This window comes from Vicia villosa, linkage group LG3 (assembly GCF_029867415.1).
Source record: "Vicia villosa cultivar HV-30 ecotype Madison, WI linkage group LG3, Vvil1.0, whole genome shotgun sequence".
NCBI lineage: Eukaryota > Viridiplantae > Streptophyta > Magnoliopsida > Fabales > Fabaceae > Vicia > Vicia villosa.
Window position 1 is genome coordinate 25,089,024 of NC_081182.1, and position 72,089 is coordinate 25,161,112.

Consider the following 72,089-nt stretch of genomic DNA (forward strand, 5'->3'; position numbering starts at 1 on the left):
TAAAGGAGGAGCTCAACCGAAAAAACATTGTTACAATGTTATGTCTGGCGGGCCAGATAAAAGCTAAACAAGTTAAAGATGTCTAAGATAGAGCATATCCTAAGAGACGAAAATACTAGAGCAGATATCTTATCCAAAGTGATTAGTTCTAGGTCATCATGCATAAACCATTCATTCATTCATTCAGCAGACCTTGATGAACCTCATTACAGAAGCCCCAAAGATGTTGACGATGTAAATAAATGACAACGAACAAAAATCCTAGATTACATCTATTTTGAGGTACATAGAAAAAGGGATACTTCCCTTTGACCCATCTAAACCAAGTCACATGAAGAGTAGAGCAAGCTCATACTTCATAGTCGAGGGAACACTAACTATATAAGAGATGATTGTTCACTCCCCTATTAAATTTTTTTGGAAGTAAGGAAGTCTTCCATACCTTGGACGAGGTACACAAATGAATCATAGAGAAGCACCTAGGCATCTGATCAGTAGAAAAAAGTCTAAAATGATGGCTATTATTGGCCTTCCATGGTAGAAGACGCGATTGCATAAGTCAAAAAAATGTAATCTATGCTAGCGACATGGAGATATGTATAATGCACCACATTATAAGCTACACTCCTCGACCTCTCTGTATCCTTTCCAGGCCCCAGGTCAGCTCAAGTCCCTAATAGTTACAATAAATTATTTCACAATGTGGATAGAAGAAGAGGCGTTAGCAAACATCATAATAACAAGTATTATGAAGTTCTTAAAAAGGAAGATCTTGACACGACACATGATCTCCCAAGATGTCATTGTAGGTGACAATACCTTGTTCACTGATAGGAAGTTCATAAGCCTTTTGGAAGAACTGAATATTAAGCAACACCGTAGAACACACTCAAACCAACAGACATGATGAAGCTACAAATCATGTAATTATTAGAGGGTTTAATAGAAGGCTAGAAAAAACCCAAGGGAATCATGTGGATGAACTTCCATATGTAGTATGGGCTTACAAAACCACACCTGATTCAACTACTCACAAGACTCCTTTTTTAATGACTTATGGAACAAAAGTAATCATTTCCATCAGAATAGAAGAATTAAGGGAGACAAGTCACCCCCTTATTGAAGAAGATAATTCTAATGCAATCAGAGAAAAACAGACCTGCTATAAGAAAATAGGAACGCTACATCCGTATTGAGTGTGGTGGTAAAATAATCAACAACTGCTAAATACAACAAATGGGCGAGACTTGAGAGTTTGAGTCAGGCAGCCTCGTGTTAAGACGTGATGAAGTTGGAGGAAGAAATGCGAAATATGGTAAGTTAGAAGCTAATTGGGAAGGTCTGTACAAATTTAGATCCAACACAAGAAAATGGACATACACCCTGGAGACACTAGTCAGGGAATCACTCCCTCAAACACGGAGCAACACAAAGCTCAAGAAATATTACACTTAAGTAGCATGTATTAACTTTCATAAGAAAATTGTAACCTCTTACATCTATGTGATATTTTAATAGTAAAAAAGATGATACTCTTTTCAAGATACATTGTTATTTAATTATTAGCAGAAATTAGGACGAAAAAAATTATTCGTTACATCACAATTGGTACACCCCGCTTAGGAGCTAGTCACACCAAGCACGTAGAAGGTGAAGCCTCTAACACGTCAAAACCGAACCAGGCAAAAACTTGAGGGTAGATAAGAGGATTTGAAGTTTGGCTGGGAAGGGTCCTCGACAACGTCAAAAAACATAGTAAACATGCAGAATGAAATAAAGTTCCAAGAAACAAAAATCACAAAACAATGCAACAGAGGAAAGAACATTAATATAAGAAAGAAAGGAAAATAATCTTAAAAAATATAAATCAACACAACTAACAATTTTATCTGGACATTACAAACTTCATAGGATTACAAAATAAATTATAGACATCTCATGTCCCCACCAAACTTCTACTATTTCTCCTTGTTGTCCTCGTCTTCAGCTGCCTCCTCATCATCGTTGACTATTTCAGCATCCATGATCTTCTTCCTCAACCCAATTTATCTAAAGGAATCTTAATTCTAGGGAATAGGAACTAAATTTAGTCAATTGCATGGTGAAAAGCATTGAGATCGCTCTAAATACCCTCATTAGCAACAATAGTGTATTCCTTCATCCACCTATGACAAGACTCTCGTTCTTCCTTCAGAGCTTTTTGAGAAGCTACCATTTGAGATGTACAAGAATTCCAAGAAAAGGAAGATGATTGCTTCTGAAGAAAAGAAGGAGGTTTAAAAGCCACATAAGAAGAAAGTAAGGGAAAGTAAGGAAATTTAAAAAGAGATAGAAGAATTTGTAGCCTCTACCATTTTGATGCCTACCAAAACAAGAAGTGGTATAACTCCTCAGAAGGTTGTTTCATCTTATGCCACAACTACTCCTGGGAAGAATAGATTAAGAAAAATGGTTATTCTACGAAAAGAAGAAAAAGAAGAGGAAGATGGTCAACCACTGAGAAGAGAATAAAGAAACAAACTCAAGAACTGATTCTACATATGGCCCCAACCATCTTGATTTCATCTTGAATAAAGAAGGTGAACAAAGAAGAGGAAGATGATTAGCCTCCATGAGGGAACACTTTGTTGATAACATATGGCCCCGACCATCTAGACTTCAACTTTTTAGGAAATAGCCTTAACCTAGAACTAAACATAAGACCCTCAAAGAATTTCCTTTTTTGGATCTTTTTCTATCATGTCATTTCTTAGTTTTTTCTTTGAAAATTTTGGCACTCTCATAGACATCAAAATTCTTCCAACTCACGGAGTTGAAAGATTCTCTATTCTCCAGCTTTAGAAAGATCACATCTAAAGAATTTGGAGACCTACAATACTTTGTGTTCTAATTCAAGTGTAAGTTTATGAAGTTTTTCATTGAAGTGCTAAACCTTAGGTTAACTTAAAAAATCATTTTCTCATGAATTAATGTGACCCTATCCTATATTTGAACACTACATGAAATCCTTGCTTTTTGGTGGTGGGTTGCGAGTTAAACTTCATTAAATTTTAAGCACACCAACTCATTTTCTTAATAAGAATAGAAATTAAAAAACTTCTTTTAAACCTTAAGCTCACAAACTCATTTGTTCAGAAAGAAAAAGTTTTCAAAAAACTTCTTTTACATTTTAATCTCCAAAAATTCATTTGCTTACTAAGAAAAAGTTTTTAAAACTATTTCTTTTCCAAAAAACAATCATTATTGATAAATGAGTCTGCTCTAATTGCAAAGGTGCAAAACATTAAGTCCAAAATTTTACTAGTACTATTCTAAGTCTAAAAAGCTCTAATTTCAGTGAAATACCAAGTAATATGTTGGAAATAACTTGAATTCTAAGAAATATCAAAAGGTATAATATGAATTCAATACATAAACAACAATAACAAAATTTAAATGAAGAAAAATAACACATACATAAGGAAGTGCAGCGACGCAAACATCGAAAGAACAGAGTATGTTGTGTCAAAAACACCAATGGTATGCAGAATTTGTGATGAGGAACAAGTAGATATTAAGTTTAGATAACACGATAAACGTTCCAAACCAAAAAGAAAGAACCAAAGAAAAGTTGTTAACTATAAATCAATAAGGAGAGGATCACTGTGACTCTCGGATTTTTTTTTGTACGAGAGCCCCACCAGTTGTTTCTTCTGATTCACCTCTATTAAGCTCACACCATGTTTTTTTTCCAAGAAATCGTAAAGTGATGAAGCTTGTATTAGTTTCATATAAGATGATTCATATTTTGTTTAACAAGTTTATGAATTTGATTTTTGTCCAAGATTTACGAATATAGTTATGATTTATCTGAAAAACTCTAATATGTTAATATCAATGACGATTCAACGCAAAATTGAGTATTCAGATTGAAAGAAAGGATTGGGGATTTGAAATTTAGAATATTTGGATCCGGTTTATCTGAGTAGAAAATTCAAGGACAATTAGAATGATTCTAATAAGAATGTGTTTTTTTAATGACATATGTATTTTTTTATTGAAGCGATATGATTTTTTTTCAAGGTTTTTTTCACAATTTTATTTATTTTATTTGGATTTTTGCAAGAAGGTTGATTTATTTGTGTTAAAATTTTAGAGGTGGTTGAGCTTAACGGTTGTGAAAACGGCTTCCCATAGGAAATGAGGGTGGTTATTACATAAGGGTGGGAATCCATGTGTCACAAAATGGATGATTTCATGCTGTGATAGTTAAAACAAGGTTGAAAAATATTTGTATGAAAACAAACATAAAATGTGGTTTTACAAACAATCAATCACAATTGTTTATTAATTAATTTTTTTTCTCTCTCTCCTATTTAATCACAATCATCTCCATGAAATTTAATTTTTCTCTTTCTTATTGATTGTTTCTAACACTAAGATTTTGTTTGTGAGTTTGGAGGGGAGGGGAGGAGAAGACTTTCGAAAACAAAATTTTAACGAAATATAGGAAAATATTTGATATTTTTTGAAAAAAATTATTTTATTTAGAATGATAAAAGAGTCATTATCATTACTATATTTTTAATTTTCAGAATACTCTAACAACCTAAAAGATATTTGAAAAATTTATGTAAGCCCTCCAAATCCTCCAAAACCCTCATTCAATACAATTTTTGAGTTCCTCCATTTTAGGGGATTTTTGGTGTTATAAATAAAATCAAACCTTCCAAAACCCTCCTACCCAAAATATATCTTTCTATTCTTTTCATCCAATACTTCCTATTTTCCAAACCCCGCCTCTCCCTTTCCTTCCAAACTCGCAAACAAAACCTAAGGATTTAGGTTTGTATCCATGCAAGTTTTTCTCAACACGATTTATGTAGCAATATGCATTTAATACAATAAGCAAACTAGAAAAAATGAAATGGTAGAATGTTAAGAAATGAATATAGTGATACTAGTGTGTGATATAAGATCTTCTAGTGGTTGAGTTTGCAAATGTTTCTTTCTAGTGACAATAAGCTTCTTTTTGAGTCATTCTTTAGGTGATAGGGCTAAGACTATGGGTTGTTTGGTTGTAAAGGAGGTGGAGAAGAAAAATATTTTTTTAATTTGAAAATTTTTTCTCAACAAATTAGGGATGAACTTATGCTTGTACTCTGATTAGCTTCAAAACCTTGACCTCTTCATTAACTTATAGCAGATCAAATGTTCGCCTGATTTTGAGGTTGATCTTCGCCTGATTTTGAGGTAGGTTAGTGGATTATGCTATTTATTGTTTCACTTTGTGGATTTTAATATGTTGATGGTGGTTCGGACGGTAAAAACTCTAACTTAAATCATAAGCGGCCGATCTTTATTTGCTTGAGTCGTTCTTTTTATCTTTTTGTTAAGTTTTTTTTTCTATTGGTTGTGTTATTTTCTAAATATTACATGATCAATTTTAATATAAATCAATTTTTCAAAGATTATTAAAATACTTACTAGAACAAAGAAAACTACAAAAATTAAAACCAAATAATAATAATACTCATATGACCATTTAGATATTTAAATTAAATAAAGTATTCTCTGTCCTAAAATAAATATGTCACATTTGTAAAAATTATTTGTCTCATTTTAGTTTACAATACAATTTTTTATTTTTATCTTTCAATTGTACCCTCTAACTAATACTCCTCATTTACTATTTCTCTCACATTACATTAATGATGATAAGAATATACCAATAAAAAATAAGAATAATTTGGTAAAATTGTCATTCTCTCTCTTTTATTTATTACATTTTTTTTAATCTCGGTGTGAAAGTGTCAACTATGACACTAATTTTGAGACGGAGGGGGTATTATTAAATACGCGTGGATATCATGTTGAATGTGTCGTGTGCTTACTTTTCAACGGATGAAGATGCTTTATGAGTTTCAAAGAATTGGAAGTACTTGGTGCAAGCCACAACCATAAAAATATAAATCAAGGAGGTTTATGCTTTCATTGGTTATTACTTAGCCACCACATACACCTAAATTAAGATCGAAATGGCGGTGAAGAAAAATAGTCATCCATTTATGATATTGATTGTTACATGTTGGTGTCTAAGTCTCTTGTTGGGTGGAATGGCACATATTAGAAACGAGAGTACTGTAGTGAAAGTTGGAGCTGTACTTGATATTAGCAATGGAACTGTTGGGAAGATAGGATTGAGCTGCATCAACATGGCACTCTCAGATTTCTATCATTCTCATTCTCACTACAAAACTAGAATTCAAATCATCATCAGGGACTCTCATAGGGACATCGTCACTGCAGCTGAACAAGGTAATTACTTACTATTACTTATTGCACCTTTTCATTTTGCATGCATATAAATTATAGTATTTTTAATAAAAAATTAAGGTAAGATTAATTTATATTTTATTTCTTAAGATTTATTTAAGAGTTTTCTGATAATTTGATTTTAAACAAATATTAAATTTAATTTAAAATTAATATTGAATAAAATTTTAAACCATAAATAATTTTAATTATATATATATTATCAGGCAACAAAAGATAATATCATAACTAAAACAACCCTATAAGGTTTTGAACCAATGACCCTGCTCATGAATCTAAGAGTGCCTACAACTAGAGCAATTTGCTTTTTATGTTTTTTTTCCTCCTCAACAGTATATATAGTTAACATTTATTTAAAAAATTAAAATTACATGGGAATTATTATAAATAATAAAATATAATACTTAAAATAATTGAAAAATTAATAAATTTAAGTTTAATAATAAAATAATAAAATAATAAATTACTTGAAAAATAATAAAATATAAAATAATAAATTATTTCAGATAATAATAATAACTATTATGAAAAATAATAAGATAATAGTAATAAAATATAAAATAATATAATTATTTTAAGTTTAATAATTGAAAATAATAAAATAATAATAAATTTAAAATAATGGAAAAATTATTTCATTTTAATAATTAAAAGTAAATATAATATTTGAATATATTATTTCAGTTTATTAAAATATAAAATAATTAAAATATTAAACGTAATTATTTTTTCAAAATATATTTTTTAATAAATTGAAATATTAAAATACGAGAAAAAGGGATATGCACTGACAGTGTAAAATATTTTTACACTGTCAACCAATCACAACCATGTATCTAATTAAAACAAAATTTTAATTTAAAAAAAGTTAATATGACATGGCAAATGTAAGGATTTTGATTGGACGTATGTGTAAAGTTAGTTTACACTGTCAGTCCACTATCTTTAAACTCTTAAAATATTTAATATATATAATATTTGAATGAGAAAAGAGGATATGCACTGACAGTGTAAAATAGTTATACACTGTCAACCAATCACAACCATGTATCCAATTAAAACACAATTTTAATTTAAAAAAACTTATATGACATGGCAAGTGTAAGGATTTTGATTGGATGTATGTTTAAAATTAGTTTACACGGTCAGTGCACTACCTTTAAACTCTATTTGAATATAGTATTTTAATATTATATTATATAAATATCAAAATATAGTAAACTGAAAGTAAATAAAATATATTTAATAAACTAAAAGTAAATAAAATTAATATTAAATAAATAAAAATAAATTAAACGTAAATACATATTGAAATATATAAATATGTATTAGTTATTTTTAAATAACAATTTTTAAGTAAATATATTTAATTATATTTTATTTTATTTACTTTCAGTTTATTATTAATGATATCAAGAAACATATTTTTCATATTTAGTATTTTCCTTTTATTTAATAATTTGATATTTAATAATTTTATTAAATATTTTTAACACTTTCAATTTTATTAATAATTATTATAAAATATTAAAATAATGAATGTTTAATAATTTTAATTTTATTTATATTTTTAATTTATTATAATTTTATTATTTTCAATTTTTAATTATAATATATTATGTAAAGTAACATTTTTATTTTGGGATATATACTATATAATATTAACGTATTTATTTTGGAATAAATAGTACACAATTAAAATAATACTCATGTAATAAATAATAAATAGTAGTTCATTTTGGAAATAAATAGTAGTTATGTAAATTGATGAAAGTTATTAAACAAGAAAAACTAGCCTAGTGGTAAGGGCATCTACTAACAACCAACAAGGCCACATCATCAATTTTGTTGACCAAATTCCTGTTATAATAGGGTTGTTTTTAGGAATCGTCCCATATGACAGAGGATAAAATAGCTATAAATCCAAAAAAAATAATAACAAATGCTATTTGAGATGGTATAAACTAATATTAGCAAGACTATCAGCAGAAATCCATGATCAATTTGCTATAAATTAAAAGAATAAAGTACATATAGATAGATATAATTCATTGTATATGAATTTTTCTATCATAAAATTATTAGGTTTAATATTCTGTTTAGTCCCATATTTTAGCATCAAGGTTCATTTTCATCCCTTAATTTTAAAAAAGTTTATATTGATCCATTAACTTTTTAAAACGTGTCATTTTAGTTCTCTTTGTTTAATTAGCGAAGATATTATGTTTTATTATGTTTAATAGAAAAATGATTTTAAGGCCACCTTATTTAGTTCTATTGTGTTCATATTGAGTACAAAATCTTTGCAACCATGATTGATCCAATAGATTTAGTTCTAACTTAGATAAAATTCGTCTGACTCGCATTCAACAAAGAGGATTTCATCTATCTATTAATCACATGTCTTGTCGATTTCGACTGACATGTTCAATTTCATGCCATTTTCTAGACTTGCCATCCATGTTTTTCTTAATTAAATCAATGAAGATTCAATTGATTGCCTCGACTTTCTAATAGGCTTGAGCGTAGTAAGGAAAAATATGATGGTTTTTATTCCCAATTTGTCTATGAAGGCAACCACTTGATCGATACTGAACATTGTTCCTTAGCTAGTCGTAATTTTTACAAGGTTACCAAAGCTATAAATATTTTGATGTAGTATGAAATTGATAGTCACAATTTTCCTTGCATCTATCTTCGATTATGCCTTTTAAATGAAGCACAATATATTTTAAAAATTATGCCCATAAGACATCCAGTTAGTGTCCAAGGCTTGAATACATGATACAATAATTTGACATGTGTTTTTTTATTAGACCATGCAACTGACCCATGTTTTTTGTATTGGATCACATATCTTACAGCCGTATATTAGTTAAGTACTTTGTACCTTACGATGTTCCTTATTTTACTTAAGTACACTGTACCTTTTTTCTTCCATATTCCACTTAAGTACACGGTGCCTTATGATGTTCCATATTACACTTAAGCATCTTACCTTATGGTGTATCAAGTTTCTCTAATTAACACTAGTCCATTAGAGACCACACAACCGAAAGAGCTTCACTTATTTATTTTTCCTCCTCAATCTTTCCTTACATGTATGACATTGTAGGTTCTCGTGACGTTGACACACACACACACACACACACACACACACACACACACACACACACACACACACACATATATATATATATATATATATATATATATATCCCAAGTCACAAAAATGTCACGTGATCTGAAAAATCTTGATGTGATAATGTTTATGTGTATATTCTTTTGCCTTTATGTCTATATTTAACACAAGGCATAGACCATGTCACTCTTGTCTAGTTCAATATTGGACAATTATTATCTAGGACACTAATGTCCCTCACCATGATTTGTGGACATCTTTATGTTTATCATACTACGAATATTGTTTGATCGATAATAAATTACTCAACTTCACATATAGGGTTCATAGTGGCTTCAGGTAGAAGGAAGGTATACACCACTACCCTCATGAGAATAACTCATGACTCATAAGTAACATTCTACGTAGTATTCTCATAGTAGATTAATCTAGTATTTATATCAATCCTAATATCATACCTATGTGAAGACTTGATAACTCTTTATTTATGATTAACGAGATGCGATCATCAATATACTCATATAAATTTCTCACTTCGTAATAAACTCGTCAACATATACTTTAAGAATAATGTCCTTATGTGTAATGTGATCTCATGATTAAGTCACACTTAATGTTTTATTAAATGGAATAGCTATTTTGGGGCATGCTTCATTTATTGTATATCCTTATATGCACGCCTTTCTTTGAATTATGGTTCCTTAACCTCTTCCTTCTTTGATTATTGGTGCTACCATCATGGAACATGATTATATTGCCCAATTATATTGAGTTCAGGGGCGGAGCCAAGGCCCAGCTAGCCTGGGCAGGCGCCCAGGCTCAACCCCTATTTTCTTTGTACACCCCCCAATTTAATAGTCGATTTTTAGACAAAATCGGAGACAAAATTAGGGGCAAAATTAGTAAAAATAGGGTGTAAAAAATAAAACAGGTGAATAATCAACGGTGTAAAGTTTTTGCCCAGACTGTCTAAAATTTCTGGCTCCGCCACTGATTGAGTTTAGACTGAGTTTAAATTCTTGGAGATCGTAATCGACTCTGATATATTTGATATCAGTTCAGAGAGGCTTGACTATCTATTAATCACTTGTCTTATTTATTTTGTCTTGACATGTTCTTCAATTCTTTAGGTCTAAACATTAACTATGAAGTCATGTTATAACATTTTGGATTTTAATTTAACATCAATGTAAATCTAGTCTACACTAACATTGTATATGTTCCTTTTTTCTTAATAAATTTGATAATAACTGAATTTGTGATGAACAGTTCGTGATCTCATAACAAATGAGAAAGTGCAAGCCATCATTGGACCAACAACAACAATGGAAGCAAATTATGTGATTCAACTTGGAGAGAAAGAACAAGTTCCCATTGTAACATTTTCTGCAACAAGTCCTTCACTTGCATCACTTCAAAGTCCATATTTTTTCCAAATATCACAAACCGATTCAGCTCAAGTGAATGCCATCACCTCAATTATTCAAGCTTTTGGTTGGAAACAAGTAGTCCCCATTTATGTTGAAAATAGTTTTGGTGAAGGACTCATTCCCTATTTAACCAATGTTCTTCAACAAGAAAATATTCAAGTTCCTTATCTTAGTGCAATTTCTCTTTCAGCCACAGATGATATTATCACTCAAAAGCTTTATAAAATAATGACTACGATACCAACTAGAGTATTTATTGTGCACATGTCACCAACTCTTGGATCTAGACTTTTTACCTTAGCGAAAAAAATTGGGATGATGGGTGAAGGCTATGTTTGGATAGTAACTGATGGTATGACTAACTTATTCAATTCATTGAATTTTTCTGAGAGGGAATCAATGGAAGGAGTAATTGGTGTTAGGACTTACATTCCAAGAACAAAAAAGCTAGATGATTTTAGTAAAAAATGGAAACGAAAATTCATAAGTGACAATCCAACACTTGTTGACACAAATTTGAACATTTTTGGTATATGGGCTTATGATGCAGCAATTGCATTAGCAATGGCTATTGAGAGAGTTGGTTTTACAAAAAATGGTGAGAAATTGAGTGAAGCTTTGTTGAACATTAGATTTAATGGTCTCAGTGGTGATTTTAATGTCGTTGAGGGGAAGTTACAAACATCAATATATGAGATAATTAATATGTTTGGTGATGGTGAAAAGAGGGTTGGTTTTTGGACACTACATAATGGGTTGTCTAAGAGTTTAAACACAAAAGGCCTAATAAGCAATAATAGCATATATTCTAGTTCTCAAAATGATCTTGGATCAATCATATGGCCAGGGGATATGTCCTCTATTCCAAAGGGATGGGAAATTCCAACTATTATTGGGAGGAAACTGAGGATAGGAGTTCCTTTACAAAAAAATCATAACCACACTGACTTTGTGGAAGCAACATTTGATCATAGTACCAATTCAATACAAGTCACAGGTTTTTCCATTGATGTCTTCAAAGCTGCGGTAGAAATTTATCCCTTACCATATTATGAATTTGTTCCATTTACAATGCCTGATGGTCAGAACAAGATAGGAACCTATGAGGAGATGATCATTCAACTTTATCATGGGGTATGTACTCTTTTTCATATATTCCTTTTCAATAACCCTCTCATAAAGGTGAATGTTTATTATGGATTTTTAGGTTTTTTTTTACAGCAATGCTATACTTACACCGCCGTACTCTTACACCGTATTTGACACCGTATGTACGGACGGTACTATTCACCGTCCGTACATGAACAGTAACATATTAAATTAATATTTTTTTTTTACATTTTTTTTTTTAATTTTTTTTTAATAATTTTTTTTAATAATTTTTTTTACTGTTTGTAAAAAATTATTTGACAATACCTGCAGATTTATTTCCGGATTTACCTACATTTAACATTACTTGCGGATTTACCTAAATTCGTAGGTATATTCGCAAGTAAATTCGCAGGTATTGTCAAATTCGTAGGTAAATCCGCAAGTAAATCCGCAGGTATTGTCAAATCCGTAGATAAATCCGCAAGTAAATCCGCAGATATTGTCAAATTCGTAGGTAAATCCGTCAAATATTTTTTTAAAAAACATAAAAAAAAATTATTTTTTTGTAAAAAAATATTAATTTAATATTTTACTATTCATGTACGGACGGTGAATAGTGTCGTCCGTACATGAATAGTACGTCCGTACGGTACGGATATACGTCCGTACCGTACGGACATACGGTGTAGTGTATGTTTGGAGTGTAAGAATAGCATTTTTGTTTTTTTTATAATACAATTTTTTAAAAATTTTTGGATGAACTCAAAAACTATATTAGAAGAAGATTTTGATTTTTTTTTTATAAAATTACATAAATTCTTCAATTATAATTTACGTTATTACAATATTTTAAAAATAAAATAATATTAATAATAAATATTTATCTATTATTCTATAACATATATCATTTTAAAATAATATGAAATATTTTTTAATTGTTTTTCTCTAATTCCCTCCTCTCAAAGGCTTTGCTTTCCCTCCCTTTCAAACTCCCGAAGAGAACTTGATAATATTAAAATTTCTACTAATATCATATATATTCCTAGATATTAAATCGTCTTTATAAAATCACATGAATTAAAAAATTGATGGAACTATTAGATTTATTGATAATTTATATTAATGGATGGTACCTGCAAACGCTCTGACGTTCAAGCTAGTAGCTATTAGAGGCAGTAGTGATTTTTAGGGTTATAAAAAGTGTACCTTGAGTGTTGGTAGTGTTAGGCTTATATAGCCTTGTAGTTGTGATATTGTTCAACACAAATCCGTTACTAGAGCACCTCTTCCAAGCAATGATTGATACCAGACGGCAAAGGAGAGACCAACTTGCAATAAGATTCCTAGACCTATACTAGACGATGGTCTTGAAGTTGTTCTGCTCGATGATAATTCCGTCTGGTCGGTAAAGATAGGATCCTAGCTTCTTTCTGAAGTAAAGTCCGTATTTATCAAATGATTCCGGGCGAACACAAATCATTTCACTATATCCCCACACGAGATCTCGACTTTGACCCTATGGTGGCCTGTCATCAATTAAAAGTTGAACCTAACACCCGATTCGTATCTCAACGAAGAAGGAGGCAGTCCTCGAATAAAGCCAAAGCTACCACTAGCAAAATGAACGACATGTTAGACAGAAATTTCATTTTTGTGGTGAAATACCTAGAGTGTATTTCCAATGCCGTATTGGTTAAGAAAGCCTCACGAAGGTGGAGGATTTATGTATACTATAATGATCTCAATAAAGCATCCCCGAAGGACTCATGCCCGCTGCCGAATATCGACAAACATGCAGATAACTCGACAGAATACAAACTACTATCATTCATGGATGATTAATCTTGGTATTACTAGATATCTATGATCGGACCCGACAGAAAGAATATGAACTTCATAACCGAGCAAGCTAATTACCAACACAATGTCATGCCTTTTAGATTGAAGAATATGGGCGTGACATATCAAAGGATGATGAATAAGGTCTTTTGGGAAGATAAGGTGAGACACTGAAAGTATACATGGACGATATGATTGTAATGTATGGTCAATAAGAGTTCCATGATCAACACCTCTAGTGGGTGTTCAAAAGAGTTTGACAATATAACATGAAGCTCAATCAATTGAAGTATTTGGAGTGAGAGCAGAAAATTTCTTGGATTTCTACTTAACAGAGAGGAAAATTGAAGCCAACCCTGACAAGTGTAAAATGGTGGTTCAGACGAATGCCCTAACCTTGAAGAAGGAGGTTTAGAAGTTGAACGATATGCTAATTGCTTTAAACATGTTCATTTTAAAATCCACCCAACATTAATTTATTTTCTATATGTTGTTGAGGAAAGAGGTGAAGATCGAATGAACACATGAATTTGAAAGAGCATTCAAGTCACTCAAGAAAGCACTAGCCAAACCATCAGTAATCACACGACCACTTCTTGGAGAAACCTTATCTCGAAGTCTCGAAGGAAATGGCAAGTGATGTCCTGATTTGAGAACTAGATTCTAACTAAATTCTGATGTACTTCATATCGACGGCTCTAGCAGGATCGTATACACGCTACCAGGAGATAGAGAAAGTGGATTTGGCTTTGGTAACCGCGCTGAGAAAGCTTCGAAGGTACTTCCCTGCACATTCTATAATTGTTTAAACAAACATGCCTATGAAGCAAGCACTTAATCGTTCAAATTTGGTTGTGGGTTAGACAAAATGGTCTATCGAATTATCGAAGTTCAAAGTATATTTTGAATATAGGAAGGCATGAAAGCCCAACTATTCGTCGATTTCTTAGCCGAAATGACTTCCATCCCAGTGGAGCCAGTTGATACTTGGATAATATTCATGGGCGCATCGTCTAAGAGCCGTGGAAGTAGAGTCAATGTGATTATAGACGAGTTCTAAGTTGGCCGTCTCCTAGATCAGATGAAAGGCTCATGATAAAGACCAGTTACTACAACGACACTTCAGGCTAGCTAAATAGAAGTTAGAGAGGTTCAAAACGTATGAGATTGGTCATGTTCCTTGGGAGGAGAACACTTGGGTCGACGTACTCTACAGGTTAGCAAGCACAAGAAGCCCTAAAATTAATCATTCTTTGGTCTAGGAAACTATGAAAGCTTTGAGAATTAAAGCTCTGAAGAACATAGAGTCAGCCATAACAATGTCGACCCCCCCCTCTTGGATGTCTCAAATTCTAGTGTATATTGAACCATGGGTTCTCTTGTATGACCCAGTCAAGGCTATCTTGGTAAAAAGAAGATATGGTTTGTATACTATGATTGAAGGAATATTATATAAAAGAGGCATATCTAACCTTGTGTCAAGATACTAAGAGAAGGAGGAAGCCGCCTACGTGCTCTTGGAAACAGGAGGCTAGAAAAACTAACACATTTCTACACTACTCACGCACCTTTCTTTACGAGCTAGCTACTCCAAGAGCGTAGGTAGTGGAGCGCAAGAGACATCCACCTCAATCTAGGTCATAATCTAGGCGCAAGGACAAGGGTTCATCCTTTGGCCAGGGACGGGGGCCACCCTTTGGCCAAGGAAAGTCCTTTGTGATGCGGAGAAATTTCCTGATAGTAATCAGAAAGTCCTTACCAGACCACTCAGATTCCCATAAAGGGGTAAGTTGGTGTGATAAAGATATAACATGTCCAATTGCAAAAAATACAATACACAAAGTCAACAAAGCTAAGCACAATAAGTAAAACATTGCAATAACATCTTTTAGTTTACAAAACAATGAATAATTACAAATTACAACAAAAAATTTTGAGAACAAATTTCAAAGAATCATATAGTGCTCAAACATTAGGAACAAACAACACGAGCTGGTTCATAATATCTTGAGGGCGGTTTCATCCAGACCCTCATCTCAAAGATCTAGCAGCTACTTGTCAAAATTGGCTAAATCCTCTAGAAAAGTATGTAGTTCCATCGAGTGGGCATTTTCCTCCTCTTTAAGCTCCGTTCCAGCAACCAAGATACTCAAGGACGAGGCCTTCAGGGAAAGCTCTACTTCTGGAGGATCCTTATTTTCCTATTTAAGCAAGGCCTCAAGTTCAGCCACCCGATCGACCAAGGTAATAAGAGACTCGTGTAAGTACACCTCGTCCAAGAAATGAGTGTTAGGAAATCCAGCGGAGTAGAGTGTACCAACAGGACCAATACTCTAGAACCACAAGATAGAGAGAGATAGAGATATAGAGAGAGAGACGCCACATCTCAATCTAAAATCTTAATGTGTTACGTAAATGAGTCATCTCTCTTATAAATCCAACATTCCACCCATTCTTAGACAATATGGGACTTTAATCATTCACACTTGTACCCAATATTCTTCTCCACAAGTATGAGTCCCGCACATCCTATAACAGGATCCTACATCGGATCTATATCTCGCTCCCCCACAAAGCCGAACCACGACTCTGATACCACTATTAGAGAGTACGGGAGAGTCAGGAGCACCAACGGGACCAATGCTCCAGGACCACGAGAGAGAGAGAGAGAGAGAGAGAGAGAGAAAAGCCACATCTTAACCTAAAACCTTAAGGTGTTAGGTAAATGGGTCATCTCTCTTATAAATCCAACATTCCGCCCATTCATAGGCAATGGGTGACTTTAATCACTCACACTTGCACTCAACAGGAAGAAATTCGATCCAAGCATTGGTGGAGCCTATACAGCTCTTCCTAAAAAACTCAACCTCTCGAGAAGGGGCATCAATTAAATTCATGATGGAAGTCTTCCGTAACATTTGAAAGGTTGGCACTGCCAGCAACCCCGACTTGCCTGTTTTAGAGAGGTTGCGTAAATGAGAATAATATTTAGCGGTTACACATGCCTTTATCATTGAAGTAGTCTGAGGCACTCGACCAACGAATATTGGGGACAATTGGAGGGGAGGATTCCCAAAATTGTCCCACAAAACCTCATCTTCTTAGCGGTATTTCCTCAAGCAGACGCCTTGCCATAATCTTTTTTGGCCCCATCCAAAGCGGAAGGCCTATCATTGTTTTTCTTACTTTGTCACTAGGAGGGCAGCCGAGTAGCTTCCAAATGCATAAGGATTCCCTCCTCATATAAATAATCTCCACCCTCGCTTATGGGATGAGTAGGGTTTTTAAATGGAGTAAGGTTAACCGAAAGCTGGAAACCTTCTTCTCTCTCTATCTTGATCTCATCTGAAACAGAAAAAAATTGACGGGGTAAGTGCAATAAAGGTCAACTTCAAATGAAAATAAAACATAGAAAAATCAAATACCAAATATATTTTCCCTCACCCTCAACAAACTTTGCGCCTGCAAAATCCCTATAAATGGTTGCCTTGTTAGAAATTGAAAGTAAGATCGCCTTCATAGATTTCTCCTCATAAGTAACGGAGATGTACGAGACTGAGTAAGAGCTATCCTTCTCATCAATGTGGTCCGGAAATCAGAACCTTCTAGCGTTATTTGTACAACTCACCGGCCCCGAGGAAGAAGCTAAAAAATTATAAAATTCCACAACGTCACTCATCAAATTGCCCTCTTCATTGGAAGAATCCAACCCCGACCATGAGTTACCATTGTGAGTGTTCGGGGTAGGGAAGGGAAATTTAATTCCATTGAAGATGTCTACGGGTTTCGTATTCTAAAGTCCCGCAAACGATGAAGACTCATCACTAGCAAGCTCAATAGCATTGCTTATGGGTACATCTCTTAGGTTAACCATAACAAATCACGAGAAAAAGACGATAATGTACTTTGAAAAGAGGATGAAGAGAGAAGAACGACCCACAAACAATGAAGCAATAAAAGGTTTAAGGCGCCAGAGCAAGTAAACAAGACAGTGAACCTAAGAGGAGAGAGAGCAAACTTTGAAAAAAATGAAGCAAAATAGGCACTTGATCAGGATCCATCCTTTTATAAGGAAATTAGTCGCAAATCAACAGTCCATATTAGAAGTTAAAGGAAATCTAAAGGGAGTGAAGTGGCCTTTTTGTAAGAAGCATTGATGATTCAAATGTACTCGAAGCCACACCCTAACCTAAAGACCTAGAGCCATGTGCTTAAAGGGAGTAACAAAACGTCTCAATGATGAGAGAGTATTTAATGCACATGTTTTCCACTATTCTAATAGTTGACCTACAAACTTCTTGCGTCTCTCTATGGTCGGACATGAACATCAGAGGTTGACCAGAAATCCAAAAGACTTCCTGATTAATATATGTTAAACAAGTCAAGGGGAGACTATTTAGGACCGACCAAAGACCCAATAAAGGGTCCAATTACACACGAGGCCAATCAAGATTATCAAACGCATATAGTCACCTCACGTGAGATTCAATGTACACTTTTCTGATCTCCACTTTTCAAAATACTCATCTTGAACTTTGTAACTGACTTGAGTATTGGAGTGCTAACCTTGCAGGTCCACCCTATACCACCTTGCCGAAGATCGGCACTACTAATTCTAGAATCCTACGTCATCGACCAACATTAATTTTAATTTAATAATGGAACAATAATAATTATAAATAATTAATATAATTAAAAATATGAAGAAGATCTTATAATAAATTACTCTGAAGAGGGTGACATAAAAAATATTAGTATTGGGAGAGGATTCCCCCCTTGAAAATTCCATGTGGTATAATTCTAAATATAATAAGAAAGGAGAGATAAAATTTTAGAGAAATGATATCCTTACACCAAATCATACACCTACACCCAATACATTGTTTACAAATACGTGAATAGTGTATTTTTTATTATTTTAATTTTTTGATTTATTTTTTGATTTTTAAAAAAATTAATTTAGTTAATGAAATATCAAAACTTGGTTAATATAGTTTAGAGTTTGGTTAATATATATCTGACATAAAAAAATAGTTTTAAGTTATAAATTAAAGTTGGTTAATTGAGTGTTATAAATTGGTTAATATAGTTCAGAATTTGATTATCGAGTGTTCTGATATTAAATCTTACGTAGTAAATTAACTTTAGTTAATATTAAGTATAAAGTTGGTTAATACAAATCATAACTTGGTCAATGAGTTCTTAAACATAAAAAAAAAAATTTAAATAGTGAAATAAAGTTGGTTAATACATTTATAATTTAGTGTCAGAACATGGTTAATAGTATGTATTTTATTGGTTAATGTAGTAGTGAAAATGATTAATAAATTATAACATAAAATAAGTGATTAATATGTACATTTTTGTGGTTAGTACAATTGTGAAATTTGTCCAGGTTTTAGTGTATCAATGTATGTATTTGGTGTAAGATAGATTGTAAGAATATGATTGCTGAAAACTTTAATATTGAGGATTAGAACTGCTCCCTCTCCATTTCTCCTGTGAAATGTTAACCGGGGAGAAACATATCCCATCAGTGCGTGGGATAACTTTTTTGAAAACCTTTGGCACATGGGCAGCTTGCAATGCTTACTTTCTCTATTTGGATTGACAGAAATATGATGCGGTAGTGGGGGATATAACAATCCTTGCAAACAGATCCAACTATGTTGATTTCACAATGCCATACACAGAATCTGGTGTAACAATGGTTGTTTCAATGAAAGACAACAGGAAGAAAAATGCATGGGCCTTTTTGAAGCCATTGACATGGCAACTTTGGGTAACAACAGCTTGTTCATTTTTATTCATTGGATTTGTTGTTTGGGTTCTTGAACATAGAATAAACAACGATTTTAGAGGACCACCCTCTCATCAAATTGGCACAAGCTTATGGTTTTCCTTCTCAACTATGGTCTATGCTCATAGTAAGTCTTGTCTCACTCATCAAACACACGTGCACGCATACACGCGCTAAAACTACAATTCATTATGACCCTTATTGCTAACTATCTCATTTTGATGACAGGAGAGAAAGTGGTGAGCAACTTGGGTAGATTTGTGGTGGTTGTATGGGTTTTTGTTGTTCTAATTGTGGTTCAAAGTTACACCGCAAGTTTAACTTCATTCTTAACAGTTGAACAACTAACCCCAGCTATTACAGATGTTAACCAACTTCTAAAGAATAAGATGAATGTTGGCTATCCTAAACGTTCTTTTGTTTATGGAATCTTGAAGGGCTTAAGTTTTCCAGATTATCAGCTCATTCCTTATCATTCAGCTGAAGAATGCAATGAGCTTTTCATAAAAGGAACTGAAAATGGTGGCATTGATGCTGCGTTTGATGAAGTTCCCTATGTTAAGGTCTTTCTTGCAACCTATAGTTGTTTAAAGTATGTCATGGTTGAACCAAGATTTAAGACAGGTGGTTTTGGCTACGTAAGTTGTGTTATCTCTCTCTCTCTCTCTCTCTCTCTCTCTCTCTCTCTCTCTCTCTCTCTCTCTCTCTCTCTCTCTCTCTCTCTCTCTCTCTCTCTCTCTCTCTCTCTCTCTCTCTCTCTCTCTCTCTCTCTCTCTCTCTCTTATATATATTTCTGATTGAGAGTAGTAAAATGACTTCCGTGGGGTGAATTTGTAGGCATTTCCAAAAGGATCACCTTATGTAGCTGGCATTTCAAGGGCAATCCTAAACATAACTCAAGGAGAAAAAATGCGAAAACTTGAGAATGCATGGTTCAAAGAAGTTAGCTGTACTCAAGATTCTTATGCAAATATTTCCTTTAGCAACAGTCTTGGACTTGAAAGCTTTTGGGGTCTTTTTCTCATTGCAGGAGTTGCTTCCCTACTAGCACTCCTAATCTTTGTTGTCACGTTCTTACATCAGCACAAACATATTTGGTTAAACAATGATCAAAGTGCTTCAATATGGCGAATAATTCGTGTTTTGGCAAGGATATTTGATCAAAGAGACTTGAATTGTCACATATTCAAAAAAAGTGGAAATGAGAATGGAAATATTAGTCCTCGCGATGTTGACTCAGAAGCAGATGAGGCCTCTCCAGGCAGAGACTGTGCACCTAGTCCATCTAGTCAAGCTGAATCAAATGTTCCCATCGATGATGAAGATTTTTGTCAAAACACAGAAATGGATGCAGTGCAAATTGCTATACCAGAAGGTGCCTCTGAGGACAACTGTGAAATTAACTCCCAAGAAACATGACATTATCTATACTTGTAACATTAAGCCCCTACTTATTGTATTGATACAAATAAGTTTTATCTGACAGTTACGATAGCTCATAATGATATATATAACTGTGCATGCACTTGCGAATGATGAAAACGCGATACATTCATTATAAAATTTCCTTAACTTCTATTCTTTTATAACGAAATCACAAAGGTGTGTTTCTAAAACTACACGAACACTCATACGTATACAAGTTTGAAATATATCATCAAAGAGAAGACTCTGAAGTTTCTTAGGGGAATCTTCAGAACTATTATATCATAGGAACTGTAGTAGTTGAGACTAAAATTAATTATATCATAGGAACTGTAGTATAGACTCAATATAATGCTCATGCATGGTTCAAGGATGGTAGTTCAGATTCTTCTAAGCATATGGCGGAAAACACTACTACTCAATACGTTACTAGCAGTAGTAAATCAAAAGTAACCATCTCCATATCAAAGCCTAAGATTCTTGTTGTTGAAGATAACAAGACTAACATTACGATTATACAGTCCATGAAGTAACAGTCAGATCATAACAGATGTTATCACTAATGGAGCTGAAGCGGTGCGTGTGCTGTTCAGCGCTGTACTTATGACATGGTTCTGATGGTAATTTATGGATATCAGAATTGTATTTTGTTTTTCACTTTCTCTCCATGAACAGTTTTCATATTTTTAAGTGTATTAAAACTTCAAGTAATGCTGCATATTGATATATGCATGATATAGCAAATTCTTGGGATACATAAAAGTAATTTTGTCAAACAACCTTGAATCCATACAATTATTAGGAGCTTGATGTTACAATTATAGAAGTTGCCATGTTGTTCACAGGTTCAACTTCTGGATTAGTAATTTGTACAACATCCATTTCAGTGTTTTGACCATCTGCTGCACAGCTAAGTAGATTAGCACTACCATGGTCGGCACTAAAATCGCCGTAAACCGAAACAACTGACTCAGTTTGACTAGATGGACTAGGTGGACAATGTGTACGTGGAGAAGCATCAACTAAACCTAAATCATCATCAAGAGGACTAACAATTCTTTCATTTTTGTTTTCACTTTTCTTGAATGTGTTGTGACGGTTCAAGTCTCTTTGATCAAATATCCTTACCAAGACTCGAATTCGTTGCCATATTGAAGCACTTTGATCATTGCTTAACCAAATATGTTTGTGCTGATATAGAAATGTGACAAAGAATATTACGAGTGCTGATAGGGAAGCAATCCCTGCAATGAGAAATAGACCCCAAAAGCTTTCAAGTCCAAGACTGTTATTAGTGGAGATTTCTGTATTAGAATCTTGACAACTATTCTCTTTGAACCATGCATTCTCAATTGTTTTCATTTTCTCTCCTTGTGTCACATTTAGGATTGCTCTTGAAATGTCTGCTACAAGAGGTGAACCTTTAGGGAACGCCTACAAAATCAGACAAGTGATCGAACCAGTGAGAACTCTGATTTATGAATAAATCGCATTTGAACTAGCTTCGGTTGTACCGGTTAAATATATAAGACTATTAGGGAGAGAAGTTTTAAAACAACTTACATAGCCGAAACCGCCGGTTTTAAATCTTGGTTCAACCATGACATACTTTGAACAACTATAAACTCCAAGAAAGTGCTTAACATAAGGAACTTCATCAAAAGCAGCATCAATACCACCATTTACGCTTCCTTTTATGAAAAGCTCATTGCATTCTTCAGCTGATTGATAAGGAATGAGATGAGAATCTGGAAATTGTAAGCCTTTCAAGATTCCATAAACAAAAGAACCTTTGAGATACCCAACATTCATCTTATTCTTTAGAAGTTGATTAACATCTGTAATAGCTGGAGTTAGTTGTTCAACTGTTAAGAGTGAAGTCAAACTTGCAGTGTAACTTTGAACCAGAATTAGAACCACAAAAACCCATACAACCACCACAAATCTACCCAAGTTGCTCACCACTTTCTCTCCTGTCATCAAAATGAGATAGTTAGCAATAAGGGTCATAATGAATTGTAGTTTGCGTGTGCGCGTGTGTGTTTGATGAGTGGATGAGACTTACTATGAGCATAAACCATAGTTGAGAACGAAAACCATAAGCTTGTGCCAATTTGATGAGAGGGCGGTCCCCTAAAATCGTTGTTAATTCTATGTTCGAGAACCCAAACAACGAATCCTATGAACACAAATGAACAAGCAGTTGTTGCCCAAAGTTGCCATGTCAGTGGCTTCAAAAAGGCCCATGCATTTTTCTTCCTGCTGTCTTTCATTGAAACAATCATTGTCACACCAGATTCCGTGTATGGCATTGTGAAATCAACATAGTTGGATCTCTTCGTAGTGATCGTTATATCCCCCACTACTGCATCGTACTTCTGTCAAATGCAAAGTCACATTTTTATTCATTTCATTCAAGTAAGAAATGCATGATGTCGATATGCCAAAAGTTTTAAGCAACATTTTATAGTAAGAGTTTTGATTTGACAGATGCTCATGATAAAAAATGTGTGAGAAAAAGAGAGTACCCCGTGATAGAGTTCCATGATCAACTCGTCGTATGTTCCTGCCATCTCCCCATCAGGCTTTGCATATGCAACAAATTCATATTGCGGTAAGCCATAAGGCAACGCTTCCACCACAGCTTTGAAAACATCAATGCAGAAGCCAGTGGCTTGTGTTGAATTAGTGTCATTATCATGTGTTACTTTCAAAAATTCAGTGTAGTTATTTCCATTTTTTACTGGAACTCCTACCCTCAATTTCTTCCCAACAATAGTTGGAATTTCCCATCCCTTTGGAATAGAGTACATATCCCCTGGCCATATGATAGTTCCAAGATCATTTCTAGAACTAGAATATGTAATATTGTTCTTATCTTTTGTTTCCAAATTTCTAGCCAAACCCTTATCTGGTGTCCAAAATCCAACCCTCTTTTCACTATTACCAATCACATTAACTATCTCATAAGTTGATGCTTGTAACTTCCCATCAGAAACATTGAAATCGCCACTAAGACCACTGAATCTAGTGTTCAACAAAGCTTCACGCAATTTCTCGCCATTTTCTGCTATACCAAACCTTTCAAATTCAGGTATATAATAATTGCTTGATGTGTTGCTCTCATTGTAACCAAATTTTGCGGTTCCATTTCCAACTTTCTCAACAGCCATTGCTAGTGCAATTGTTGCATCATAAGCCCATATTCCAAAAACGTTCAAATTTGTGTCAACAAGAGATGGATTATCACTCATGAATTTTCTCTTCCATCTAACTCTAAAATCATCTAGCTTTTTCGTTCTTGGAATATAAGTTTTAACACCGATTACTCCTTCCATCGATTCCCAAACATCTAAACTCAACGAATTGAATAAATTAGCCATACTATCAGTTACTATCCAAACATAGCTTTGACTCATCATCCCAATTTTTTTCGCTATGGTAAAAAGCTTAGAGCCAACAGTTGTTGACATGTGCACAACAAATACTCTAGTTTGTATAGTAGTCATTATCTTGTAAAGCTCTTGAGTAATGGCATCATCTGTGGCTGTTAGAGAAATTGCACTAAGATAAGGAACTTGAATATTCTGTTGTTGAAGAACATTGGTTAAGTATGGAATGAGTCCTTCACCAAAACTGTTGTCAACATAAATAGGGACCACTTGTTTCCAACCAAAAGCTTGAATGAGTGTGGTGATGGCTTGTAGTTGAGCTGAATCAGTTTGTGATACTTGGAAAAAATATGGACTTTGAAGTGATGCAAGGGAAGGGCTTGTTGCAGAAAATGTTACAATGGGCACGTGAGCTTTGTCTCCTAGTTGAATCACAAAATTTGCTTCCATTGTTGTTGTTGGTCCCATGATTGCTTCTACTTTCTCATTTTTTATAAGATCCAAAGCTGTTTATCACAAATATTACACAACTATAAAATTTTATGATTTTTTATAAATTTATTGTATATAGTAAAAACATTTAATTTAAGATTATATTAATTTATTCCGACTTCCAAGTTTATAGCGATAAAAAAATATATGAATACTATTTAAAATAAATAAATTTTGTGAGAGCCCGGACCGAACTGGCCGGTCAGACCGAGAACTGGAGGGGTCATCAATCTGGTTTGATTGTTGGATCAGTTATGCTATTGAACTGGTGAGAACCGGCCAAAATTGGGAAAACCGATGAATCGAAAGTTTTAGAAAATCGGTGGTTCAAATGTATGCTCTTTTTTTCGCACAAAACGACGCCGTTTTCATGATTTAAAAAAAATATATATTTAAAATATAATTACACTTTATTCAAACCTTATATTTAGAACATTTTTTCCCATTTTGCAATTATACCTGATTTAAAATTTATTTAAATTTATATTTTATATTATTTTATTGTGAGTGATGATTATATTTAAAATTTGAATGTAAAGAATAAACATGTGAAATTATGATATTTTAAAATTTTAAAATTTTGTGGGTGTTGTGATATGTTTTAGAGACTAAGTCATCCGGTTCAACCGATTTAATAAATATATAGAATATTGTAATAGACACTGGTTTATTCAACCGAGTTATCCAGTTTAATCCGACTTAATCATGCAGTTTGATCAGTGATCTTGTGGTTCAACAAATGAACCAGTGACCCAACGGTTTGATGATCAGTCCAATTTTTAAAACATTGTGCGAGAGTTTTAAAAAACATAAGATATAATTTTGTAAGAAAATTTTTATGAGTTTAACTTTATATTAAAATTTTGTGAAGTCTTTAAAAATATGTTGATTTATATTAAAAATTTCTTTAAAATTTAACTAATCAAGTCAACTCCGTTTAACTCAATTTTTGTTGATCAATTAAAGGTAATTTGACTGGATTATGTAACTTGGTCAAACCAATTTAAAACACTATACTGCTACTAAAGTCAAAGAGAATAAGGACAGTCAACTAATACTAAAAAGTCAAATATTACATTCAAATAATAAATCTTATTTTGTGGTTGAGAAATGAGATGTAGTGTAAGGAATTGGACAACCAATAAGACATGAAAAGAAATTGTTTTTGACATGAAAAGATCTGATCTAAGAGGCTAACAGCCATAAGTCAAGTCAAAGTGTATAGTTGTAGTTTTAGTTGTAGCTGTGGCCAGCCTTTTAATGTGAACAAAACTGAGAGAGAGGAAAGAAAATAGGGTAATAGGAAGACAATAAGTGGCGTAAGTTAATTACAAAAAAGTTTTGGAGTATTCACTCACTCACTCACGTCTCTGTACTATAGGTTATTAATTACAGTACTTGTAGAGAGGAATTCATTTGATGTGTTAATGCATGACTGCATTGCATTAATGCAAAGAACAGCGACTCCTTCATCACATGCATAAACCACCTCATTTTATTTTCCTTTCTTTTCTATACTAAATTTTTATCTATATTATAATTATTTTAATTTAATAAAAATAAAAAATACTAAATTTGTTGTTACATTAATTATATATATATATATATATATATATATATATATATATATATATATATATATATATATATATATATATATATATATATATATATATATATATATATATATATATATATATATATATATATATATATATATATATATATATATATATATATATATATATATATATATATATATATATGGAAAAACCAAATGTTCATCCTATTATCGATCACCTTACATACGAAGGAAACAAATCAATCAAACGACTTGTACTTACCAAGAAGCGCCAAGTTAACTTGCTTTATATTTTTAACACGTATCTCCAACCCCCACCCCGCCCTCTAACTTCTTGGCCTTGCACACTTCAACTCACTTAACCTAAACAACCTTGACCCCCTCTTTGGAACCACCCTAATGAAATTGTCTATAAAACCCTAATATCCCCTTCCATATCGACACTAGAATCTTCATGAAGAAAATAATGACCTGAATAGAGTTCAGAACCGAGTTCAAAAGAATCATTCTTGCCCTAAAAATTGTAAATTTATTATTTTAAGAAGCTATCCTCTTGTATTAGCGCCAACCAATAGTCCACTTTACGATACGAAAGGCCCTCAGTCAGCTCCAAAAACGACCCCAACATTTTTTAACACCCAAGAAACAAATGGTTATCATTTAGAGTTAACAAAATAAACATTCACTTTTACATTTTTTTTTTTATATTTTCAGAGAGGACAACCAATTTGCATACAAAAGTATCTCTATTATCCTATAACATATAATATAATGTTTAGATAGATTCTACTCTAGTTTTCATGTTTGATTATTTAAATCGGAATATATTAAAATTTGTTGAATTTAGTTTTGTTGATTTTAAATAGATTTTTATTAAAAATGGATTAAACTAAATTGTGAAAAGCAGATGTGGCAAATAAATACACATAAATAGTAGTTGGAGAGAAGAAGAATGAAGAGTTGCAATTAGCAATTAATTACCTTGTGCAGCTGCATTGACGACATCCCTATGAGAATCCCTGACGATGATTTGGATTCTGGTTTTGTAGTGAGAATGAGAGAGATAGAAATCTGAGAGGGCCATGTTGATGCAGCTCAATCCTATCTTCCCAACTGTTCCGTTACTAATATCAAGCACAGTTCCAACTTTCACAACAGTACTTTCATTTCTAATTTGTGCCATTCCACCCAACAAGAGACTTAGACACCAACATGTAACCATGATGAATATCATAATTGGATGGTTATTTTTCTTCACCACCATTTCGATCTTAATTTTTTTGAGTATGGGGAAACCTAGCTAGCTAGATAAGAGTCATTGAAGCTTAAACCTTATTGATTATATATATATATCATATATGTGTTCATGGTTGAGTCGGTTGCACCAAGCAATCCCAATTTTTTCAACTCACAAGCATCTATGTAGTCGTCGTTTGAAAAGTACAAACACTCACATCCACAAATAATATAATATCATGTCTAGGCAAACTTCTTTCAGTGTGAAAGGTGAGTTTAGAAAAATAGAATAGATTATATATATATATATATATATATATATATATATATATATATATATATATATATATATATATATATATATATATATATATATATATATATATATATATATATATATATATATATATATATATATATATATATATATATATATATATATATATATATATATATATATATATATATATATATATATATATATATATATATATATTACATGAAGAGTTTCCAATTAACCTTATAATTTGCCTATCAACAAAATTTGTACACATGAATAAGCATTCAAACTTATTTTGAGTTTGATGGAAAAAAACTATTTTAAATTGGTTTGAGTCTCAAAATTGTTCCGCCCTATTATCTCTACTCATAAAATCAAATAGTTCAAGAATACTAATATCTACAGAGAACAAAAACAAAAAGAGGAAAACCAAAGTTCAAACTCTTTTAATTTGTCCCGAGTTAAAAATCACTTTGCAAAAACTATTTTACTCGTCTCTCTCAAAAGAAAATTCTAACATCTATTTCACTCATCTCTCTTAAAATAAAATCCTAGCATCTATGTCACTCGCCTCACTAATATTGGAAGCCCAAACTTAAGCAGCGATTTCATCTTTTTCAAATCTTAGAAAATGGCTACTTTATAGGTTCGTCTTAACCCTAATTTATGTTTCAAAATCTTTTTATCTATTATTATTTAGGTTTCAATAGCTTGTTACATTATGTTTGAACTTTCAACTTGTTTAGACTTGTAGGTATGAATGGGTGAATGAAAAAAATTAACGAGGATGAAGGTAAAGTGAGCATTGCAAACTTGTGTGAGCGCTGCAAACTTATATATTAACAAATTTTTGCTGCTCTCACTTCAGCTTCATCCTCATTACCTTTCATTTCGGATGCCATTATGAGACAAGTACGTTTTTGACACATTTTATGAGTTGATGTTGTTACATAAAAGTTGTATGTTTTTTTATGAATGTTGTTTTTAATGTTTGTTTAAGATTTGTTTATTATATCTTATGTGGTTTGAGTGTTTTTCCAACACCTTACCGAATATATAACTTTTCAGATTGCATTCAAAAATTATAATATAATAGATAAAGTTACATTTGAAAACAAGTTACATGTTCAATTCTAGACAAGAATTCTTAAGCACGTTATCTACATTTTGCTCTTTAATAGTGAGAACTTTGTTTAATGCTTCTATTTTTTCAATCTCCACTTCCTTCACCTATAATTTAGTTTGCAAATTAAATAATATGTTGCAAAATGAACTAAAGGTAAAGGAAGGGGGTTGAAGAACTAGGAGAATTAAAACAAGTTCTAACAGTTAAAGGGAAAAATGCGGATAAGGAGCTGAAAATTTCTTATTTAGCATTGAACGTGTAACTTGTCCTTCTAATATAACTTAATTTATCATATTATAATATTCTAGATTAGACTGAAAGGTTATATGTTTAGTGAGCATTAGCAAAATAAGCATTTCACACAATTTATAATAAACTTAGTGTATATATCACAACGGTTGTTTAGAATAGCCGTTGTTAAATATTTTTCTTTAAAGCATATCACAACGGTTGTTTGAAGTAACCGTTGTGATAGGTAGCGTGCTACTTGACTTAAAATCACGGTCGCGCGACCGTGGTGTAAAGCATCATACATACAACTACCCCTTACCTCACAACGGTTGGTCAGACGTTGTGGTATTCCTTTTCCAACCTTCGTGGTATCCCTTTTACCTAGTAGTCCACAATCATATAAGGAAGCCTCTACAGATCCACATTTTCAGCAAGCTATAAAGGAGGAGTTACATGCATTAGAGAGAAGCCACACATCGGACCTTGTTGAACCTCCTTCTGATAAGCCTCTTGTAGGACGCAAATGAGTATATACAATAAAGACTCTTTCAGATGGATCTATTGAGCGATACAAAGCTTCTCTAGTGGCAAAAGGGTTCACTCAAGTGTATGGTATTGGTTATGAAGAAAATTTTGCTCATGTTGCACGCATCACCTCTATTCGAACTCTTCCTGCCATTGCAGCCATTCAAAAATGGGTACTTACACAAATGAAAGTAAAAAATGTCTTTCTCACTGGTGAGTTAGAGGAAGGGGGTTATAAGCATCCTCCTCTAGGATATACCTGCCAGAAAAATGAAGTGTGTCATCTTCGTAAATCTCTCTATGATCTTGAGCAAGCACCTAGAGTTTGGTTTGCTAAATTTCACAATATTATTACTTAGTTGGATTTCTCTTCTAGTTCTCATGACTCTTCTCTTTTTAATTGAAAAACAAACAATGATATAGTTGTCTTGTTGCTTTATGTTGATGACATGATTATCACTGGAAATGACTCTGTTGGAGTTGAAGAGCTCAAGAAATTCTTGTGTGAGCATTTTGAGATGAAGGATCTTGAACCATTAAGTTACTTTCTGGGACTTGATGTCTTATCTTCTATTGATGGCTTATTTATCTCACAAGGTAAGTATTCTTCTGATCTTATTTCTTAAGCAGACCTCACTGATTGTAAAATTGAAAATACTTCTCTAGAACCCAATGTTCAATTTACTCCTCGAGTTGATACTTTGCTCGATGATGCCTCCCTTTATCGACAACCTGTAGGTAGTTTGATTTAACTCACATTGACTAAGCAAGATATATCATATGATGTTCATTTGGTTAGTCAATTCACGACTTCTCTATATGTTGTCATTCATTATGATGTTGTCCTTCAGATTATTCGGTATATTAATGGCACTGTTTTATGGTCTACACTACTCAGTTGCATCCTCATTGATTCTTAAATCATAATATGATGTTGACTGGGTCGATGATCTTAATGATCATCGACCCACCACATGTTTTTGTATTTTTCTTGGAGATGCTCTTATTTCTTGGCGTAGCAAGAAACAAACTTTGACAGAATGCTCTAGCACTGAAGTTGAATATCGTGCTCTTGCTAATACGACCTCTGAGATATTATGGCTTTGTTGACTTATTGCTGATTTAGAGACACCCCAACCTTCACCTACATATTTTTATTGTGACAATCGTAATGCCATTCAAATTTCTCACAATGATGTTTTTCATAAGCGAACAAAACTTATTGAAATTGATTGTCACTTCATTCGTCAGTGTCTTCTCTATGATGAAGTTCATCTTATCTTCATTTGCACTCTGGATCAACCCACTGATTTGTTCACAAAACCTCATTCTCCTGGTCGTTTCCTCTAATAACAGTTTGGGGCCTGTTTCTCATTGAAGGGATTGTTTACCTATCTTAGCACTCCTAATATTTGTGGTAAGTTTTCTGAATCAGAACAAAACTATTTGGTTAAACAATAATTCAAGTACTCCAATATCTCACGTCTCGGTAAGGATATTTGTTTAAAGAGACTTGGATTGTCACACATTCAAGAAAAGTGGAAATAAAAATGAAAACATTAATCTTCATGATGATGACTTATGAGCAGATGAGGCCTCTCCAGGTACACACTGTCCACCTAATCCAACTGGTAAAACTGAATAAAATGTTTCCACTAATGAAGATTTAAGTCAAAATACAGAAATGGAGGATGTGCAAATTACTAATCCAAAAAGTGTTTCTGTGAACAACTGTGAAATTAACTCATATTCACTATGCTATAATCTACAACTGTAACATCAAGATCCTAATAATTATATTGATTCAAGGTTACTTTTATCAGACAGTTGTGATACCTCACCAATATCGATACATATAACAGGTAAGCACTTGCAAAGGATGAAAATATGATATACATACATTACAAAATTTTCTTAACTCATATTCTTTTATACAAAAGAAGAAATTACAAAGTATTATCACCTTAAGTATATTGTTCAATACACTCTTTCAATTTTTGTAAACTCACAGGTTTTGATACAAATGAGTCCATACCATTAGCAAAACACTCTTCTGCACTCTCTGACAAAGCATTTGCTGTCATCTGCATTCATACAAGGCAGTAATTATTAACTTTCCAAAAGCATTCATAGTAAGAATGGTTTCTTTTGTGATAATTCAATAAACAACTTAAAGATGTCAGTTATTTTCTTGTTAATTTGTTATTGGTTCTAGTCTTCTAGAGCTCACCGCAACAATGGGAATTCGCTTTGTGGATGAAGCGGAACATTCATAATCTAGACCTGGTAGATTTTGCTCGATTCCAGCATTTTTCGCAGCATCCCAATTGCCTGTTTCCTCAAAAGACCGAATCAGTTTTGTTGCTTGAAGACCATCCATAACCGGCATGCACACGTCCTGTAAAGTGTGACTGTCAAATGAGTTGAAGAAATCACGATTGTAATATAAATCAATAAGCAACAATGCTTACCATCAGAACCAGGTCATAGGTACAGCGTTGAACTGCTCGCACGGCTTCGGCTCCATTAGTGACAACATCAATGTTATGACCCAACTGCTTCATCATGATTTGTGTCACCGTGATAATGATCTTGTTATCTTCCACAAGAAGGATCTTAGGCTTATATATGGATTTGGTTACTTCTGATTTACCACTTCTACTAACACATTGAGTAGTCGTGTTTACCACCATATGCTGAAAAGAATCTGCATTACCATGTTGAAACCATGTATGAGCATTATATAGATGATGTTTGTTACTAGATGAACTAGCTGATTCAGACATATCTGAAGCATCAACAATCGAAGATGAATCATCGAAAGAACACGTCCCTTTTGATATGATGTCATTAGTAGTAGCGGGAAATGATAACGAACTCTCAGAAAATCCACTGAATTTGTGAGGCAGTAACTTGTGAGTTCTGTTTGTGTGGAACTGGAAGAAACCTTCTGTCGTTGTATCATCAGAAGCTCCATCGTTATGCTCCATGTCTGAGAGCTCATCGGAGTAATCAGAACTATCACAAGCTATTGAGACCTTGTATGGAAGTATGAATGTGAAGGTAGAACCATGCTGTTCTTTGCTAGACACTGTCAGACTACCCCCCATTAATTCAACCTATGCCAAGTGCACGGAAAATGGTGACAATTTATAAAGTGAAGAAAACAAATGAAATGTGACACTCACCAAATACACAAGAGGCTTACCAATTGTTTGCATATTGCTAGTCCTAGTCCTGTGCCGCCGTACTTTCGAGCGTGGTCGACACTGACTTGCATGTACCTTTTAAATAAACTATGTTTTGCATTTTCTGTTACCATGTAACATGGAAAAATCATTCATCTGATGATTACTTTTTTCTATACAAACAGAAGAATAAACAGTAAGCTCGATATAAACAAAGTAGTGATATTCGATACCTGGTATTCCGATGCCTGTATCATATACATCACAACCTATCCACACAGTTGTTTCATCTGAGTGATGTTGATCCTCCGTGTCTCCATTCATCGAGCATTCGTTTTGAGGTGTTGAGAGATATTTTTCTTCTTTCATTACATTCACAGAAATGGTTGATTGGCTTGATGTAATCTTTTGTATGCTTTCAGCTTTTGAAAAAGTTGGCTCTTGCATAACATAAAGGTTTATCCCAACTTTGCCTTCATGTGTAAACTTGATGGCATTGCTGCAAAATATTATCAATCAATCATAACTGCAACAATGTTGCAAAGTTTGAGACTACTAATTGCAAAAAATTTAGTACCTGATTAAATTTGTGAGGATTTGTCGAATCCTTAAAACATCACCAGTAACCTGCAATTATGCATGAAAATTAATCAACACGAATCAGTTGAAATGATGCTTAATGTTTTGATGTCATGACCAGCTAGCACGCATAGTAACAGCTAGAATTATGCAGCTCTTAAATATCTCCTCACCTCGATAGGTACATCATCTGCTACATGTCCTTCTAAGGTTAATATTTTCTGCAATGATGCTGCAGCTGTCTGAAGCACGTGCTTTACTACTTCTCGTGGTCGAAATTTTGTAGCCTCCAACTTCATCACTCCTATATAGAATCAAGTTTGACTTTAATCATTACTACTTCTAAAGTCACATTATCGTTTGTGATTTTATGACGGTGTAACTTTTTTCACGTTGACACTATCATAATTAATCTGAAAACAAGGATAAATTTCCAACCTGACTCAACCTTGGAAAGATCGAGTATGTCATTTATAAGTTGAAGAACCAAGTCTCCAGAGGATAACATGAAATCCAAGAGCTGTCGTTGTTCCCTATCAAGTTTCGTCGTGGAAAGAATTTCTGCCATGCTAACAACACCAGACAGTGGAGATCTTATCTCATGCGACATTGTTGCCAGCACTTGTTTTGCTCTCATAGTTTCCTCTATTTTCAAAGGAGATGAAAACATAATCAGCTTTCGTGCGGCGAAAACAAATTAAAATTTGATAGAAGTAGTTGTTAATGGATGAATGAATCAACCTGTAATGTGAATGGTTTTATTCAGTTCTGTTTCCTTTGCTTTTTGAACAGCTATCTCTTCGCGAATCTTCGCCATCCTTTCTCTTTTTCTCACCTTCATTTTCCAAGAAACATAAATATCCATGCAAGTAAAATTCAAAACCAAAAAATTCACAACAAATCAACAATAATATTTACCTGATCTGTTACATCCATTCCCATATAATTGATTCCAATTGTTTCTCCTGTCTTGCTGAAGACAGGTTCTACGTAAATCAAGAATGTCTTCGAACCAAATAGTTCTGTCTCGAAAGTGATTTCCCTTTTCGCAGGCAATCCTTTTTCTAAAACTTCCATCTTAAAATCTTGAGACTCCCTAACACCCGATCCGGTGAATATTTCAACATCCGTTTTTCCTATAATGTCCTGAAAAAAATGATCGAAAATGAATTGAAATTCAAATGAAAAATATTTGATGTATCATTAAGCTTCAACAGCAAAAACCATTACCTCCTCTTGTAAACTCGGAAAGTGATTATAGATAAAGCGATATCGCAACTCTTTGTCCTGATGGCCAATAACAACCGGAGCATTTTGGAGTATAAAATGCAAGAAATTATCTGCTCTCTTCAAAATCTGAGAGAGTTCTTCAACAGGTGAGGATTGTCTCTCGAAGTTCTTAATACTTTCTTGCAACTTTTGTTCAAGGCACTCTTCTCTCATCATACTTGCCTCCAGAAGCTTTTCCAGGTGCGCGGCTCGTTGTTTCCAGTACACAACAGTATCATACTCAGCATCAATTTCAATTCTCTTGTTTTGAACCACAACATCGCTTTTTCTACAAGGTACATCTTGATCTTGTTGCCATATATCATAAATATCATCCAATATAGAAACTGGCCGTTTATCGCCTCCATATCTTTCCTCCTCGAACCTATGCTCTTCCAGTATCTCCAACTTCCTTAACTCAACATCCTTTCTTTGTTTGCTAAGGTTGTCAAGTTCTTCTCTTAAAAGACGCGCGACATTAGCTTGTTTATACTCCCAGTGTTTCATAAGGCTTGCCAATTGTGAAGAACCTTTTTCTGTGAAATTTGTTAGCTCGATGAGACGCTTGAAATCGGCTATAGTCGGTTCTTCTGTGATTGTAATCTCCTCTAACATACCTTGGTCATTTCCCGGCTTTTCGATATTGAACTGTTTTCCAACATCAGTTGCAATATCTTCTGGCCACATTGAAGGGAGGACCTCAATTTCCATGATATCATCAACACACTCTTTCTCCATAATATGTTCTTTTCTATAATACACAACTCGTGATTTCAATTCATTTTAATGGCATTGCATTGGCACCCTAAGAAGTGCTACTCCAAAATCCAACAGGTCTGTGAAAAAAAGTCAAATAGATGAATTAAATTCAATGGCAAGTTTTCAAAGTGGAGTAAATAGTCAAACTGGTCCCTAAAACTGTAGGGTCTTATCAATTTTTAGTCCCCCCAAATTATCAATACTCTTGGAAATTGAAAGACTTTAAGGGTTTACTTCCAAGGTGGTGATTTTCAATTTCATCATTCAAACAAAGGCAAAACATCTTAATGGAGAAGTATAAAAATCTCACTGACACCTTTGAACAAATAACAAATGTGTGTCTGGAGTTGACACGTGTCAGTGTCTGATCCGGCACTTGTGAATTTTTTCAAATTATTATTGATATCAACGTGTTAGTACCGGTGTCTGTTGTGTCAGTGTTTCGTAGAATCAAAAACGGGAAAATTGAGACCAAACTGTATGAATCTATAAGAATAAGAATGAACTGAAAATCTCATAACCAAGCTTAACTAACCTTATATTTTGAGGAATCTCTTCAACTGTGGAGTCAAATGCATTAAGCAGTTAAAAATTGATTGAGAAATACTATTTGGCTCAAGTTTTGTATTGTCTGAATGAAATGAAACACTTCAGGTGTTGATTAAACAATAAAAATACAAACAAGCCTAATCATATATATAATATACCTGATGATGTTTGTTGCTCTTTCTCTCTCTTTCCTAAAAAGAGAAACAGTTTCAACTAATCATGCAATTATGGAGAGAGAAAATGGATTTTAATGGAAAGGTTGGAATTTAAAATTGAGAGGAAGCTATTGGTGTTCCCCGCCATTTCCGAAGTGAATCCTGTGATACCTTTAATAGGTTCCAAAATGCATCCTTAAATTAATCAAAATACACACGATGTATGTAGTAGTACTAGTCATACAAATGTTCTGTTAAAAAAATATATAGTAGTCATATGATAGATTAATTTATGAAATACATGTTCCACAATGTCTTTGTACATATCAAGGAATCTATCAATTTTTGTTGGAAATTCAGGTAAGGGGGAATTCTTCATCTAAGAGTGCTTTAACCACGAAAGGGTAGAGAGATTTCCCTTAACCTTCAATAAGATTTATGTTTCTCCATTGTTGTGTTTTAATAGTTTTGTATGCGATTTATGAAAATTGATGATGATGATGATGATGATGATTATTATTATTGATGGTGGATTATGTCTTCTTGATGATGCTTCCATAAATTTAATATGTGAAGTTGTGTTGATGTTGTTCTTGTGGATATGTTGTGTTAATGGTAAATTGGAGATGATGAATATGATTATATGCATTATTCTTGTTGATGTTGTGTTAATTGGTGAAATCATGAGTTAATTGGGAGTTTTGAGAAGTAATAGTAGTAGGTAATTGACCCATAATATTAGATTTTTGAAATAAGTTGTTTTGACATGTTAGGAAGTGTTTGGGTGAGGTTTTAAAATAAGTGATTTTATTGTTTTGAAATTGTATTATTTTCCACCATTGTTGCTGAAGCTTTGGGGTTAATATGATATCAAGAGAATTAAGAATTATATGTATTAAATTGTTGTTTTAATCATTAGATAATTATAGTACGACAAATATTGTGATTAGGGGTTTTTACAGAATCAAAATCGGATGTCTGGAAGGCCTCCAACGATGAAAAAGCATAAATTTTGTATTTCGTCCCTTTTGCGTCGAAGCATACTGAGTGGTTTGCAAAATCACACTTTCTGTGATTTCGGTGTGAAAACTACCCTATTGTTGTGTTGAAATTAATATGGTGTAATGTGATACCGTTATATGTTGTTGAGTTATTGTGATGATGCATTCATTCATGCATCTTGCGTTATTGTTGATCGTGAAAGAGGCAGGTCATGAGTCTTGGTGAGGGGACTAGTGCATTGGCGAAGCTAGGGCCTGGCTAGGGTGGGCCATTGCCCAGACTGTGGCCCAAATATTTAACTCACGTGCTAGCTGTTGTGTTAACTCTTTTACTTTTGCTTTCTTATGCCACATATCGAATCGTAATAGGCCGGATATTTTTAGTAAAGAAAATTATGTTAGACGCTGGCCTTAGGATCTAGAGGGGGGTGAATAGATCTTACACAGTTTTGCGGAATTAATTGAACTTTAAGCGGAAGTGATTCTGAATCGACTCGCGTCTATTCCGAACCACTATTGAAACGATTGTATATGTGTTAAAACCACTAACCAGCTTGAGATAAACGATAAGAGAATACACTATAGAATCAATACGTCGCTCTATTGAAAATCAATTAACTTCTTATATGATGAACGACGTTTGCAATGCAGCAATAGTGAAATAAGCAAAAACACAAACACTTGGTGATAATGATCAAATTGATGGTGATTCAATGTGTGATGGATTGTGATGTTTATATAAGTTCTTAATTCACAATCTTAACACTCGAATCGTTGATCAATTTGCTATTATAACCAAATATGAACAGAACGTAAATTTAAAAGGTAAAAGCGACAAGAACACGATATTTGTTTAGGCAGTTCGTCGATCGTCCTCGCTACGACTACGTCTGCCCCCAATTCCAAACTGAAATTGGGAAATCTTTCATTAATGTTGAAAGCAGTTTATACAAAGAAGATAACAAAGCGATAAACCATAAACCAATTATGTCGATCCTTTGAACCTTCTTCCCCCTTAATCTTGAGTCAGATCAAGGTTATCCAAGAGCTTCATTTAATCCCTTTTCTGCAGTGTCTTGAATTGCCTTGAACCCTTGTTCTTCAATCTTCACACTCAGATGGATCCTCGATGAAACCTCTTGATAAAAAACCCCAAGAAACACCTATCTTGGAGGACAAAACCCGCAGATTTTATTCACCAAAAACCCCACAAATCTTCACCCACTAGGAATCTTCAATTCCGTTCCATGGACGTTATCGAACTCGATCACTAACCCTCAACGCAAGAATGATTATGTGTAATTGTGTTGGAGATGACGAAGAACGAAGATGAGAAGCCTTTGTGTATCTTTCAGTCGTTGGTGTTACTTTCAATAATTGAGCCTTGGACAATATATATGAGAGCTTTTCAGTTGATGCAGAGAAAACCAGAAATTTTGACAGTTTTGATCAGATAGGTCGACCTAATTTAGGGCTGGGTCGACCTAACAGAGCTGCATATCCTTTGGAAGTCAGTTTTGATCAGATAGGTCGACCTAATTTAGGGCTGGGTCGACCTAACAGAGCTGCATATCTTTTGGATGACATTTGTTCCCAGTTAGGTCGACCTGTCAAAGAGGTAGGTCGACCAGAATCCACTTCTGATGCATTTTGGGGAAATTTTCTCAGATTAGGTCGACCTAGTTGTTGTGTAGGTCGACCTAGCAGAATGATATGTAAATTTCTTCATTTTAGGTCGACCTGTGTTGGGAGTAGGTCGACCTAACTGCTGATTTTCTGAGTTCCTCTTATTTTGTTTGTGTTGAGTCGACCTGTGTGCATAGTAGGTCGACCTGCTCTGTTATGAGAGATCAAGGCTTGCTTTTCTTTGAGTTCTTCTGCTTGTACCTTGTTGCTTGAATGCTTGTTGAGTTTGCCATGAATCAAAAACATCTTTGTGAGTGTGATCTTGTATTCACATACTCCCCCTTTTTGATGATGGCAAACCGATAGTAGAAGCTTTGGTAGTAAGTGGTAAAAGCTCCCCCGTACACTCAGCATCTATTTACTCAGCTGAGCTCCCCCGTACACTCAGCATATATCTCCCCCTTTGACAACATCAAAAGAGATACAAGAAAAACAGAAGAGAAGAGTAACGAGAGAAACATAGATAAAATGGTAGCATTCATAGTATAGTAGATAAAAGGTAGATAGTGATAGCATGAGAGCCAAATATGTTTAAAGGTGTATTAAAGATGAGACACATATATGAGCAAGAGCGATATATGCATGAAGTCACTATAAGCATGTTAATTGATAGCATATTATAGTATCAATAATATTTTTGGAAGTGAACAATAATTACGTTACCGCTTTCTCAATATGTAGGTGTCAACTTTAGTGGCAGCCTTTAGTCAATGTAGAATGACGCCTGGCTTGATGATGAACTACCTTTACGCTAAGAGAAATGTTAGCAGAAAAATATATATATATAAAGTAAAGGAATAATATTAAGAGAGAACAAACGTAATTAGCCCAAATTAGAGATATCGAGTATCCCTAATTCCCTACGAATGTTGAAGTATTGCTCCGTTGCTAGAGGTTTGGTGAAGATGTCAGCTAGTTGCTTCTTGCTTTCTACATGTTCAAATGTAACGTCTCCTTTCTCTACATGATCTCGTAGAAAGTGATGTCTTATTTCAATATGCTTGGTACGTGAGTGTAAGACAGGATTTTTACTCAAGTTTATGGCACTTGTGTTGTCGCACATAATAGGTATGCAATCAAGCTTAATACCAAAGTCAAGAAGTTGTTGCTTGAGCCATAATATTTGTGCACAGCAGCTTCCAGCAGCTACATATTCTGCCTCAGCAGTAGATAATGCAACCGATACTTGTTTCTTGCTATGCCAACTTATCAATGAATTTGAGAATAGATGACATGTTCCACTGGTGCTTTTTCTATCGGATTTGCAGCCAGCAAAATCTGAATCAGAGAATCCTACCAAATGGCACTCATTTCCCTTTGGATACCATAGGCCATATGTAGTAGTTCCACGTAAGTATCGCAGAATTCTTTTGACAGCTTTTAAGTGAGATTCTTTTGGACAAGATTGATATCTTGCACACATACACACACTAAACATAATGTCTGGTCTTGAGGCAGTAAGATACAATAGTGAACCTATCATACCTCGGTATAATTTCACGTCAACCTCTTTACCTTTCTCATCTTTGTCTAGATTAGTATTTGTTGCCATAGGTGTGTCAATTTCCTTTGCTTCACTCATTCCAAATCTTTTGAGCAGCTCCGTACAGTACTTAGTTTGATTCACAAACGTTCCATGACTGAGTTGCTTGATTTGTAGGCCAAGGAAGAAATTTAGCTCACCCATGAGACTCATCTCAAATTCACTCTGCATAAGCTTAGAAAAATCTTTGACAAGTTTTGCATTAGTCGACCCAAATATAATATCATCTACATGAATTTGGACTAAGAGAATATCTTTATCTTTTCTTTTAATAAAGAGAGTAGTGTCAACTTTACCCCTAGAGTACCCTTGACTAAGGAGAAATTTGCTCAAACGTTCGTACCAAGCCCGAGGGGCTTGTTTAAGACCGTATAGAGCACGTTTCAGCTTGTAGACATGAGTTGGATACATGTAATTCTCAAAGCCGGGTGGCTGAGCAACATAGACTTCTTCATTTATATAGCCATTTAGAAAAGCACTTTTAACATCCATTTGGAATAGTTTGAAGTCTTTAGAACAAGCATAAGCAAGTAAGAGACGAATAGCTTCGAGACGTGCTACAGGAGCGTATGTCTCTTCATAATCAATACCTTCCTCTTGATTATAACCTTGGACAACTAATCTAGCTTTGTTTCTAGTAATAACGCCGTTTTCATCAAGTTTGTTACGAAAAACCCATCTAGTGCCTATTACTTGATGATCTCCCGGATGAGGGACTAAGTCCCAAACATCATTCCGTTTAAATTGGTTTAATTCTTCTTGCATGGCCATTAGCCAATGCTCATCAAGTAATGCATCCTTAGCGTTTTTCGGCTCAACTTGTGAAACAAAAGCAAAATGATGACAGAAGTTACTTATCTTTGAGCGTGTTGTAACGCCCCTTGAGATGTCTCCTATTATATTGTCAATTGGATGGTCTTTCACATTTGTCCAGGCCTTGGGAAGTTCTTCATTGTTTGAGATGCTTTCTTTTTCATTTTCATCGTGAGACTCATCTTTCTCTCTCTCAGCATCTTTCTTTACAATACTTTCATTCTCGTCTTCCTTATCCTTGACAATGTCTTCAGTGGATGGACCTGCACCATTAAACGAAAGACCTTTCTCGACATATTTTGTATAAGATTCATCAAAAGAAACGTTTACCGACTCTTCTACTATAAGTAATCTCTTATTATATACCCGATATGCTTTGCTAGATTGTGAGTAACCAAGGAATATGCCCTCATCAGCTTTAGCATCAAATTTACCAAGATTATCCTTACCATTGTTCAAGACAAAACACTTGCAACCGAATACATGAAGATGAGATACATTTGGTTTTCTACCTTTTAGTAATTCATAGGGAGTTTTGTTCAGTATAGGACGTATTATTATCCTATTTAAAACATAACATGCGGTGCTAATCGCGTCAGCCCAGAAATACTTGGGTAGATTACCCTCATTCAGCGTTGTTCTTGCCAGCTCCTCTAGAACCCGATTTTTACGTTCAACCACTCCGTTTTGTTGAGGTGTTCTAGGAGCTGAAAAGTTATGCTCAATTCCATGTTTATCACAGTATTTTTCAAAAAGATAATTTTCAAACTCTCCACCGTGATCACTTCGAATTGCAACTATTTTGTTGTTCATTTTATTTTGACATAATCTTGCAAATTGTGTGAAAGCTGGAAAAGTTTGATCCTTACTAGGTAGAAAGATTGTCCAACAAAATCTAGAGTAATCATCGACAATGACAAAACCATAGGTGTTTCCACCTATGCTTTTAGTCCTTGAAGGGCCAAAGAGATCCATGTGAAGTAGTTCAGGAGGGCGTGATGTTGAAACCACGTTTTTTGATTTAAAAGAGATTTTAGTTTGCTTTCCCTTTTGACAAGCATCACATAGATGATCTTTTGAAAACTTCATTTTAGGTAAGCCGATTACTAAATCTTTTGTGACAACTTTATTTAGTAAGTCAAAATTTATGTGGGCGAGACGTCTATGCCAAAGCCATGAGTCTTCGCCTAGAGCAATTAGACACTTGGTACTAGACTTAGATACCTCATCCAAGTTTAGCATGTAGATATTGTTTACTATTAAGCCCTTAAACATAATGTCTCTTTTCTTAGTATGTTCTATTGTGCAGCCAGAATTTGTAAACATTACTTTAAAATCTTTGTCACACAATTGACTTATACTTAAAAGATTATGTTTAAGACCTTCTACTAGCAGCACATCAGTTATAGTAGTGGTAGAAGGGTTACCTACACTTCCTTTACCAAGTATGGCTCCCCGATTGTTATCTCCATAGGTGACATACCCCTTTTTCTTTGCTTGAAACTCAACGAAAAGAGATAGGTCTCCAGTCATGTGTCTTGAACATCCGCTATCAAGGAACCACAACCTTTCGGCAATGTCAAGACACTTTTCCTGCAAGATTAATTTAGAGAGGGAGGTCCCCAATTTTCATTGGGTCCTTGGTAGTGAGTACACAATTTGTTGCACTTAGGCAACCATTGAAATACTCCTTTAGGAACTAAAATTCTCCTAAATTTGCATTTTTCAATGGTATGACCCTTTTTGCAACAATAATGACAGGTAATATGATGAGAACATGCTGTTTTGCTAGTTGATACTTTTGGTACAAAAGTGTATTTGCTATATAAAGGAGTATACGATCTTTTGAACTTATTTGGATCAACGGCAAAAGTCACTTTTGGTTGTAGAGCCTTGTCTAACTTGGCTTTTAGATCTCTTACTTCTTTTTGCCAAATGTGACATGTCTCACAACCAAACCATGATGTAGGATCTATTTCAACTTTATCCTTTTGAATGTCTAGCATAGATTGTTTTAAAGCTTCCATATCCTTTTCGGTTTTCTCAACTTTTGATTCAAGATATGAAAAGATTTTCTTATTTGAGGCCAAAAGTTTGAAAGCTTTAATTGCATCTCTATGTAATTCTTCAAAAGCAAGTTTTAGTTGAGAGTGAGATACCTTATCTCGAGTTCAGGTTTAAGATGACTTACAGCTTTCTTTTTCTTGTGTTGATGAGCCATGAAACATAGGTTTGCTGATTCTTCTTCATCGCTTGATGAGCTTTCACTAGATGAATCACTTTCCCATGCTATGTAGGCTCTTTTAGATTTGTTATGACCTTTGCTTTGGTTCTTCTCTTTTTCCTTCTTAAGGTATGGACAATCCGGTTTGTAGTGACCGGCTTTCCCACAATTGAAGCAAAGGCCTTTGATTTTTCCTTTGTTGTCGTCATCTTGTTTGAACTTGTTTGATTGCTTTCTATAGTTGATCAAGCCTTTGTCAGAATGTTTTGCTCCATTTTTCTTTAGATATTTGTTGTATCTTCGCACAAACAGTCCCATTTCCTCATCATCGGAGTCTTCGTCATCACTTGTATCACTATCCTTTAGCTCTTGTCTTGAGGTCCTGGAGCTTGAAGCTTTTAGAGCTATTGACTTCTTCTCTACCTCTTTCTCCATGTTCTTTTCTTTCTTTGCCCTTTTCTCATGCATGTCAAGGCATTTAAGGTGTTGTTCATGTTCCTCTAGTTTACCAAAGAGAGTGGTAATGTCTAAGGTGTTTAGATCATTTGCTTCCTTTATTGCTGTAACCATGGGTTGTCATTCCCTGTTCAAGCATCTAAAGATTTTGTTAGTAGCAACTGCATTGGAAACAGGTCTATCAAGAGAATTTAACCGATTTTTCAGGTGAACGAATCTCTTCTGCATGTTTTCGATGGATTCACCATCTTCCATGTGGAAGAGTTCGAACTCTTGAGTTAACGTATTGATCCTAGCTAGTTTGACATCACCCGTTCCCTCGTGGGCAACTTGCAATGTGTCCCACATAGCTTTAGCGGATCTACAATGGGAAACGCGATAGTATTCATCAACTCCTAGAGCTGAGATTAGAATGTTTCTCGCTTTCCAATCGTATGCATATCTCTTTTCATCTTCAGCATCCCAAGTATTTTCTGGTTTTGGAACAACTGCACCAGCTGCATTTGTCATGGTGATCTGAAAGGGACCATTGACAATAGCTGTCCAGATGTTCCTATCAATTGCATTGATGTGGACACACATACAATCCTTCCAATAGCCATAGTTTTCACCGTTGAAAACTGGAGCTCTATTGTGAGCCCCTTTAGGTCCGGAAGCCATCTTTCCAATAAGTGTTTCACGTAGCACGGAATAAACCAGAGCTCTTGATGCCACTTGTTAGACGCTGGCCTTAGGATCTAGAGGAGGGGTGAATAGATCTTACACAGTTTTGCGGAATTAATTGAACTTTAAGCGGAAGTGATTCTGAATCGACTCGCGTCTATTCCGAACCACTATTAAAACGATTGTATATGTGTTAAAACCACTAACCAGCTTGAGATAAACGATAAGAGAATACACTATAGAATCAATACGTCGCTCTATTGAAAATCAATTAACTTCTTATATGATGAACGACGTTTGCAATGCAGCAATAGTGAAATAAGCAAAAACACAAACACTTGGTGATAATGATCAAATTGATGGTGATTCAATGTGTGATGGATTGTGATGTTTATATAAGTTCTTAATTCACAATCTTAACACTCGAATCGTTGATCAATTTGCTATTATAACCAAATATGAACAGAACGTAAATTTAAAAGGTAAAAGCGCCAAGAACACGATATTTGTTTAGGCAGTTCGTCGATCGTCCTCGCTACGACTACGTCTGCCCCCAATTCCAAACTGAAATTGGAAAATCTTTCATTAATGTTGAAAGCAGTTTATACAAAGAAGATAACAAAGCGATAAACCATAAACCAATTATGTCGATCCTTTGAACCTTTTTCCCCCTTAATCTTGAGTCAGATCAAGGTTATCCAAGAGCTTCACTTAATCCCTTTCATGCAGTGTCTTGAATTGCCTTGAACCCTTGTTTTTCAATCTTCACACTCAGATGGATCCTCGATGAAACCTCTTGATAAAAACCCCCAAGAAACACCTATCTTGGAGGACAAAACCCGCAGATTTTATTCACCAAAAACCCCACAAATCTTCACCCACTAGGAATCTTCAATTCCGTTCCATGGACGTTATCGAACTCGATCACTAACCCTCAACGCAAGAATGATTATGTGTAATTGTGTTGGAGATGACGAAGAACGAAGATGAGAAGCCTTTGTGTATCTTTCAGTCGTTGGTGTTACTTTCAATAATTGAGCCTTGGACAATATATATGAGAGCTTTTCAGTTGATGCAGAGAAAACCAGAAATTTTGACAGTTTTGATCAGATAGGTCGACCTAATTTAGGGCTGGGTCGACCTAACAGAGCTGCATATCCTTTGGAAGTCAGTTTTGATCAGATAGGTCGACCTAATTTAGGGCTGGGTCGACCTAACAGAGCTGCATATCTTTTGGATGACATTTGTTCCCAGTTAGGTCGACCTGTCAAAGAGGTAGGTCGACTTTTCTCAGATTAGGTCGACCTAGTTGTTGTGTAGGTCGACCTAGCAGAATGATATGTAAATTTCTTCATTTTAGGTCGACCTGTGTTGGGAGTAGGTCGACCTAACTGCTGATTTTCTGAGTTCCTCTTATTTTGCTTGTGTTGAGTCGACCTGTGTGCATAGTAGGTCGACCTGCTCTGTTATGAGAGATCAAGGCTTGCTTTTCTTTGAGTTCTTCTGCTTGTACCTTGTTGCTTGAATGCTTGTTGAGTTTGCCATGAATCAAAAACATCTTTGTGAGTGTGATCTTGTATTCACAAATTATAATAAAAAAACTAGTGTGGACGCTGCCCCTGACTCTGTTGCCTTTTGTTTTTGTTTTTGTTTTTTAAATTTTATTCATTTATTCATTTATTTATTTGTTAGTTAGAAGTTTAATTGGGGTTTTAGAGACCCATATTGGGCCTTGGCCCTTTTTCTTTTTTTTCTATACTTTCACTAACTTACACCATGATTATGACTTAGCACTCCTTATATTTTAATTTTATTTAGTTTTATCATTTATTTAATTTAGTTTATAATTTTAGCTAATTAATTATTAAGGTTAGATTAGTTTTTAATTAGATTAATTTCTAAGTTGGTTTGATGTTGATAAGCTTCTCCGTTTTAGTGACATTTATCATGAAGACTTTTGTGATGATGACTGTTGAACAATAAGGAATTAACTTGAAATTTATGTTCTTCAAGTGAAAAGAAATGCTTCATTTTCCCCTTGTGAAGATGTTCAAAGTTTGACTATGAAGATGGTTCAAATTGAGAAGCATTTGGTATTTTTATTGGTTTATAAATTTATTGAGTTATCTTTGATATTGCCGGTGTAGACAACATCCGTTGAAAGAGCTTTTTCAGCAATGAAGATTATCAAGTCTAAATTGCGCAATAAGATTAACGATGTATGGTTTAATGACTTGATGATATGTTACACTGAGCAGGATATATTTAAGTCACTTGATGATATTGATATTATTTAAACATTCACCGCAAAGAAGTCTCGTAAAGGACATTTGCTGCGTGATTTTATTTAACACCATATTGTAAGATTATCTTTCATCTCTTTTATTCTGTTTGACTACTATTTATATATTATATACAATGGATTTGCGATATTTAAATTTTTGCCCAGGCTTTAAAACTTTTCTGGCTTCGCCACTGGACTAGTGGTTGTCCCAAGCTCGGTGTGGGGCTTGGAGCTTGGTACGGGACTCTGGGGTTCGGCATATGGAACCCGGTTCATGATAAAAATCATTTTCGTGATTGGTACCGTATACATATGAGTCGTTGATGTATTGTGAGTCGCATTGCATAAATAAATGCATATGATTGTGATGAAAGTGAAGTATGGATACTAGTTATTGTGGCGCATAGTTGACATTTGCGTTAATTGTTATGTAGTAATTTACTCTGATTGTTTTTGCACGGTTATTATTTGAATGCATTCTCACTCCCTTTGTTATTATTATGGTCTATACTCCTCTTCGGAGTACAGATAAGTAGGAAACCGTGTAGCTGCTTAGAGCTGGAGGATGGCGAGAGGCTATTTTCTTTAGTTGTTTTGTATTTTAGATTACGTTGTTTTAATTCTGTAACACCGGGCGGGGAAAACAATATTTCTATTTCACTTATGTTTTGTTGATTTTAAATTAGAGAGTTGGATATTATACTCTCGACATTTGATGCTTTTGTTGTTTTGCGGAGGTTTTATCTCATTTGTCTTTCAATTTATTAAAATAATTGATTTGAGACTTATAAGAGTTTATATTGCATATTTATTGATGAATCCCTCTGCGATGACACTCTAAGTGAAGGTGAGCATGCGATGACAGGTGTAATGTTTTAGTTTTAAAATTATATGTGTTACAGATAAGTAGGTGTTTTGAATTGAGAGTGTGTGTGACACCCTATGTGTTATTTGTGAAACATACTTGAGTTACTAGCTAATTTATACGCGGGGAAATAGGGTGTTACAATAGGTAGTTTCCACTATTCCATCATCAGGAACATGGGAGTAGTGGAAGACTTATTCTTTCTGAAATAGTGAAGGAGCGATTTTTCCCTTTGCCTCACTCCTATAGTAGGTTAGCGATTAAACACCTCATCAACCATATATGGTAGAAATTCCTTAAAGTTTTCTGAAATCGAAAAAACCTTTTGATGTATCTAAGAGGATTCATAAACACTTCACAACACATTGAGTTTGTGTGATTCATAAACAAAGAGTTTGAGAGATTGTGAAACATTTGGTAGAAAATAGGGTTTGTTCATGGAAACTTGAGTGACTATTTTCTTGTAACTCTGTTGGAATTTCTTATAATAATTTTTGAAAGTAAAGTGAACCAGAGAGTTGCTTTCTGTAACACCCCTCTAATAACCCGCGACAATTAAACAATTAATAAATCAGAGTAAGCATGCAAGAGGTGTCACAATTCATAAGTAAAGAAAACCACATTGGTACATGTCATGCATTCACTGAAACGTCTGAAATTATAACTCATTAACCAAAATCATGTTTTGCACAGCGGAAATACTTCATCAAGTCAACATTCATCAACAATATATCAGACTTCAAACATCTTAAATAAATAGAGTTATAAACAAAACTCTAAAACAAAACAAAGCGTTCCCAGTGTTACATCTACCAGAGCATGACACCGACACAATACTAAAACCGACTTATGAGCTAATCCTCACCAAGTCACGCCGCTATCCTCAATCTGAAAATGACAACAAGTAAGGGTGAGTCTCATCACAGTTAACCAATGTTATTGCATCATAGATAATAACATATCATAGTTATATCATTCACCCAATTGTTTCATACTCAGATAATTTAATCATTCATACATCCACAGATAAACAAACAGTCAACATGTAACATCTATCATCATGCTATAAACAAATCATGCACATGTATGAAACTGACACTATGCATGTGGTACCAATCATCACCAGTGGGAATCATCCACCGACCGATCTATCATCATCCAGATACGGCCCTGCCAGCACAAATTCCACACAATGGGAATTCTGCCCCTCGCTGAATCCTCTCATCATATAGGATTCAGCCCATGTTTATGAATGCATACAACATATATATATATATATATATATATATATATATATAACATACTTTCATCATCACCATTCTATGAGTAGCATCATCTATACTCATTTCATCATCATCATCATCAATACTAAGCATGTTCATATATACATTACATCATTCAATACAATCAATCATCAGTAAACCACAGAATCACATCACAAGGTTTACACAGTCTAAAACAGCATACAAACAGGCCTACAAATTGAAAGTTACACATCATCTAACTTTCCAGAAAAATCACAAAACAGAAATTTCACATACAGGAAGCCATACGCGTATCATAGGGTCCATACGCGTCCATACGCGTATCCACTTGCCTCATACGCGTATCATACGCATCTCAACAGAACCAAATTTTGCTTACAATCAACCTCATACGCGTATCAGTATAGCCATACGCGTATCACCAGAATAATTTTCCTCTTTCCAAATTCCCATACGCGTATGAGCATCCTCATACGCTCTCATACGCAAAACACCAGTACATGGTGTTTGGGACAGGGCAACTGCGTATCATACGCGTATAGCCCATTGGGAGTGTTCCCCATACGCGTATGACTCCATCCCATACGCGTATGGCACTGTTTCATACGCGAAACACCAGAAAATGCCCAGAACCTGCAGAATTCGTAACAGTCCAAAACCCATTCGTTTTTACTCATACCAGTCCACGATTTTGAGTCCAAAAACCAGAGAAAAGCACATCTAAACAGCATACGAATTCATCCATAACCATAGTATATGATTCCCTACCAATTATATTCATCATACCCTAAATCTATCAGTTATTAGGGATTAACAGTTCAATTTTAATGATGAACACAGATGAATATTCAGAATATAGAATCAATGGATCAAATCATACTCCTAATCCATACTATCACCTATAATACGATAAAAGAGATTAAACGGAGAGTCTCCCCTTACCTCAGATAGAATCTTGGTTCTTGGTCTCTCCCTCTACGGTTCTCCTTCACGTTCCTTGTTCCAACTTCTGTTCTCTCACGTTCTTTCTTTCCCAATTCTCCAATTCTAATTATTTTATGAAAAATAATATTAAATTAGTAAGGGCTTTACTGCACCACACCCCCCTCTTCTTACTAATCTCACACATGGCCCAAATGCCATTAACCATCATTTTCCTCTTATTTTCATAAAATCCATAATAATAATAATAATAATTAATCTAATATTCAAATTAAATTAAAAATTAAAATTATACGGGTGTTACAACTCTCCCCCACTAAAAGAGTTTTCGTCCTCGAAAACATACCTCAGGTAAAAAGTTCTGGATAAGAATCCTTCATCTGACTCTCTAGCTCCCAGGTAACATTTCCCTCAGCAGGTCCTCCCCAAGCCACTCTGACCAAAGCTATTTCCTTGCCTCGCAATTGCTTCAGCCTTCGATCCTCAATCCTCACAGGTAAAGTCTCAACCGTCAAGTTATCTTTCACCTGTATATCATCTACTTGGATCACATGGGACGGATCTGAAATGTACTTCCTCAACTGAGACACATGAAATACATCATGTAAATTTGCAAGCATCGGCGGTAAAGCGATACGATAAGCCACTTCTCCCACTCTTTCAGAAATTTGGAATGGTCCGATAAAACGCGGAGTCAACTTCTTCGACTTCAATGCCCGACCAATCCCTGTCATAGGAGTAACTCTCATAAACACATGATCTCCCTCTTGAAACTCAAGTGTTTTCCTCCTCTTGTCATGATAACTCTTCTGACGACTCTGAGAAGCCTTCATCTTCTCTTGAATCATTTTAATCTTCTCTGTAGTCTGTTGTACAATCTCTGGACCAATCACAGCACTCTCACCAGATTCGTACCAACACAACGGCGTCCTACACCTCCTACCATACAAATCCTCAAACGGAGCCATACCGATACTCGAATGATAACTGTTGTTGTAGGTAAACTCAATCAAAGGCAGATAACTATCCCAAGTACTTCCTTTTTCTAACACACAAGCACGCAACAAATCCTCTAGCGACTGAATCGTTCTCTCAGTCTGTCATCCGTCTGCGGATGATAAGCAGAACTCAATCTCAGCTTAGTACCCAAAGCTTTCTACAAACCTTCCCAGAACTTAGATGTAAACCTCGGATCTCTGTCTGACACGATACTTGAAGGAATACCATGCAGACTCACTATCTTCTCAATATACAATTGAGCCAGCTTCTCCATCGGATAATCCATTCTCACCGGTATAAAATGTGCAGACTTCGTCAACCTGTCCACCACGACCCAGATAGCTTCACAATTTCTGACAGTTCTCGGCAAACCCGACACAAAATCCATTGAGATGCTGTCCCACTTCCACTCAGGAATAAACATCGGTTGCATCAACCCAGGCAGTTTCTGATGCTCGATCTTTGACTTCTGGCAAGTCAAACAAGAATACACAAACTCAGCAATTTCCTTCTTCATTCCAGGCCACCTAAACAACTTTTTCAAATCATGATACATCTTGGTAGCACCAGGATGAATACTCAATCCACTACGGTGTCCTTCTTCTAAAATACGCTTTCGGAGTTCATCAATATCAGGAACACAAACTCGGTCACCAAACCTCAGTATACCATTCTCGTCGACTCTGAATTCACTACTCTTGCCTTGATTAATCAAAGTCAACTTATCAATCAATTCAACATCGGCTTTCTGACCTTTTCTGATCTCTTCAAGAATACCACTAGTCAGCTTCAGCATACCCAATTTGACACTAATAGGAGTACCTTCACACACTAAACTCAAGTCTCTGAATTGCTCAATCAAATCCAATTCCTTCACCATTAGCATGGACATATGCAAGGTCTTCCTGCTCAATGCATCAGCAACAACGTTTGCCTTACCCGGATGGTAATTCAAACCAAAATCATAATCCTTCAGAAATTCTAACCACCTTCTCTGCCTCATGTTCAACTCTTTCTGATCAAAGAGATACTTCAGGCTTTTATGATCACTGAATACCTCAAATCTCGAACCATACAAATAGTGTCGCCACAACTTCAAGACAAACACTACAGCTGCCAATTCCAAATCATGAGTCGGATAATTCCTCTCATGCACTTTGAGTTGTCTCGACGCATAAGCGACCACTTGTTGATTCTGCATCAATACACCACCTAAATCCATCAGTGATGCGTCACAATAAACCACAAATGATTATGTCGGATTCGGCAAAATCAAAATAGGAGCACTAGTCAATCTCCTCTTCAGCTCTTGGAATCCTTCTTCACACTTTGCATCCTAAATAAAGGTTTGTCCCTTCCTGGTTAGTTTAGTTAACGGCAATGCTAACTTTGAAAATCCTTCAATGAACTTTCGGTAGTAACCTGCAAGACCAAGAAAACTACGAATCTCTGACACTGACTTCGGAGCTTCCCACTGAGACACAGCTTCTATCTTTGTAGGATCAACAACAATATCATTCTTAGAAATCACATGTCCAAGAAAACTGACTTCCTCTAACCAGAATTCACACTTCGACTGTTTGGCAAAAAGTTGCTTCTCTTTCAACAGCTCTAACACAGTTCTGAGATGTTCCGCAAGTTCTTCCTCATTCTTAGAATATATCAGGATATCATCTATAAATACCACCACAAACTTGTCGAGATACGGATGAAAAATCCTGTTCATATATTCCATAAAAACACCAGGTGCATTAGTAACTCCAAACGGCATCACAAAATACTCATAATGTCCATACCTCGTTCTAAAAGCAGTCTTCTGAATATCGTCATCCTTCACACGTATTTGATGATACCCAGACCTCAGATCAATTTTACTAAACACACGTGCTCCAACCAACTGATCCATCAAATTATCAATCCTCGGAAATGGATACCGATTCTTGATAGTGACCTTGTTCAATTGTCTGTAATCTACACACAGCCTCATTGAACCCTCTTTCTTCTTTACCAGCAACACAGGCGCACCCCACGGCGAAACACTAGGACGAATAAACTTCTTCTCAAGCAATTCCTCTAACTGCTTCTTCAGTTCAGCCAATTCAGACGGCGACATACGATACGGAGCCATTGACACTGGACTAGTTCCCGGAACCAAATCAATAGAAAACTCCACTTCTCTTTCCGGTGGCAATTCATTCACATCTTCTGGAAAAACTTCTGGAAATTCACACACCACAGGCAATTCGCCACTCGCCACTTTCTCCTTCATATTCATCAATGCGAACAACATAAACACTGTTGCACCATCTCCGATAGCTTCATTCACCTGTCTAGCTGTCATTTCCAGACTATCAGAACTAACCTCTTCAGGAAAAATCACCGTCTTCGCAAAACAGTTGATATGAACACGGTTGAATTCCAACCAGTTCATTCCCAGGATTACATCAAGTTGTTTCAACGGAAGGCACACTAAGTCCATCCTAAATTCTCTACCAAAAATGTCAACCGGACAATTCAAGCATGCAGACGAAGTAGTTACTGAACCCGACGCAGGAGTGTCAATAACCATACTTCCATTTATATCAGATATCTCAAGATTTAACCTCTCAGCACAATCCAAAGAAATAAAAGAGTGAGTTGCTCCAGTATCAATAATTGCAACTAAAGGTGTGCCATGAATGAAACACGTACCTTTAATCAACCGGTCTTCTAGAGTAGTCTCAGACCCAGTCAAAGCAAAAACCTTTCCTCCCGATTGGTTCTTCTTTGGCTTAGGACAATTAGGACTGATGTGACCCTCTTCACCACAGTTGTAGCAAGTCACAACCCTCTTCTTGCAGTCAGCAGCAATATGAACCACTTGGTCACACTTGTAACACTTCTTCTGATCAACCTTGCATTCCTTCCTACGATGTCCCATCTCACCGCAATTGTAACATCTGATACGAGCACTGGAATCTCCCCCACTACGTTTCTTCCAATCAACAGGTTTACCTCTACCATATGGCTTACCTCGATCCATATGTTTCTTTCCTTTTCTGTCAACCAACTCGCGAGAGTGAGATGACCTCAGCTTGATGTTATCTTCCTCAAAAATCCCGCTACAATCTACCAGATCAACAAACCTCCAGATTCTCTGGTACCTGATACCCTGCTTGATCTCATCACGAAGACCATTCTCAAATTTGACACATTTTGAGAACTCACTGGCTTCATCATCATTGTAATGCACATAGTACCTTGCCAGTTCCACAAACTTAGCAGCATACTCCGGTACTGACATATTACCTTGAACCAGCGCCAGAAATTCAACTTCCTTCCTTCCCCTGACATCTTCAGGAAAATACCTCCTCAGAAATTCCCTCCTGAATACAGTCCAGGTAATTGCTGTACCACTAGCATCCAGCTCAGTTCTGGTTGACATCCACCAATCATCAGCTTCCTCTGATAACATGTGAGTGCCATATCTCACTTTGAGATCCTCAGCACAGTCAATGACTCTGAAAATCCTCTCGATCTCCTTAAGCCATTTCTGAGCACCTTCAGGATCATGCGTGCCCTTGAACAATGGAGGATTGTTCCTCTGGAAACTGTTCAGTTGTCTGTCAGCACCAATCGCAGCTCCATTGGCATTCCCTCCCAGCACACCAGCTATCATACCCAGAGCCTCAGCGATAGCATCGTCGTTTCTTCCTCCTCTTCCAGCCATTGTTCTGCTTAACACAAACAATCCGGTCAGAACAAAAGTATCGACAAATAACTCGTATTAGTCGCATATACAGAAGACTGACACTAAGACTCTGGTCACAACGACCGACTATGCTCTGATACCACTATTGTAACACCCCTCTAATAACCCGCGGCAATTAAACAATTAATAAATCAGAGTAAGCATGCAAGAGGTGTCACAATTCATAAGTAAAGAAAACCACATTGGTACATGTCATGCATTCACTGAAACGTCTGAAATTATAACTCATTAACCAAAATCATGTTTTGCACAGCGGAAATACTTCATCAAGTCAACATTCATCAACAATATATCAGACTTCAAACATCTTAAATAAATAGAGTTATAAACAAAACTCTAAAACAAAACAAAGCGTTCCCAGTGTTACATCTACCAGAGCATGACACCGACACAATACTAAAACCGACTTATGAGCTAATCCTCACCAAGTCACGCCGCTATCCTCAATCTGAAAATGACAACAAGTAAGGGTGAGTCTCATCACAGTTAACCAATGTTATTGCATCATAGATAATAACATATCATAGTTATATCATTCACCCAATTGTTTCATACTCAGATAATTTAATCATTCATACATCCACAGATAAACAAACAGTCAACATGTAACATCTATCATCATGCTATAAACAAATCATGCACATGTATGAAACTGACACTATGCATGTGGTACCAATCATCACCAGTGGGAATCATCCACCGACCGATCTATCATCATCCAGATACGGCCCTGCCAGCACAAATTCCACACAATGGGAATTCTGCCCCTCGCTGAATCCTCTCATCATATAGGATTCAGCCCATGTTTATGAATGCATGCAACATATATATATATATATATATATATATATATATATATATATATATATAAACATACTTTCATCATCACCATTCTATGAGTAGCATCATCTATACTCATTTCATCATCATCATCATCAATACTAAGCATGTTCATATATACATTACATCATTCAATACAATCAATCATCAGTAAACCACAGAATCACATCACAAGGTTTACACAGTCTAAAACAGCATACAAACAGGCCTACAAATCGAAAGTTACACATCATCTAACTTTCCAGAAAAATCACAAAACAGAAATTTCACATACAGGAAGCCATACGCGTATCATAGGGTCCATACGCGTCCATACGCGTATCCACTTGCCTCATACGCGTATCATACGCATCTCAACAGAACCAAATTTTGCCTACAATCAACCTCATACGCGTATCAGTATAGCCATACGCGTATCACCAGAATAATTTTCCTCTTTCCAAATTATACGCTCTCATACGCAAAACACCAGTACATGGTGTTTGGGACAGGGCAACTGCGTATCATACGCGTATAGCCCATTGGGAGTGTCCCCCATACGCGTATGACTCCATCCCATACGCGTATGGCACTGTTTCATACGCGAAACACCAGAAAATGCCCAGAACCTGCAGAATTCGTAACAGTCCAAAACCCATTCGTTTTTACTCATACCAGTCCACGATTTTGAGTCCAAAAACCAGAGAAAAGCACATCTAAACAGCATACGAATTCATCCATAACCATAGTATATGATTCCCTACCAATTATATTCATCATACCCTAAATCTATCAGTTATTAGGGATTAACAGTTCAATTTTAATGATGAACACAGATGAATATTCAGAATATAGAATCAATGGATCAAATCATACTCCTAATCCATACTATCACCTATAATACGATAAAAGAGATTAAACGGAGAGTCTCCCCTTACCTCAGATAGAATCTTGGTTCTTGGTCTCTCCCTCTACGGTTCTCCTTCACGTTCCTTGTTCCAACTTCTGTTCTCTCACGTTCTTTCTTTCCCAATTCTCCAATTCTAATTATTTTATGAAAAATAATATTAAATCAGTAAGGGCTTTACTGCACCACACCCCCCTCTTCTTACTAATCTCACACATGGCCCAAATGCCATTAACCATCATTTTCCTCTTATTTTCATAAAATTCATAATAGTAATAATTATTAATCTAATATTCAAATTAAATTAAAAATTAAAATTATACGGGTGTTACACTTTCTCCCTCAAGTAGATCGGTTTGATCGAATTGAATAAATAAGTTCTATGCGTTCTCATCTTTTATCTTCTTCTTACTTGTTATGGATTTGCTTACATTGTTTATAGACTATTTGATTGTTTTAGGCCATTTATTTTGGTTGTCATTGTTTTTTCTCACACATCTTTACAATCAACAAAATTAATATTATTGTTAGATTTTAACTATATCGTAGTATGGTTGAAACTTTCAATTTCCCATCACTTTCATTAGTTGTGTTAACTTGTACAATATTAATTTGATGTGGGTGAATATTTTAGAAGTTATACTATAAAAAAATATCAAAAGCAAATATCTCTTAGTACATCTTAAGATTCTGCATTGTTTGAAAATCAAGATTAAGAGTAATTTATATATAATGACACTTTTTGATCCAAAGTGTCGTTATTTAAAAGACAAAACTGTGATAAATTCCCCTATCCAGAGTGGACAATATCTCTTAGTCACAGTGGTCAGTAGATTTTAGGTCGATCGGGACATTGGTGCTAGAAGGAAGAGTCAGACCCACATTCTTGATGCTCAGACTCTTTAGCCACTTAACCTTGACTAGGGACAACTATTCTGGTACTCCTTAAAATCACACATCACTTTGAAATCGAAGATAATTTACATACAACATTCACACTCATTAATTCATTGGAACACTTTTTTTAAAGAATAAAACCGTAACAAATTCTCACCCATAAAATAGACAATACTTTATAAATGCAGTGATCAATTGTAGATTGAAACAAAACATAGACAAACAATATAAAATTGGTATTTGATGGTTTTAAAATATTCATTGCTTGATTTTTTTTCCTAAAAATTGTGGATACTTTTCTGAATACTTCAATTTTTTTACTGAGTATTCTTTGAGCTCCGAGGCTTATTTTTATCTTGAATTAGAAAACCATTCTCTAACTCTAAATTATTTTCATAAAAAATAAACAAATACTTCAATCATTTAATATAAGCTTTTATCTTATAATTGTCACATATATTAATAAAACAAGTAGAATATTTAGTATTTTTATTGTAAAAAGTTTTCTACAGAGATTAATTGTAAAAAGTTTTAAACTTTCTACCTATTTCAACCATTTATTTGTGTTATTTTAAATGTAATTAAAATAAAAATCAAATATCTTCAAACATTTATAATTGATTGATTGTGTAAAATATTTTTATATTCTTAATGTATATCAATTAAATTTATTTTTAAAATACTTTTTATACGAATGTGTTTAGCTCGGACTTTTAATTTTAAACATGTTTAGTAGTATTGATTAAAAGTACATTTTTTATAAGAGAAATACTTTTTTTTAAGTTTGAAAATTATAAAATAAATTTTATATTTAGAAAACAATTCCCTTAAAATGTTGTAGTTAAAAGTATATATATATATATATATATATATATATATATATATATATATATATATATATATATATATATATATATATATATATATATATATATATATATATATATATATATATATATATATATCAAGTTGTCAAGTTAATAGTGAAAAATATAATGGTGTCTATTAAAGAAAATAATGTCATATTTTAGTGGAAAACACCACTCCGGTTTTTCTTGCACAAACTAGTAACCTTTCCCTTGTCCTAATCCTTTTGCCTGACAATTAATCACACTGATAGATTAGGACTGATATTGTTAAACATATTAGTAAATTCCAAATGTCATTTTCACTTGAAATTTTGGGATTTCTTTTCTCTAAAAGGCACATATTGTAGTAGTAATTTTTGCCCAACGAAAATATATATTGAGACCTTCACAAAACCTATGTAGAAGGTATCTAGATGGAACATCCATTCTAAAATTATTGTATATTATTATTATTATTATTATTATTATTATTATTATTATTATTATTATTATTATTATTATTATTATTATTATTATTATTATTATTATTATTATTATTATTATTATTATTGTTGTTGTTGTTGTTGAAGTATGTTTTAAAATTTGAGTAGTGCTATTTATTACGAAAAAAATTGAAGAATAAATACAAAAATGTATATATGTTATTATTTTAGATCTTAATTTTTAATTTATTTTAAAGCTAATTTCCTATTTAATTGAGATCATGGGGATAGTGGTGGTAGTAATGAATGGTTGAGATTGTTCTTGTTTTTTTTTGTTTTCACATTTTCTTAACAATAACCATTTTCCTTAAAATTTTAATTGATGAAAAGTAAGAAATTTAATTTTGATATAGGAAAAGTGAGATAGTCGAAGAAAAAAAGTATGAAAGTCGACAGTGATGATGACACGAAGATGTCGACTATGAGCTAGCGCGACGTTGGCAGTCAGGAGTCTGGCGGTGGTGGCCGATAGTCCAGTGGTGACGGTTGATGGTGTTCTAACGAGTCCAGGCGGCGGTTGCGGCGGATCTCTGGCAGTGGCCAAGGGGTTGGTGGCAAACATATCGAGTTTGGCGGGCATCGTATAGAATGCAGGAAGTTTTTGTGTATCGAGTTTGGTTGTTTCAATTTTTAGACATGTTGTTTATGGGTTGTGTTTTGGGCTCATAAAGTATCTACTGAGCTTTACCAGTTATAAATATGTATCTTCATCATTTGTGTCTTAACAATCTTCAAAACTTTGAGAATTGAAGACAAAAAGAAGGATTTTAGAATTCTAGTAGTAATCTTAGAGAGAGACAAGGATACATTTCTAAGAGCGTGTTCTTAGAATTTAAGAAATCCTTGAAGATATTTAAGGATTGATAAACACTTCTAATCACTTTGGGTTTGCGAATTCATTTGTAATATATTGTAATAAGTTTTGGAAGAATAGTGAATCCGAGAGATGCTCTCTCATTCATAATAGATCATTTGATCGAATTAGGTAAACAAGTTATTGTGTTTCTTGTCTTTTATCTTTTTCTTTCAAGTTAAGTTGATGTCATATTGCAAAAGGAGTTATTTTTGTTGAAGGCCATTTATTTTGGATATCATTGTTCTTTAAACCCGCACATCAAATTTCTTACTATGATTGAACTTTTCAATTTCACAACAAGTGGTGTCTACCGTAGGGCAAAGAGATTTTGATTACAAGTAAGCATCATGGGTTTTAATTGGCAGATTGAGAAGTTTTCTAGAGACAACAATTTAGGTTGTGAAAAATGAAGCTGTAAGCAATATTAACTCAAGAAAATACATTCAAGGGTGAGACATCGATGCTTGCAAGCTTAACACAAGCAGAGAAGACCGGAATGATGGATAAGGCTAGACGTGCCATTATCTTATGTCTCATGGATAAATCTCAAAAGTGTGTTTGAATGAGGTAATTGAGAATTTTTAAAGAATTCAAAATTCTAAGCAATTCAAATTATTCAATCGAAATTCATTAACTTTTAAATTATTTTGTTTGGATTGAGTATTAAAATATGAAAATAGGGATCAATTTGCAATTTTAGAAAATTTGAAGGAATAAAATTGTAAAATTTAAAAATTATTAGGGACTTATTTGCAATTTTTGAAAATTTTGGGGGTGAATTTGAAATTTTCAAAAAATATGAGGACCATCTTGCAAAATTTGAAAAAATAATAATGAACAATTTAACGTTCGCATTATACAAACTGGATGAATAATTTTAAATTCTTTACCTTTTAGTGCCATCTGAAATTTCTTGGATGAGGTAATTGTAATTTTTTGGAGAATTTAGAATTCTAAACAATTCAAACGATCAAATTGAAATTAATTCTAATTTAACTTCTTATATTTGATAAAGTAGTTAATTTTTTATTGTTAAATTTATTGTGTCATTTTAAAAAAATTCTGGATCTAATTTAAAATATGAAAAATAGGGACCAATTTGCAATTTTAGAGAATTTAAAAGGATAAATTTGTAATATTTGAACATTATAAGGGACTTATTTCCACTATTTGAACATTTTCAGGGGCGAATATGAATTTTTCATAAAATATGAGGAGTAACTTGTAAAATTTTTAAAATTAATAATACACTATTTAACATTCACATCAAATGTGGATTAGTCGATCTGACTGGTTGGATACCACATATATTAAAAAATAAAAACATCATAAAGAGTGAAGAAACAATTTCAAATTATTTACTTTTGGTGTCATTTGAAATTTCTTAAATTTAACTTGAACAAAATACTTCATAAATTTACATCATTTTAACAATTATTCATAATTTTTTATCCAAACAATAAATTTTGTCAAATCATTTTATATTTCTTCAAAACATTACATTCCCTCATTAAAATTACTCATCATAACACACTCTAAGGAAAAATTACAGCTTTGATGTAGTCAAAACTTGAATCATTCTTTTTGACAAGTCTTTGACTCACATATTGTGTCTGACAAAACAAATCTACTAATTTCTAATGGTATAGACAAATCTATAGTGGAACAATTGATAGAAATTCACAATATCAAGATTGAAGAAGATGTCAAGGCTATACTCTTGTTGAGTTCATTATCTAAATCCTTTGAGTGTTATAAGGGTTCCCTTCTTTAACTTAAAGAAGGTACTATTATTTTCGAAGAGTCTATATAATTGTGAGATCCAAACAACATTAAAAGGTGAAAGATTTTAAGATTAAGAATAATGGTGAAGGATTGAGTGTCTCAATAGGAGAAAGTGAGTGCAAAGGGATGTCCAAATAAAAGAGGTTTTCCAAGTCAAGGCTAAAACCTTTATTTCTCTGAAACCTAATCACTTCAAGAGGGATTGTTCTGAGGGGGAGGGTACTGAAGATTCTGTTGATATTGTTGCTATCTCTGATGAGGATAGTTACAAGTCGATGCATTAGTGGTGTCAAATTTGGAGACTGGAGAGGGTTATGTTATGGACACAGGTTTCTCTAATCACATGTGTCCAAGAAAAGAATACTTCGATACTTTAAAGTGAATGGATTCATGAGAAATAAAGAATTTTAACCTAGGTAACAATAAGTCTTGCAAGGTTCATGGTAATGGTACGATAAGACGTAAAATATTTGATGATTGTGAGTTTCTTTATCACATGGGGAGGTATGTTCCAAATCTCAGAGGAAATTTAATATCCATGAGCATGTTTAATAATCTAGGTTATTGCACTAGAGTTGAACAAGGGGTCTTAAAGATTTCAAATGGTGAAGTGAACATAGCTAAAGGTTCTAAATATTAATATGGCATATATATTTTAGAAGATTCCAATGTTGTTATTAATTTATTATCGGCTAGTGAAGACTTTCATGGCAAGAACAAGTTATGAGATTTGAGGCTAATGCACGGTCGATTCCTGAAGGGTGGTTCAGAGCACTTTAATCAATTTTGGAGAAGAAAAGGGATAAAAACACATTTCACCTCCGAGTTCACATGGAGTTTCCAAGGTAATTCTGGTGCCAAAGAATCTTACCTGATTGATACTTTAGTGAGTTTTGTTTGTGAGATTGTTCGCCAAAATCTCTGTTTGGTTCCTTAGCTCATCTTGGGGTAAAAATTCTAATTGGATCGAGATTATCCTAGTATAAAATCTCGTGTTTAGTTTGGAAGATAACCAATGTAAAACACCCGTTTCGTTGTGAGAAGATTTGTGGTCATTACTTGTGAAAAGCTCTCATATAGTTGAAACTCTCAAGAAGAAATTCTTGGACAAAGGAGTGCGCCAAAAGGTTTGGCCGAACTTCTATAACTCTCTAGTGCAATTCTATCAACCCTTATCTCTTTATATTTCTTCTATTTATTTATCTCTGTCGCGCTTTCATCTTTCTTTTACTATGATTTTCTTTTCTTTACTTATTGTGCTGTCTATTCTTTGTTTGGTTTATAAAATTATTTTAAACAATTAAATTTGTCAAAGAATTTTTAATTGGATATCATTTTTCAAACTCACACCATTCACCATCCTCTCTTATGATTAGAGTCACTTGTCCAAAAATATTCCTATCTTTTTAAGGTGTTTTATTGCTTGTCCTTATGCTTATTATTTTAGTAATTGAGTTCCTCACATTGAGCATTATTGCATATCTCCTTAAAGGGTAATTTTCCATGCATAAAAAGCTTTTAGTGCACAAAACAAGCCTTTGACCAAAATTCAATGCAATTTGATTCAAATCATGAAGTTTGTCTAGGGATGTCAACTTGCCTCCGTTAGTGGGGATTCCCTATTTAGGGCCCCAAAGACGGGGAATTTTCCCCCTGCGGGGACGGGGATGGGGAACAAAGTCTCCCCGAAGGCACTCCGGGGACGGGGGTGGCGTAAATATCCCCCGCCCCGTGGAGTTCCCGCCCCGTCTAAAATAGCATAATGTCCTTAGTTTATATATAACTTTAAATTATTATGTAAGTTTATTGGTCATTTCTGATCGCGACTTTGCGTGTCTATTAGTCGGGATAACTGCAAGTGCACAGTCGTGTCGTGTAGTTTTAAAAGATATCGAATCCACAGGGACTATAAATCGACCTACCGTTATCTAAAGTTAATATGTAAAGCTAAGGCTAATGATATTTGGGTTTTTTTATAAAAGGGGAAACTAAAATCTTAAATCTAGGTAAAAATATAATAATAAACGGATATCAGTATGTATTTCATCTAACTTAGGTGATCCGAAGTTCTATTGGCCAGATTCTAATTAAATCAAAGATCTTTACTAACTATGTTATTTAAAAGTCCTCCTCTCAAACTCTCGCTCTATTGATTCAGACTACGATCCTAACTCTTAATGTACGCTTTCGCCATCCCACCAGATTTAGAAACGCTTTTTGAAAACAACATAGTTAATAAAATGCTTGTTTTATGAAGTCGTTATCTACTTAAATCTCCTAATCTCAAACTCTCGCTCTGTTGACTCGGAACATGCTAATATCCCTAACGTACGCTTTCGCCATCCCGCGCGGGTTTAAAAACACTTTTTGAAAATAAATAAGTTCTAATTAGTTCTAATACGCTTTCGCCATCCTTAAAACTAATGTCCTATGTCTACTATCCAGTTAAAGATCTCAAACTTTCGCTCTATTGATTTTAACCTTTGACCGTCTTAAGACCTCAAACTTTCGCTCTATTGGTTTTAAGACTTACTAATTAAATTAGACATACAAACCAAAAACAAGTGATATTTAATAAAACATAATTAAGCCAATTTATTTCGGATCCCTACGGTTAAATTACTTTACATACCGACATCTAAATAAATTAGCCAGACATATTAACATGGTTAAACATGCATAAATAAATTCGGTTCATAATAATAGGCATATTAATTGGCATATAATATATCATGCAATAATAATATAAATAAAGACGGTAAATAATAAACCTGAATAATATAAATCTGAAATAAAACTTGAATCTTGGAGTACTTGAACTTCCACCACAAGTCGGTTGGATTGTTCTTCGATAAATTCTTCGATCAAATAAAAACAAGGAAATAAAATACTATGATCTAACGTAAGGTTAGCTCTAGTTAAAAGTTCACAACAATTTCCGGTGTAGAAATTGTTGTGAGAAAAGACAAACAAAACAGAAAACAATTGCTGGAAATAAAATGCTGGAATAAAAATGCAGAAGAAAAACTGTGGCTGGGACAAAGCATGGTCCCACACTTTTACGTGAATATTCAGCTCTTTTTATAGTGTTATTGTGGTAACTGCTTGTTCTAGCTGGTCCCCCTTTTTCTCCTAAAATGTAGCACATTATTTAACTCTGCAGAAGGAAGTTGCGTGAAACTCTCCAATTTCAAAACAGACTTGAGACGTGCGTCTCAAGTGGACCTAGCGGGAGAAGACGGACGTCTCCTGAGGAGACGTGGCCCCCTAATATGTAGGAGACGGACGTCTCCATATTTGACCAATATCTATATACTATATATATATATAAGTGACCTCACGTCACTATATATGTATCACATTATATATATATATATATTTAATATATATATTAATGTGGTGTGGGCCCACGTTCTTATATATATAATATATATATTATATATTTATATATTATATATATATATATATATATATATATATATATATATATATATATATATATATATATATATATATATATATATATATATATATATATTATTTTTATTTTGTGGTTTGGGCTTGCATCTTTGCATAATTGGGTCTTCTTTGCATCTCCTTTTCACTTCAGCACCCATTTTTTATCTTTTAGGCACAATTAGTAGTCATTTTAGCTCCATTTCTTCTCCTTTTCACAAATAGTCCTTAAAACGAACATAAAACCTAAAACAATGGAAATACTAGCATAATACCAACATAAAGCAACATAATTAAGATAAAATAGGGAAATAGTATATGTAAATCAAGCCAAATATGTGATACATTTTCGTGTTATCAATTTCATATAATTAATCTTATACACAAGTTTAAAATGTATATGTATTGTTAGTAAAAGAGTGAGATCTAACTAATTATTTCATTTTTTTTATAGTTTGAAATTTTGGTCATGACACTCAATATTATATATTAAATATTGTTAAAAAAAAAATATATTTATCATAAAGGAATAATTTCTAAATTTCTTGTGGTTAGTTTTTGAAGCTTTTACTATTAATTTGGTTTAAAATATTAAATAAAAAAAATCATGTTTATAGATCTCCGCATGAACCATGGGGATCTGTGGGGATCCGCGGGGACGGGGATGGAGGACAAAATCCCCCCGCAGCGGGGATCCGAAGCGGGGATGGGGAATAGATTCGAGGGCGGGGATTGTGATGAGAATGTATCCTGTGAAGTCAAGCTTCTCCAACATTATATTTTGATGAAGAAAACTTTAAAATCTCTCAAGACCATGTACATATATCAAAGAAGAAGGAAAAAGATGCACGACTTTATTCAAGCTTTGTGATCAAGTTTCAAGGTATATGAAATCTTTAACAAATATAATCTTAGTGTTCAACCTTTTAAAAATCATGCATTTATAAATTTCATATAAACATTGGTAAAATTATTTTCAAATGTTTTTATAAGTGTTGGAAAATATTGTTTTGCCATTAGATATATCTTATGCATACTTTCAATGAATTGTGAATTAGCTCAATTGGTCGTAAGGTATGTGTTAAGGAATTAAATGGTCTTGGGTTCAAGTCTTGTGTATGACACTTTTTACTTAGAAATTTTTTCAAAAATTATGTAGCATGCAATAAATACCTTTTCACAAAAACCATTTCATGGCACTCTATAAATTTCCAACCATTGCCATGATTTTTGAATGGTTGCTTGCACTCTATAGTAACCTCTTTCAAAATTATCATAAAATCTCTATGCATTATTTTCAACAGAACTTTCATATTTTGTTGCTTTGTGAGAAAACTTTCATATCATTCCAAAAGCATCATTGAGCACTTAAGAGAGTATTTTGTTATTAAATTTCACATTGAAAGAGAAGATTAATCATAGTGATTGATATGTTCATCAAATTCTTTACTTAAATTATTTTCAGATTTTGGTTATTATTGACTTGCTATCCAGGAATGTTGAAAGCAGGGGTTTTTGATTAGTGAGATGATTGTTCTCATAATCAAGTTAGTAAATCCAAGAGGATTGTTCTTGGTGGTTGAAATCTTAGGATTGTTGAAAACAAGTGAGTCATTAAGGGAGGATTTTTCTCTTAGTGGACTTAGTGTAAAATCTAAGAGGATTGTTCTTGGTCCAAGAGGATTGTTCTTGGTGTTTGTGTGGGTTTTGTACAAGTCACAAACAATAGTAAAATCTCTTTCATATTGAAAGGGGACTGGAGTACTCTCGGACTGTGAGGGAAACCAGTATACATCATTGTGTTCTTTACTTTTCCGCATTTACCGCTTTTACAAATCATAACCAAAAAAGAAAGTAACACATTTCTAAACTCTTGCACCAAACCAGAAAAATAAGAACAACTTCTTTCTAAAACCGGATAAATTTTCAAAGTCCTAATTCACCCCGCTTTTAGGCCCACTCTCAAACTTACATCTCCCCCGTCCCCTCCCCGCCCCATTGACATCCCTAAGTTTGTCGCACAAATCATGATTCGAGTGCATGATTCGAGTCATGTAGAGATTTGATTCAAATCATGAAGTTTTTCATTTCCTTGAAGTTGGTTTAGGAAACATGATTCAAACCATGAGTATATGCTTGATTTGAATATGTTTTTAGTATGAAGTTTTGTCATATAATGTTTTTAGTAATAATTTATTTCATTTTTATGTATTTTTTTAATGTTACCATAGAAGTTACAATGACAAAGAGGACTAGCACTTGAGAAACGGAAGAAAAAGAGGAGAAGGTGCAAAAAGGGAAAAATAATGACATGTCCATACCTTAAACAGTCATTATTTGAGAAGAAAATGTGCAAACGTCGCTCGAAAAGTCACATTGCACTATTTTAAGCTACATGTTAGCATAACGACACTTCTAAGTACTATAGAGGTGCACCAATGTGGAACTCATACTGCCACGTCAAACATAACCTAAAAATCATGGCGCATCTTAGGTCAAGAATGGTGCGATCTTGCAATTGTAGAATATTTTTCTGTATAATGTAAAACCCATTTAGTTGTTATGGTTTTGAATTTTATGATCAAGAAGGCATATTTTGCAGTTAAGGGATAAAGGAAAACACATTAAATCATTAGTAGCCATTTTTAATCATTTTCAATGGCAATCTCTCTCTCTCTTTTCACTATAATTGTCATGAATCCTTTAAGGATGAGTGACTAATTCCTTTATATTAGGTCTTGCTTAGAATAATTTTTCCCCAATAATGTGAACCATGTTATTCATTTATATTTTGTATTTGTAATGAATTTCTTTTTATATTTATTCCATGTTATTTTATGTTTAATATTTTTTTCCGTCTACGAAATTGGGAGAATCAATCAAGATAGAAATTAGAACTAATTGTATATTTGTATTTTGAAATTAAATATTGTTACGTGGTTGTTTATGATTTCTAGACATAGGCATAATCGGTCGGGACAAAGGTATTTTACGTGCAAAAATACCTTTGTTTGTTGCAACTTCCCCCCTAAGATCATTGGGGTTTAGGGTTTAGGGTTTAGGGCTGTTCAAAAAATATAAGAACTGAACCGAACCGTCAAACTGAATCGAATCGAAGTTAAAATAATCTAACTATTATGTATAGTTAGTGAACTAAACCATTATACATAAACAGTTCTAGAATCAAACTGTAATTAAAACCGAACCGAACTGAAACTAAATCCGAACCGAACCAAAATTGAAAATGAAAAATGTTTAAAAGAAGCTAAAACAAAAAATTAAAAAAAAATGGCTTAACGGTTCGGTTCTTTGATAACTAGTTCGGTTTAGAAAAATTTGCTTTCTAACGGTTCGGCACAGTTCGGATTTTCAAAACAGTATATCAAACCAATAATTTTAGTTCAATTCAGTTCTTAATAAATTAAAACGGTATGGTTCAGTTCAAATAAATTTTTAATATGGTTCGGTTCAATTTTTCTCTTGAACACCATGAACACCCTACTCACCACTTATAGTTTTTAATCTAAATAAATTTTACAACCAACATGCAACGTTGTTGTTTTGTTTAGTTGTTGTTTTTCCAGCTCCATCGATGACTACTATTTTCCAAGCATAAATTGGTAGGGGTGGTGTGGTGCTCATGCATGACATTAGTTTTTATCTTGATAGGGTGTGCTAGATTGCTGTCCATTTGTGCTGGATTTGTGCCCTTGGTTGTTTTTACTTGTTTCTCTTATTCTTCTTCCCTATTAAAATAAATTAATTTTTACTCATAAATTAGTTTATTAAATTTGAAATACTTTTTAACACAATTTAAATTTGATTAAAATATTTTATATACATAAAAAATAATTTAATTACTATTTTCTCTATAGTTAAATATAAGAAAAAAGTTAAAGTAATTGAAATACTCAATTTAAAATAAGATTAAATATGTTTTTGGTCCCTACAAAATTATCAATTTTGAATTTTAGTCCTTATAAAAAAATTATGTTTCAGTCCTTACAAAATTAATTATGCACGTAATTTAAGTCTCTGTAGAAGAATCAAAATGTCGTACAAAATCAATTTTATAAGCACTAAAACATAATTTTTTTATAGGGATTAAAAGTCAAATTTTAAGATATTTATAGGGATAAAAATAGATTTAACTCTTTAAAATTTAAACTAAATAAATCAATTTTTAAATTATTTTTGTTTATATTTCATTGCAGAGAAAGTAGTGGAAGAGTATACAAATTTAGGCCTGAACAAAATGCAATGGGGACTACTTTTATTTTTAAATGCCAATTATACCCATAACATATTTTCTCCTCTCGTGAAGAGGCGGTCATTATTAAGTATTGAATAATTACTTTTTTCTCCATAAAAATTAATTTGCTGAAAAAAATTATTCTAGTTTTGGGCCCCCGCTACAGTTGTCACATATTTGAGTTGGGTCCATTTCTAATATTCACACCTCTTTTTGTTGAATTATTTTCACGCATAATATTTCTTCATTGTATCGCAAATATAACTTTCCAACATGAGTTTTTTATTTATCTAACTAAAATAAGATATTTCGATCGCCAAATTTTCCTATACAAAAACATATTGTGTAACATCAAAATATATTTTTATCTAATCCTAATCTAAAATAGAAGATGATTGGTCCGATAATGAAAATAACCGTAGATGGCTTTCACGACAGTGATGATAGTTTTTAGATGGTCGAAAAGAGCACTGATAAAAATGTTAGCAATTTAACATTTAAGTCTGTAAAAAATTTAAGTTGAACTTTGCAAGTGAGTAATGAAGCGTCACGTTAATATATAGGTATGACTCAGTGTCATGCTTATATAAAGTGGCAGAGTCAGCAATTTTATGGAGCCTGAACAAAAATGTTACACCCTGTTTTTACTATTCTATTCTTTCCGTTTTTGTAATAAAATCCCAACATTAGTGTAATTAGTTATATAATTGAGTTTTGATTCGTTTTATGTACTGTTTGATAGTTTTCCCTTTGTTTTAAAGGTATTTATGCATCTCAGAGCCTCGAGGAATAAAGTGTCGAATGCACGACTTTGATTATCATGTTTTGAAGCAAAATAAGAAAAATTCCGCAGAAGCTCGCTAAGTCAAGCTGTAGCGCGCTAGGAGCTTCACAAACAGAGGCGCGGTGTTTTCCAAAGCTCGCTTAGCACTGTTAGCTCGCTATGTGAGATTTCTTTTACTGTACTAGATATTTTAGGGAATAAGTGTAGCTCGCTTAGCCAGCATAGCTCGCTAAACGAGCCTACGCAAATTTTGTTTACATGTTCTTCATTTGTAACATTTTAGGGTTATGGTTTTGGGGGGTTTTGTGTCTCAACTCCATCAATTTTATTCTTAGGCTAGGATTAGCTTAGAAAACAACATTGGATCGTGCATTTGGATGATTAGAGGTGGACTGCTCATCAATCGAAGCTGACAACCCGCGAGATGTTCGGTTTATCTCTTCTCCTCTTTGTGTATTTCCTTTGTGTTAGGTTTTGGTTGTATATTTACTCGAATCATATGTATATTTATCGCTCATTGTGTTGTATAAAATCTACTTTATAAATCGTTATTGTTATCTTTTTTAATTTTTTTGCATTTAAGTTTGGGATTTGTGTTGCTTTACAGATAAACTTCACGGATCCTGATTAGGGATTGATATCTGTTAGTTTCTAAACTCTAGAGATGGATTTTGAGTTGACAATCACTTGAGTTTCGAAGCTTAATGCTTCAGGGTTCGAGTGGCGCGCGAGAGATCGCCGACGCAAGAAAACGGAGGTTCTTGCAATTTTGTGTTAAAGATAATCTTGGTTGTGATTGGTCTCGTAGGTGCATCAGAGATGAACACTAATATGAGAGACACATGATGGTAATGACGAGTACTGTAGGTTGAGGGCAATTGAATGATAGGTTTAAGTCTATGACGAGTGAGTATATTTACATGCCTGATAAATTATTTTTTCTCTAAGAATGTATTTATTTTCCTGTTTATATCTTTTTATTTTCAACCCATTCAAACCCGAGCTCGAAAACATCAAAACCGTTGAATGACATTCTAACAACCATCTCTGTGGATACGATAAATTCCCATAATAATATTTCCAAATCTTTTGTTGCTTGCCCTATACAACTTCAACAATGTTGGATGATGATCTAATAACTCAGAATGAATGAGAGGTGTGCTCTTGTGCAATGAAGCATGAGGGAGATCTACATGTGTGGTAGCGCAACGAGCACCTGCAAGAGATTAAGCCTATGTCGATTGGATCAGTCTTATAGGCCGCAAGCGAGCCTAGAACATTTGATCCCAAAGTGTTTGATGTCAATCATGAAGTGAGGGATGTAGACATAAGAGTATAACAGGTTGACTTAGAAGTCTGAATCGTGGAGATATTGTCCATCGAGCTGAGGCCCCTTGCTTAATGGGAGCAATTGTTATAGAGAACACATGCATTAAATGCACATAAAATTGACGAGGCGTTTTCTTAAGGAAATGGCTTCCACATGTTTCACGCGTATAGGGAGAAAGGTAACACACCTATACAGACTCAAGCGCAGTTATTGTTTCAAGATGTGATATGGGTTGTTGGAAGGTTTCTTTGAATTTGAAGTGGATTGTAGTCGTTAGATGTTACTTCTGCGACAAAGAGGGAATGTGCACTTCATTACTTTTTTCCAATTCTTCTTTACTCAAGGGTCTTCTTTAGAGAAACATTCTCTTATTTCATCTTTGTTGGCGGAGGTTTCCAAATTCGAAATGTTTGTTCGGTTAATTATTTCTTTTGTCAAACTACTTTAAACTTAAGTTACTTCCTTTTTCCTCCTTTTTCATTTCTAATATTTTATCTGTATTCTAAATTATATAATGTTATAAGAGGGATTTGGAAAAACAATTTATATATGTACTAGAAATAAGACACAAAAATGAGAGAAAATATTTATATGATTTGAGTCATGGAAAAATGGTATGAGTCAATTCAAGAGAGTGAATAATTTGAATCAAGACCTAAAAACTCATAAAATTGATGTGTATGATTTGAATCATGCTATTTATGAGTCAAGTCATGTGATTTAAGTCACACAAATCTATGATTCTGATCAACTT

The 72,089-nt window shown here is 34.0% G+C and overlaps 3 protein-coding genes across 3 annotated transcripts; 1 reads left to right on the top strand and 2 right to left on the bottom strand.

Annotated features, from left to right (window-relative positions):
* Positions 1–5,888: 5,888 nt before the first annotated feature.
* LOC131660705 (glutamate receptor 2.7-like) lies at positions 5,889–21,158 on the top strand. The gene is made up of 5 exons (XM_058930001.1): positions 5,889–6,297; positions 10,727–12,021; positions 19,433–19,745; positions 19,847–20,256; positions 20,456–21,158. The coding sequence occupies exons 1-5, from the start codon at positions 6,018–6,020 to the stop codon at positions 21,035–21,037; spliced, it is 2,880 nt and encodes a 959-aa protein (XP_058785984.1). The 5' UTR covers positions 5,889–6,017; the 3' UTR covers positions 21,038–21,158.
* Positions 21,159–21,768: 610 nt separating this feature from the next.
* On the bottom strand, positions 21,769–27,953 carry LOC131655193 (glutamate receptor 2.7-like). Its single transcript, XM_058925088.1, has 5 exons — positions 27,491–27,953; positions 23,572–24,941; positions 23,109–23,421; positions 22,607–23,016; positions 21,769–22,477 (listed from the first exon to the last, which is right to left on the bottom strand). The coding sequence occupies exons 1-5, from the start codon at positions 27,771–27,773 to the stop codon at positions 21,842–21,844; spliced, it is 3,012 nt and encodes a 1,003-aa protein (XP_058781071.1). The 5' UTR covers positions 27,774–27,953; the 3' UTR covers positions 21,769–21,841.
* Positions 27,954–31,826: 3,873 nt separating this feature from the next.
* LOC131655194 (histidine kinase 5-like) lies at positions 31,827–36,357 on the bottom strand. The gene is made up of 12 exons (XM_058925089.1): positions 36,238–36,357; positions 34,905–35,779; positions 34,593–34,820; positions 34,416–34,509; positions 34,113–34,319; positions 33,848–33,978; positions 33,673–33,722; positions 33,329–33,594; positions 33,116–33,219; positions 32,379–33,026; positions 32,138–32,305; positions 31,827–31,991 (listed from the first exon to the last, which is right to left on the bottom strand). The coding sequence occupies exons 2-12, from the start codon at positions 35,679–35,681 to the stop codon at positions 31,872–31,874; spliced, it is 2,793 nt and encodes a 930-aa protein (XP_058781072.1). The 5' UTR covers positions 35,682–35,779; positions 36,238–36,357; the 3' UTR covers positions 31,827–31,871.
* Between the last annotated feature and the right edge of the window lie 35,732 nt (positions 36,358–72,089).

Excerpts from the sequence above, each read along its gene's own strand:
- LOC131660705 (XM_058930001.1), top strand. The coding sequence starts at position 6,018 with ATGGCGGTGAAGAAAAATAGTCATCCATTTATGATATTGATTGTTACA. Across the intron at positions 12,022-19,432 it reads TCATTCAACTTTATCATGGG|AAATATGATGCGGTAGTGGG; the intron begins GTATGTACTCTT and ends TTGGATTGACAG. Across the intron at positions 20,257-20,455 it reads AGACAGGTGGTTTTGGCTAC|GCATTTCCAAAAGGATCACC; the intron begins GTAAGTTGTGTT and ends GTGAATTTGTAG.
- LOC131655194 (XM_058925089.1), bottom strand. The coding sequence starts at position 35,681 with ATGGAGAAAGAGTGTGTTGATGATATCATGGAAATTGAGGTCCTCCCT. Across the intron at positions 34,510-34,592 it reads GAATGGATGTAACAGATCAG|GTGAGAAAAAGAGAAAGGAT; the intron begins GTAAATATTATT and ends TGGAAAATGAAG. Across the intron at positions 33,979-34,112 it reads TCTTTCCAAGGTTGAGTCAG|GAGTGATGAAGTTGGAGGCT; the intron begins GTTGGAAATTTA and ends GATTCTATATAG.
- LOC131655193 (XM_058925088.1), bottom strand. The coding sequence starts at position 27,773 with ATGGTGGTGAAGAAAAATAACCATCCAATTATGATATTCATCATGGTT. Across the intron at positions 24,942-27,490 it reads CGTCAATGCAGCTGCACAAG|CTTTGGATCTTATAAAAAAT; the intron begins GTAATTAATTGC and ends TGTGATAAACAG. Across the intron at positions 23,017-23,108 it reads AACTATGGTTTATGCTCATA|GAGAGAAAGTGGTGAGCAAC; the intron begins GTAAGTCTCATC and ends TTTTGATGACAG.